At 45.2% G+C, this 72,089-nt stretch overlaps 1 protein-coding gene across 5 annotated transcripts; it reads right to left on the reverse strand.

Moving 5' to 3' along the window:
• Positions 1-17,172: 17,172 nt before the first annotated feature.
• On the reverse strand, positions 17,173-29,277 carry LOC117833524 (plant UBX domain-containing protein 11). 5 transcript variants are annotated; one of them, XM_034713060.2, is made up of 12 exons: positions 28,927-29,021; positions 28,352-28,405; positions 28,190-28,271; positions 27,718-27,817; positions 26,863-26,915; positions 26,673-26,754; positions 21,140-21,205; positions 20,982-21,049; positions 19,113-19,319; positions 18,509-19,016; positions 17,771-18,034; positions 17,173-17,636 (listed from the first exon to the last, which is right to left on the reverse strand). In XM_034713060.2, the coding sequence occupies exons 4-12, from the start codon at positions 27,815-27,817 to the stop codon at positions 17,422-17,424; spliced, it is 1,563 nt and encodes a 520-aa protein (XP_034568951.1). In that variant the 5' UTR covers positions 28,190-28,271; positions 28,352-28,405; positions 28,927-29,021; the 3' UTR covers positions 17,173-17,421. The 5 variants fall into 5 exon arrangements, with proteins under 5 accessions (XP_034568951.1, XP_034568950.1, XP_034568949.1 ...); XM_034713059.2 differs by lacking the exon at positions 28,352-28,405 and having other exon boundaries at positions 28,927-29,059; XM_034713058.2 differs by lacking the exons at positions 28,190-28,271; positions 28,352-28,405 and having other exon boundaries at positions 28,927-29,277.
• Positions 29,278-72,089: the final 42,812 nt, after the last annotated feature.

Consider the following 72,089-nt stretch of genomic DNA (forward strand, 5'->3'; position numbering starts at 1 on the left):
GAGAGGCGGGGAGGGTCGGAGAGAGGCATGGCGGGGTAGGGCGCGGCGGGGAGAGGAGTGGCGGCGCAGCTAGCAACGGCGGCGTCAGGTAAGGCTGGGTGGCGGCTAGGTGGCGGTGGTTGAAGAAAATGCGAAGGACTCGCGCTCATACGCGCCCTAAAAACACGGTTTGCCAAGTGTCAAATCACGGCACTCGGCAAACCCATCGTTGCCGAGTGCCCCAAACCCAGACACTCAGCAAATATATTAATTATTTTTCCATTTCCTTGTTTTCCATAACATGTTTTTCTTTTTTTCGATGTACTTTGAAAATACCTTGTCAAATTGACTCAACAATATATCTAATTTTTCTACAAATATGATTTATGCAGTTACAGCTCAAATTTAATATATATTAACTAAAATTCTAAAATTGCACTTAATAAATTAAAATAATCAAACGGATCCAAAACATTACCAAAATTTCATATGAAACAATCTATGTTCCCTATTGCCTGTAAAAAAGTTTTGAAGTCAAACCCAAGTTCGGCTATCACTTTGAATCCAAATATTATCGATTCCTTCTTAGCGCTACAATTCTTCTTCTGAAAGCTTCGGTTTGTAAACATTGTACATGACAAATTGTGCGAAACCTTCTCAATTTTTTACCACAGCCTCCATGTACGATATCATCACATCATGACAAATCTCATGATTTACAGACTTCGTTTGCTTTTGTTTAGAGTTTAAAAACCAACCAGCCACACGTTTGTGGTCGTGTTTTCTAAACAAGATGTCCAAAATTTCTATTAATTTCCCGAGTAAGGCCTAACACTGAACTCAATAACATGAATATCATTTTTCTACTCATTTTATTCTATTATTTCAATCACTTACAGATCAAATTTGACTTATACCAAAAAATTCCTAGAAATGCAGTAAATTAATTAAATATAGCAAACAGATCAAGAAATATACCAAATTTTAACATGGAATACCACATGTTGTATGTTGAGACTAGAAAAAGTTTCAAGGTCAAAAGAGACAAAAATAAAATTATTTGTTGAGTGCCACAGATTTACACTCGGCAAACATATTAACGGACGGATACGTGACACGTCTTTGCCGAGTGCCTCCCTTTGCCGAGTGTTTTTATTCTCTTTTGCTGAGTGCCAAAATTTGCTGAGTGTTTATGCACATTTTTTCCGAGTGTTTCTACTAATGGACACTCGTCAAACATATTAACGGATGTACACGTGGCATATTCTTTGCCGAGTGCCTCCCATTGCAGAGTGTTTTTTTTCTCTTTTGCTGAGTGCAAAAAGTTGCTGAGTGTTTATGCGTGTTTTTGCCGAGTGTTTTTTAATCTATTTACCATGTGTCATATTTTTGCCAAGTGTTTTTGTGGAATGCACCCGGCAAAGAAGGTAGCACATGGCAAAGCCACAGTTTCCGGTAGTGGATACATGCCATCTCCATCGGGTGCTAGATCCTTGGCCTTGATGAGGATTTTCCATGGACTCAGGAACGCCATCATCTTGTGTGTTACCAACATTGGCGATGAGGCAATTTTATTGTTGAACACCATATCGTTCCTTACTATGTATTCATGTAGCACTATGCGGACATGGGGTTGAAAGTGCATTTGGCCCCTATGTGGGTTTTGCTGTTGATGACATGCATAGTTAGGGGACTAATACTTTTGTTAAGTGTTTAATAGGTTCTAATTTAAACAAAAGGCAAAAGTATATGAAAAGACTCTCAAAGAGCCCCATGTGCAAAGCTAAGACGGCGATGAACTCAAAAGAAGTCTAGCATATTATTTCTAATTTTGAAATTGAGTTTAGGAACCCCGTACTATAAAGAGGGATGCGGTGCGGATGGATTGCTTGAAGGTGCAAAGGTGCTTTATTAAGATGCTAACCAAAACTTGAGAGACACAAAACATCCACGAACACAACCTTTACCTCAGTTTTCTTTATGTATGTCGGAAGTTCCGACGGTGTGTCGGAAGTTTCGACAGTCATCGGAAGTTTTCAGAAAGTCTCGACAGGGACTCTCTGTCTGCCTAGTTGATCCCTGCCGGAAGTTTTGACAATGTGTTGGAAGTTCCGATAGGGGTCAGGAGTTTCTGGAAACTCCCGACGGGAGTTCTCGGTCCAGCTGGGGTGTCCCTGTTGGAAGTTTCGACACTGTGTCGTAAGTTCCAATAGGTACATTACCAGCACAGTAACGGATAGTTTTGGGGGGCTGGGTATAAATACCCATCTACCCCCTCCTTCATTTGCTGCTGACCTAACTCGAGACAAAGACCCCCAAGCATTCATTTCTCACTTTCCTCACTCCCCTTTGAGCCAAATCCTTGAGTCCTTGAGCTAGGGTTTGAGTGAGAGTGAGATTGAGAAGGTGTGTGACTTGCGGGTTGAGTTGAAGTCTGAGAAGTTCATCTCAAGATGCATCTCAAGCATCTCCAGCTCTGATTCGTCTTCTTTACTCTTGAAGCTTGTTTCTAGATGGGTAAGCGTCGCCCGTTGAGTGTCCTCTTTGTGTGCTGCGCCCAGGAGCGTTTGTATTACCCAATCCTTTGTGGATTCAATAGTAAGTGACTCAATCTTCCTTTATGGTTGATTGAGAGAGGTAAAGGGTTAGTGAGGACCCAGCTCTTTGTGAGCTCCTCAACAGAGACGTAGCTCTCTTAGTGAGAGTGAACTCCGGTAACAAATCTTTGTCTCACTTGTTGTTCAATTCTTTACTATCTTATGCCCTAGAGCTTGTTTGTATCCAATCTCCTTATTTGTGTAGTTCCTAGCTTGCTCATCACCTGGAGTAGCCTCTACACGTTATTTACAATACTTTGATTCAAATAGAATTGGCAGAATCAGCTTTAATTTTGAATTTCGCTCTGCCCCTTCTATCCTGTCGGAAGTTCCGGCACGGTACCGGAATTTCCGACGCGTCGAAAGTTCCAGCACTACGTTGGAAGTTCTAACAGTTATAATACCACTGTGAGTTTTTCAGGAAAAATTTGAAGTGTGCCGATTCACCCCCCCCCCCCCCTCTAGGCATCACAAGACCCTTTCAATTGGTATTAAAGCCTAATCCCTTGATTAAGGCTTAACCGCTAAGGGATCAAGATGTCGCATAGTAGGATGGTGTCGGAGCTGCCGAAGAAGCTGCCGCTCGAGCCGTGGCCACCGCGGCCGTCGTTGGAGCAACGACAAGTCATGGAGGCAGCAACCTTGACCCTTTTAGCCAATTCCAAAGGAGTCGACCGCCATCCGTTCACATTGCTAGCTCAAGCGATGACTCAAGCTCGAGCGATGAGCTTGAGGGGGACTTGGAGGCCAAGAAGAAGAGAAAAGAAAGGATAAAGGCCAAGATTGAGATGAAAGCCAATAAGTTGATGAAGAAGAAGATTAAGGAAGAAAGCAAAAAGCACCCCTTCTTCGGATATAACCAAGTTCCTCCTAACTACCCTCCTCCTTCTTCTCAATATCCCTCCTCTCAATTTCAATCCATTCACTTTGGGAAACCGCCATACTTTGATGGGACGGATTATCCCAAGTGGGATTATGATATGAAAATGCACCTCTACGGGCTTCACCCTTCTATTTGGGAAGTTGTGGTTATAGGTGTGACGCCGCCAAAGAATGGCATACCAACAGCCGAACAAGCTCAAGACTACTTCCGCAATGCTCAAGCCGTACGAGTCATTACTGGCTCATTGTGTGGCAAGAATTCAACAAAGTTTGGTCTGTTGAAATTGCCAAGGTCATTTGGGACACACTCAAGGAAGCTCATGAGGGAACCGATCAAGTGAGAGAAGGAAAGATGGATTTGATTCATGGAGAGCTAGAGCACTTCATAATGCTAGAGGAAGAAACAGTCACCCAAATGTTTCGTAGGCTAATGCTCCTCGTCTTGGACATTAGAACACTTGGAAGTACAGATTGGGATGATCACAAGGTCACAAAGAAAAAATGCTCAGAGCATTGACCCCAAGGAATCCAACACTTGACACAATGATTAGAAGAGATCCAAGCTTCAAGACAAAGACTCCTAATCAACTCCTTGGTGAAATCTTGCATCAAGAGTTGGTTGAGAGATATGTGGCCAAGTCACTTAGCATGAGGATGAACAACAGCTTAGCCCTCAATGCTAGCTCTAGTCAAATGATCGAGCCAAGCCCAAGGCTCTCAAAGCTAAGAATGAAGAATCAAGTGAAGGAAGCACCGATGAAGAAATCACCTTCGCTATAAGAAACTACAAGAAATTCTTGAAAAAGAATGCATTCAAGAAGTTTGGTGAGGATAGGAAGAAGACCTCCAAAAGAAGATGCTATGAGTGCAAGGAAGTTGGTCACTTCATCGCCGATTGCCCGCACAAGAAAAAGAAGGAATTTGAAGAGAAGAGGTTCAAGGACAAGAGCAAAGACTACAAGAAGAAGTATCAAGGTCAAGCTCATGTCGGCCAAGAGTGGGACTCAAGCGATGATGAGGATAACAAAGAAGGTATGGCAACACTTGCCATACTCAACCCCACTACACCAACAAAGCTCTTCAACAACTTCTTCGACAACGAAGATGATACTCCTTTTTGCCTCATGGCAAAGGGTGCTAAGGTACCAAACATCACATCCTCCTCATCTTCATCAATCTCATCGTCTATCTTAAGTAATGCTCAAAATGAACTAGATGATGAGGAAGAAAATCTTAAGGCCAACATGATGAAAGAATTTGGTAAGAAAGGCTATAAAGAAATTAAAAAAATATTAGAGAAGTTGGAGAAAAAGAAAGAGTCTCTCAATAGGCAAGAAGACTTGCTCATCCTTGAAAAGGAGAGAAACCTTATCTTAGAGAAGTCTCTAGCCAAGGAAAAGTTTAAGGGTGAAAAATTAGCTATTGACCTCTCTCTAGCTAATGATTCACGTGAGAGGATGTCAAAGGAACTTACTTTGACAAATGAATCTCTAGCTCTTCTAAAGGCCTCTCATAGTGAACTTCAAGAAAGCCTCTCATGCTTGACGGTCAAATTCAAAGACCTTGAAGTTAACTATAGTGCTCTTTGGGAAAGCTCCAAGGCCATTATCAAGGCAAGTCTTGACTCCAAGGCCTCCAATAGTGAAGGATGCTCAAAATGGTATAAAGTTAATGTGAATGCTTTGTGTTACTAACCTTGCTAAGCTAGAGGCATCAATCAAGGCCAAAGATGCTCAAATCAAGAGGTTGAATATGTTGGTAGCTCAAGGGTATGAAGGTAATACCAAGCCCGAGCCTAAGATTAAGTACAAGGATGGAAAGCATCCTAAGCATTTGGACGGGCTTGGCTATCACAAGGGAAGCAAGGTAAGTGACTGCAAGGTGGTGAATGGTAAGGAAGTCATCAAGTTTAGCAAGGGTGCAAACCTTAGTGACTTGATGGACATGGCTCATGGCAAAGTCAAGACAAGTTCATCTCAAGACAAGCCAATGGCCAATGTAACCACTAAGGTAAGTGTTATGGAGAAATCCATAACTTGGTCAAAGAACAAGGTGGTTTCACATGAGCCATCATCCAACTACACCACCGACTACATGGTAACAGTAGACTACAATGGTAAAATAGTAGTCTAAGTATGTCAGTGCCCACACTAAGAAAGCTATCCTTAGGAGTGTGTGGGTTCCAAAATTTTACGCATCTAACCAACAAGGACCGAAATCTTTTTGGGTACCTAAATTCCAAGCTTAATTTGTCTTGTAGGCCTAGTCCTCTAGTGGTACTTCATGGTTGCTTGATAGCGGTTGCTCAAACCATATGACCGGGGAGAAGGAAATGTTTGCATCTCTAGAGCTTCATGACATACCCAAAGAAAGCATTGTCTATGGAGACAATAGCAAAGGAGATGTGATTGGAATGGGTAACATTGCTATCTCAAATGACAACTCTCTCTCTAATGTTTATTTAGTTGAATCTCTAGGATACAATTTGTTGTCGGTCTCACAACTTTGTGAGAAGGGCTACAATTGTCTCTTTACTAATAAGAGTGTGACCGCCTTTAGAAGGGATGATTCCTCTATTCAAGGGGGAGATCAAGGTTATCAACATCAAGGTGATGAGCCACAAGTTGAAGATGATGATCATGGACCTATTCAATAACAATCCCAAGTGCTCCTCCCCAACGGGATCACCCTATTGACAACATCATTGGGAGTATCCAAAGAGGGGTAACTACTTGTCCCCGTTTAGCAACCTTTTGTGAATGTTACTCATTTGTTTCCCCTATGGAACCTTTCAAGGTGGAAGAAGCACTTGAGGATCTAGATTGGGTGATGGCTATGCAAGAAGAGTTGGACAACTTCACAAGGAATGAAGTATGGGAGTTAGTGGAGAGACCAAAACAAAATGTGATTGGCACCAAGTGAGTTTTCCACAGCAAACAAGATGAACATGGTGTGGTCACAAGGAACAAGGCAGGTTAGTTGCAAAAGGTTTCACCCAAATTGAAGGTTTGGATTTCAATGAAACCTATGCACCCGTAGCTAGGCTTGAGTCAATTCGTATATTACTTGCCTATGCTACTCACTATGATTTCAAGCTATATCAAATGGATGTGAAGAGTGCATTTTTGAATGGCCCCCTATCCGAGTTGGTGTATGTTGAACAACCGCCGGGCTTTGAAGATCCAAAGTTTCCAAACCATGTGTACAAGCTCCATAAGGTGCGGCTTAAGCAAGCACCTAGAGCATGGTATGAATGTCTTGAGGATTTTCTTCTCAACAACGACTTTGTGATGGGCAAAGCCGATTCTACTCTATTTATTCATAAAGTTGGTAAAGATATATTTGTTTGCCAAATATATGTCGATGATATTATATTTGGTTCCACTACTGAAAAGTTTTGTGAAGCGTTTAGTAGGATGATGACCAAGAGGTTCGAGATGTCTATGATGGGCGAGTTGAAGTTCTTCCTCGGATTTCAAATCAAGCAAATGAAGGAAAGAACTTTCATATGTCAAACAAAGTATACAGGAGATATGCTAAAGAAGTTTGACATGGTCGACGCCAAGCCCATCAAGACACCCATGGCGATTAATGGACATCTTGATCTTAATGAAGATGGAAAGCCGGTCGATCAAAGGGTATATCACTCCATGATTGGCTCCCTTCTTTATCTTTGTGCATCTAGGCCTGATATTATGCTTAGTGTGTGCATGTGTGCAAGATTTCAAGCCAATCCTAAGGAATGCTATCTAATGGTTGTTAAGAGAATCTTTAGATATTTAGTGTATACTCTTAACCTTGGCTTGTGGTATCCCAAGGGCTCCTCTTTCGATTTGCTTGGCTACTCCGATTCAGATTATGCAATTGCAAGGTAGATCGAAAGAGTTCTATCGGGACTTGCCAATTTCTTGGTCGGTCTTTGGTGTCTTGGAGCTCCAAGAAACATAATTCGGTTGCTTTATCCACCGCCGAGGCCAAATATGTGGCCGTGGGTGCGTGTTGTGCCCAACTCTTGTGGATGAAGCAAACATTGAGTGACTTCGGGTGTGAGTTTAGTAAGATTCCACTCTTGTGTGATAACGAGAGTGCCATCAAGCTAGCTAACAATCCGGTGCAATACTCACGAACAAAGGACATAGATATTAGACATCACTTCTTGAGGGATCATGAGGCTAAGGGAGATATTGCTTTACGTCATGTAAGCACCGAGAGGCAACTTGCTGATATCTTCACTAAGCCTCTGGATGAGCAAAGGTTTTATGATTTTAGCAGTGAGCTAACCATCTTGGATTCTCATAACTTGGCTTGACCTGTTGCACATACTCTTGATTGTTGCCTAGATAAGAAAAAAAATTTCCTTGTGTTGAGTATATTTTCCAAAACTTGGATTTTTGATCCTCGGATCAAAACTTGACTCAAGTGATCATTGTTATGTATTGATGATTCTTAGCTGATCATTTTAGGGTCAAGTCGTCTTATTTGTCCATAAGCCATTCATCTAGAAAACTCAATCAAAATCCATCTCAAAATCTACATTTTTGGAACTTTCTTGCTCCTGTCGGAACTTCCGATACTATTTCGGAACTTCTGACAGATGTCGGAAGTTTCCAGGAAGTCCCGATGGGGTGTCTCTATAGAACTCTTCATCCCCTGTCAGAACTTCTGACCCTGTGTCAGAACTTTCGACAGGAGTTGTGGGTGTATAAATACCCTTGTGCCGGCCCTATCTCCAACGGCTCCCTCCCTTTCCAAACTTGCACCTCCTCCTCTCCAAACTCACCACTCATCGAGAGATCTCGATTTTGGACCAGCAAAAGCTCAAGGAATCAGCTACATTGGATTCCTTCAGTCTCGGAATTTCCGATCCACCGTTTCAATCTCCTGATCCGCGCGGGAATTCTCTAAGGTATCTCTTTTAAAAATCCCATTGGCTGATCTCTCAATGTCATAGGAATTAGAGTCTCATATCTTAGGAATCATCTCTAGGTTGATCTTAGGTCCTTTTCCCGAGATATCTCAAAGTTTGCATGGATAAATCTCAATTTCCATGGATTTAGGGTGTGTTCGGGCTCTGTTGGAACTTCCGACACTATCTCGGATGTTCCGACAAAAGTTTGTCAAGCCTTAAAACCTTATCCACTCTATCTAATCCATCAGCCCTTTCTTGTTATATCTTATCAGATGGTTCATGAAAGGAGGAGCAAGAGGCAGGAGGACAATCCTGAGATTGAGTCCGACTCCAAAACCGATTCGGATGACATGTCTATTGCACAAAGGACTAGCAAGCGCAAGGCAGTCCCTAAAATGCCCGCTTGTGCTAGAGGAAGAGGGAGACCTAGTGCCATTGCAGGAGCTAGCCAAACCGCTCGCCCTCACATGAAGCAAGCATTGGCTCCGGGCACTCACCTGGATGACAATGAAGATATCAATTTGGATGCCCTTCAGTCTGTGATCCTTAGGATTAAGAAGCCCATCCATCAAGAGGCACCCGGTTACACACCCCTTCATCCCGTAGATTATCTTAAAGGGAGGCATAATGTGCTAAAGTTAAGGTATGATGACCCCTCCAAGTACCAAAAGGAATTCTATGGGGATGTGCGCTTTTGGCTTGATTTCCATGCGGATTGGTATGAGACTGTGATCTTTACTAAGAGACATCCTACAATGGAAATGAAGTCAATGGATTGGGATTACCTCTTTGATGTGGATTTGGAAGTGGTTGGTCAAGTGAGTGATGCTTGCAACAATAAATTTCTTCGGAGGATCATGGAATTCAATCAAGATTGGAATGAAGAAGTTGTGGCTCAGTTCTATGTCACTCTCTATATTGACAGGGCAAACAAGGTGATGCATTGGACTCTCCAAGGGAAGCCTTTGTCTATCTCATATGAGCGATTTGCTCAAATTCTAGGCTATGGAGGACCTTATCTCAATGGTCCTAAGATTCATGATGAAAATATCTTAGAGGATGGAGAGATGGCGTTTATGTATGATGCTGTTTTTGGCCCCATTGAGCATGGCACTACAAAGGGGATGATACCGTATTATCGCTTGCTAAATCAGCTGTTCCGGTACAATATTACCCCCAAAATTGGAGACTTGGACAACATCTCTAACATACCGAAGAACATACTTGCATGGATGCATCCGAGTAAAGGGGAATTCAATGTGTTTGATTTTATTTGGGAAGAGATTATTATTTGCTCCTACTCACCGAGGAAGAGTTGTCACTATGCCCCTTACATATTTGCTATGATTAAAGAGGTGACACATTTGGAAATATTGACTGACAAGGCTCATCCAATCTATCGGCCAAAGAAGGGTCAACTTGTGAGACTTCTCCATATTGGTTCTCATGCAATTCATCCTTTGCCAAGCTCTTCACAAGGTCCTCCGGCATTGGAACCTACTCAAGCTCAAGGACCTTCCTCTTCTCAAGGTCCTTCCTTGGAGCCCTCATCGTCTAGGCCATCCACTTCTAGGGGTCCTTCTCGTGCCCCTAAGAAGAAAGGTATTCTAAGCTTCATCTCACAAGGCTTATTTGCATGCTTTAATGTGGCAAAGCACAATGCGGATGAAATATATGCCCATAAGAGACACATGGATGAAGAACTCTTGAAGATAGAGAAGAGGCAAAAGGAGCTTATGGCTAAAGGTGAACTTCTACATTCTCTGGTTCGTGCTCCTCTTGACTTCCCTCCACCACCGGTGTTCTATAATCCTTGGGAGGAGTTTGGGCAGCCCTCGGTCTTCTTTGGGGCCTCCCAAGGTGGTATGGAGGAAGAAAATTTTGGTGGACGGGAGGAGTCTAGTGAGGAGGAAGAGGAAGACATTCCCGAAGCCAACACTCCCGAACATGAAGGTGACACTTGTGATGATGAGGGCGACGCCGACGAGTGAAGGCCCATGGAAGGGCCTCCCCTTTTTGGCGCTTGATGCCAAAGGGGGAGTGACGCTCACCATGGATGAAATGGAGATGTGGTGGATGTATCTTAGCTTATCTTTATCCTTTATAGTGTGGCTTGTGGACTTATAAGTGTGGTGTGATGATTGGTGCGTGCCAAGTGAAAACCTTAAGTTTGTAAGACATATTTGCTATGCTAGTGTGGTTTATATCTCCTATTTGCTATGTGATGAGTAGTTTATATCTTTGGTAATGTATTGTTCCTTTTTCCTTGTTGAAGTGCCTCATATTGTCATATGCATCACGTTATTATTCTTATCACACACTTGCACCCCCATGATTGCAAGGATTTAGGGGGAAGCCTATTTAATATGTGCAATTTGGCATTTGAGGCCACAAATCTCCTCATGCACATATTAAGGAGGAGCTCACCTATATAGTTGCAATCAAAACTATTTTGTATCTCTTGTGAGCCCTAACTGTGTTGTCATCAATCACCAAAAAGGGAGAGATTGAAAGTGCATTTGGCCCCATATGTGGGTATTGGTGTTGATGACGCGCATAGTTAGGGGACTAATACTTTTGTCAAGTGTTTAATAGGTTCTAATTTCAAGAAAAGGCAAAAGTATATGAAAAGATTCTCAAAGAGCCCCATGTGCAAAGCTAAGACGGCGATGAACTCAAAAGAAGTCTAGCTTATTATTTCTAATTTTGAAATTGAGTTTAGGAACGTCGTACTATAAAGAGGGATGCGGATGGATTGCTTGAAGGTGCAAAGGTGCTTTATTGAGATGCTAACCAAAACTTGAGAGACACAAAACATCCACAAACACAACCTTTACCTCATTTTTCTTTATGTATGTCGGAAGTTCTGACGGTGTGTCGGAAGTTCTGACGGTGTGTCGGAAGTTCCGACAGTTTTCAGAAAGTCCCGACAGGGACTCTCTGTCTGCCTAGTTGATCCCTGTCGGAAGTTTCGACACTGTGTTGGAAGTACTGATAGGGTTCGGGAGTTTCTGGAAACTCCCGACGGGAGTTCTCTGTCCAGCTGGGGTGTCCCTGTCAGAAGTTCCGACACTGTGTCGGAAGTTCCGATAGGTACATTACCAGCACAATAACGGCTAGTTTTTGGGGGCTGGGTATAAATACCCATCTACTCCCTCGTTCATTTGCTGCTGACCTAACTCAAGACAAACACCCCCAAGCATTGATTTCTCACTTCCTCACTCCCCTTTGAGCCAAATCCTTGAGTCCTTGAGCTAGGGTTTGTGTGAGAGTGAGATTGAGAAGGTGTGTGACTTGAGGGTTGAGTTGAAGTCCGAGAAGTTCATCTCAAGAAGCATCTCAAGCATCTCTGGCTCCGATTCGTGTTCTTTACTCTTGGAGCTTGTTTCTAGACGGCTAGGCGTCACCCGTTGAGTGCCCTCTTTGTGTGGTGCGCCCGGAGCGTTTGTATTACCCAATCCTTTGTGGATTTAATAGTAAGTGACTCAATCTTCCTTAGTGGTTAATTGAGAGAGGTAAAGGGTTAGTGAGGACCCAGCTCTTTGTGAGCTCCTCAACAGAGACGTAGCTCTCTTAGTGAGAGTGAACTCCGATAACAAATCTTTGTCTCACTTGTTGTTCAATTCTTTACTATCTTATGCCCTAGAAGCTTGTTTGTATCCGATCTCCTTATTTGGGTAATTCCTAGCTTGCTCATCACCTGGAGTAGCCTCTACACGTTATTTACAATACTTTGATTCAAATAGAATTGGCATAATCTCCTTTAATTTTGAATTTCGCTATGCCCCTTCTATCCTATCGGAACTTTCGGCACAGTACCGGAAGTTCTGACACATCAGAAGTTCCGACAGTTCTAATACCGCTGCGAGTTTTTCAAGAAAAATTTGAAGTGTGCCTATTCACCCTCCCCCCTCTAGGTATCACAAGACCCTTTCAGGGGTGTGGCCACCATCTCCTAAGCTCCAAATTCCAACCACCTCACTTGCCTTTGCAATCTCCTCTACACATAAGCTTTTTATAAGGAGAACCAACCATAACTTGGATTGTTAGTAAATGCGGTTGTACCTACTTCCCATCGGGAATCTCCTCACAAATAAGCTTTTCATAAGGAGAACCAATCATAACTTGAATTGTTAGCGAATGTGGTTGTACCTCCTTCCAACAGAAATAAAACCCTTAGTTTGACATGATAGATGTGCCTGTAACAGTAAGGGTGTCTCTTCATCACTTCTCTTCGTCAAACTTAAATCTATTAGTTCGGTCTACCGGAGACGATCAAAGGTTGTATCAGTGTGTGCATAGTTATGGTTGTGTGCGTGAACGTCTAAACAATATTTTAAAAATATTTCCTAGAATCGCCTGTACTAGCCCAACCCTGCAAATTATTGATTCCACACTCAGACAGTAAGACCTAGACCTAGATATTTCATCCGTTTTTATTTATAAGACATGGTATGCACGGTGTTCTAAATTATAGTTTGACCATTCATTTACTCTATATTATATTATTTTATGATTATAAACTTATAATTATTATTGATTATCAAATCAATCATATAAAATTTACATTACAGAATAAAAAATTGATTGTTAAATTATTAGTTAAAGATTGTAAAGACGCGTGTGTGCGCCTGGTCCGGCAATTAGGACTAGGGGTGGGCATTTGGTTAGACCGAACCGAACTGATCCATCCCTTGGTCTTTTTGAAATTTCGGTTAGCTAAAACTAGGAACCGATCGGTTCCTGCGAATTATCAAAACCGAGCGATTCGGTTTCGATCAGTTTGGTTTGGTCTTCGGTTGTGACCGAACTGACCGAGCTGCTGGTGAACACATCAAATAAAATCACGCATCCAGTGCTAGTGAACTCAAATCAAGATGGAGTAGGCACACATCGACACAAATGGAACACAAAACAAACACCAATCGAAGTGCAAGAGCTGTAGGTGCAAATGAAATACAAATCAAACACTAATCTGTACACAGGAGCTGCACGAGATTCCTTGCAGGTGCTTGCACGTGATTCAGCTCATCCCGTGCTTGCAGGTGGAGCTCGACGACCTGGAGGCGGGGCCACGCATGCAAAGGCCGACCATCCCTGCCGCAAGCATCGCGACGAGCACTCCAACTGGCTGCAAGATTGGAAGGGAAGGGAGGCAGGGGAGAAGTGCGGCGCCGTCGGGCTGCAGGGTTTGAAGGGAGGGGAGACAGGGAAGAAGAGCGCCACCGCCGCCGGAGCGAGGAACGTGGCCAGCCGCGGATGAAGTGGATGGAGATTGGTGATGGAGAGTGTAACAACCCAAAATAGTTAATCATGTCATGGAGCATACATGAGCATCATCTCTAGCGTCATTGCATCTTTTGAGTATAATTGGTTTACCACTGGACTTGAAATTAAATTAAAAAACATGACTTTTTGCATGTACCTTGTGAAGCAACTTAGATTTTGACTATAGAACATATGCTGGAAGATGGCTTGATAAATTAGTACTTCTTCAAATATGAATTTAGGTAACTTCTTCCGGGTTTTTAGAGACCATCTTGATGCCAAACAGCTTACCTGAAAACCCCAAAATAGCATTCCGGGAAGAATTTTCATTTCAAACCTGCAATAGCTATGATACCAGTTATGAGCAAAATGGATCGCCCTTGATTTATACTATCTCCTTGATTTATTTCATAATTTTTGGAGATCTCTAGGTGGTCCAATTTGAATTGTCATGTTTAATCGGTTCTATCTGTTTCATTTCGTTTCCGTCAGCATGTTCTTCCTTTAATCTTTATAAATCCATCAAAACTCTTAGAATAGCTGTTGTTGATGTTTTGTGCGGAGTTTCTACAAAGTTTTGTGAAATTTTCATAGGTTTTTGTGGAGTGTTCGAAGATTTTTGCGGATTCTCAGTTTTCCTTTTTGGACAGTTGCGAAAACTCCATAAAATTGGTTCGGAGATCTCCGCAAGCGCCAATTCCCCTCGTTCTGTCTGCCTGACGCTGTTGTTTCCCTCACGATGCGCTGGCCATTTTCTGTGCCACGCACCTACTGCCCGTCGCCCGCATGCCGTCACGCTGTCCTCTGCCATCCGCCCCTCCCCACAAAACCCCCGAGACCCCTTCCTCCGTTTCTCTCTCTCCCTTGCTCAGTTCTTTCCTGTGCTCCTGCCGCTCGTCCTCTGCTCACCAGCGCCGTCGCCCGGAGCAGGAGCTAGCTGGCAAGGCCAGGGACAAGCTCCCCCTCCTCCACGTCGACCTCCCCCACGCAAGAATTAGGCTGGAGCAAGCTGTTCTTCAAGTTTTTCTTCCTCAACTCCGGTGAAGCAAGTCCAAGTCTGATATCCTCCATCACCGCTCTACTCCAACTTGCAGCTCTTTGAATTGTCCTTCCCCATCGTTGGTGAGGTTCCCCTATGGTTTCCCCCTCCTCTCTCCTTCATTGAAAGATCCTCCATTAACCCCATGGAAGCTTATCTCCATTGATGTTGCATGTCGTTGCTATGACCTAAAACTGAATCCCCATCACCAAAGGAAGCTCTAGGATCAAACCCCACTGCAATCGGTTGCCAGAATCACCGGTTATGCCATTTTCGGGAACTTGATGAGTTAATTACAGTTCTGCCATTGAGGGAAAACGTGAATATATTCTTGTTGTGTGTAGGATTTAAGTGTTCTATCATGTATTAGATGCTTTAAATTGATGTACTAGTATGATAAAAATAGTTTACCTTCTTTTCCATGCATCTCATACATCATTTGCACCTTTCATGCATTTAATTAATTATGCATCATTGCCTTTGTGTAGAGATCAAAAAGCCGGAGCAAGAGGTGGGTGAGCCCGAGCTGAAGCCCATTGCCGACTACGCTTCCTTTCAACACCAAGGTAGGCACCTAAGCATTCTCTAACCCTATTTTAAATCAATGAAGTATGTGTCTTGTATGTGCATGAGTTAATATTATGTATATGTTTGCTTAGCTCCTATTTGATGCATTACCATCCTTAATCTAGAATAAATCCTTTTAGGTGAGTATGCTTTTGTATAGGTGTCACAAATTTAATTGCTTATCCATGCTTAGCTTCGGTAGGAGTCGAGAGGTGGCAAGGTCACCACCACTCGCAAGTTATAGGATGCTTGCTTAATTATACTATAGTAGCCATGAATAGATAAAAATAGAGCAACTATTGATGATGAGCCAAACTTGAGAAGAATGGTAGGGTCATTTTGAGATTGGAGCTCACTTAACTTAGACTTGTTTGAGTTGGTTAAGGACCGTCTCTTTGGTCGCCAGTCTCTTAAGCACTTTTTCGTACAAACCACATGCTTACTATGGGAATTGCAAGCCAAGTAGCAAAGTCGCACCTTGCCTTGACCGGATTTGGTGCGGGATGGTATGAGGTGTGATCGGTCGTGTCCAGTGCATCTATACATTTCCCACCGTTCGTTCATAGTCAGGTGTGGGTATGTGAATGGTCGGGGGCATGAATTATCCTAGGCCAAGAGTATGGTTGTTGGTCTTGCGCCTCGTGTGGAAAAAGTTATACACCCCTGTAGGATTATAATCTATTGCAATAGCCGCACTCTCGATCATTGGGTATGCTCTATGAGGTTCGCTCCAATGCAGAGTTACCAGATGGAGTTCATGGAAGATTGAGCTCATGTTCATGATCACATTTACCTATTGCAATTACTTGGTGCTTGACTTAAAGATCATAGAATGCCATGTCTTTTGCTTATTATAACTTTATCAAAATTTAGATGCTTTTATGCAAATTAATTACCTATGCCATTCTTTGCTACTTAACCAAATGCATTCTCCTTGAGAGTCGGGCAAGTATATACTATATTTTGGATAAGAGTTGCTGAGTACCTTTTTGTACGCACGGTGTCGCTGTTAAGTTGTTGCAGGTGATCCGCAGCCGGATGCCGTCTTTGGGTACTTCTTCCCCGCGGACGGCGGTCCGAGAAAGAAGTAGATGGCCAGGGCTATGAGGAGGGCACTATCGGCATATAGTGTTAACCTTCTTATTTTGTGTTGTATCGTATAAGTGCAATGAAATAACTTCCCTGCAAAACTCTATGAACTTGTTATGTACGAGAATTTGAAACTCTTATATAATGTGATGGACTATGAATGGTGATGCTTATGTGGTGATGATGTTCAACTAGTTGTGCTTGTGAGGTGTGTTTAAATCCTGGGCATTGCTCATGACACATCGCAAGGACGACCGGAATTATTCTCCTTTGATTGAGTTGATTAATGGTGGTGACTTAATTAAATGGGTTTAATTTGGAGGTTCCACGCATAGAGGAGAGCTGCGGGGTACGGAAAGGGGAGAGCCAGAGCTGTGGCCTGGATAATATATATGTCGGGTTTTGCCTGGCCTTGTGGGCTGGGCTGCGAGGGCTGCATGTGTTACTAGGCCTCTTTCATATTCGGTTTTCTCAGTTAATTCGGTTAACCGGGACCAATAACCGAGTTAACCATAACAACTTCGGTTATTAAAAACTGGGAGTTAATTCGGTTAACCGGGACCAATAACCGAGTTAACCATAACAACTTCGGTTATTAAAAACTGGGAACCGAATTGATGGCCGAAATTCTTGGTTTTGCTCTTGTCGGTTTCAGTCCGGTTAGTTCGGTCCGGTTCTTCGGTCTCGGTTAATTATGCCCATCAACATTTCTCCCCCTCACATTACCTGCTGTCCCTTGCCTTATCTACGTCAAGTGTCACCTTTTCGGATTACGCTAATCACTCAGTTTAGAAGCTATTTTGTCATGTGTTATAATCGCTACAGATTTTGTTCGTAGCAAAGGCTAAAACAAATGCTTTTCAAACAATAGAACCAAGCAGTTCAGGATTAATCTCTGGATATCTATACAATGAAGTACACTGATCTACCGACCGTAAACCATATATTTATGAAGGTTCCACAGAAGTAAGCTTTACAACTAGAGGTTAATTTTGCCACCATATTCAACACCTCAGGTTCTCAGTGACCCTATCGTGGCATTTGTTTCAGGTATCCCCACCAACTTCGATTCTGATACCTTGTATCACACTTTATTTCCGGTCATCACCTCCAAACTCTGTGGAGTTCCCGTTCCAAAAAACATTTCGATCATCAGATGGACCCTGCTCGCTCCCAAGAGTGTGGACATTGGCACCAAATGGTCTGGCCCGCCTTCGCAGCATGTTTGCAGAGCTCTCATCAGTCGTTTCTTGGCCTCTGTTACCAGGAAGAGGATGGCGCTCACTCCATGGACCAGATCGGTGGCCTGTTTCACAGAGATATAAAGATAATTGCCTAGATCAGAAATGACAGAACTGCAAAGGCTTAAATGAAAATGCCTATGCAATCATTCTCAATCCAAATCTTGACTGGACATAGGGTGGAATAAGAAAAACATACCAAGCTGCTGTGGGCCTTCATTTGGCTCTTGCTCTTGCCTTGAAGTAGTGGTGTTTCCCCCCAAATAGGAGAGGGGATTCACGTAAGACATGATGGTTCTCAAGTAACCGAAATATCCTCCACCACCTGAACTGTCACCAGCATGATAAGGTGATGACGATGATGATGATTGAAGCCTTGATACCTGAACAGGCCGCCGATGTGGAACAACAATCATAGCGTGACGGTTTTGAATACCCAGCTCACATAGCGTGGTTTCCATATCTGAACAAGATTTTTGTTGTCAATTTAACTAGACATCAAAAACTTCTGCAGTGATAAAAAAATAACAATATAACAATAAAAGAGAGAATTATAAATGCAGGAAACATTCTGGGGAATGATTGTCATGTAAAACAAAAATATATAAATGAAAAAAAACAGGAGGCACCCTTGAAATGCAACTTCACCATGCACTCAGTATTATTTTTAAACAATTGGTTCATGGGTTAAATGACAGGTTGAATGGACTGTCTTTCAAGGAAACCAAGTTAGAGAAGAGGTTCTGGTTTTCTGTTTCTTTCTTTCTAGGTTCAACTGTGTCCAGTCCAGTTTTGAAAACAATGCTAAAGAACAAGAAAAAAAATTGTTTGCTGCTCGTCTTGACAAATATGCCTACCAGGTCAAAATCCGAGAATGCAAAATACTACAAGCTGATGTAAAAACGAATAATGACTACCAGAAATGAAGAATCGGTACCTTGTTCAGAGAAAATTCTTTTTGGGTAAACCAGAGAGAGATCATATGAGCCAAGCCCACTGCCTTTGTTTTCATCCACAAAATTCTTCACTTTCCTTAAAACATCTTGTTTTGTCAATTCGATTTCCAGTCTATTTCCACTGGGCATACGAATGCTAAGCTGAATATCATCTGATTTCGCAGAATTAAAAACAGGTTCAACAGGGGCACTAGAAGTTGTGATATCTTGTTCCACAAGCACCTGGGAAGAAACTCCTCTACTAATGATTGTACTAGGAGCTGCCACCATAGGAACGGCAGCGAGACTTCCATCATCTTTGTTCTTTCTTTTTAGTGATGGTGTAGTGTCTTCTTTTGGATCTATAGAACTACCCGTGTTTGACCCCATTGAACTAACAGGCAAATCACATTCAATTTCAGTAGATGCTGACTCTAGCTTCTCAAAACTTCTATCACCTGAATCTGATTTTGAGCCCTTGCCTTTCTTTTCTTTTATCTCAATCAGTTCCTGAATAAGCCATGTTTTATCAGATTAGCTAATGTACCATTTGGGACAAAATCTCCATTACATGTAAAGGTCATACAGACTGAAAAAATAACTTACATCATGGTTGGTGCTACTAGGTAGTTGTGACACCAATTCAGCTGAATCAGCAACTCCACTGGCTCCAGAAATGTCTGGTGCACTGGATGAAACAGAAGGATTTTCTGAAGTAGAAGAGCCTCCTTGTTGAGGCAAAGCAGTAGTAGTATTCACAGATTCAGCATTTCTTGAAGCAAGTGATGCTGTCAACAAGGTTGCTGCTGTCTCCTAAAACAATTCAGAAGTATACATCTTTAGAAGAGCACAGTAGTGGTAGTCGAAAAAGCTGGTAAACAGACTAACACAAATCATATGATATGATATCATTATTTTTATCTCAAATATATGATCTTACTAAGAGAAAGTTCTGCGCGTCGTAACATGATTGCACACATGATGATGAGTAACTGGTTACAGTTGAACAAGATACCGAAACTCTTTAATAGTGGTCATTTGGGGGTCAATCCCTCTGACAGCTGGGAAAATGTACTAATTTCCTGACTAATTGAGGGGATTTGGCCAAATACTCTAAATTCAAATTATCCTGACAAACCCTAAATGAGTTGCCTGATTTTTATTCATTATACAGCAAAATGATGTTACAACCTCTGATCAAAAATAGATAGCATAAATGCAACCAAACTTTTAATGCTTTGGCAGCTATTATACCTTACAGTAATTCTATTTATCATATGAAACAGTGTTAGATTTAGTCCTCAAAAGTTCTTCTATTTCTATTTATCACTATTATAGTATGTCTGCTTAGCAAATTATGACTGTATCCATGTCTTGAACAACTGAACCAGATGTAATAACAAATTAGTAGAAAATAGATAATGAATGAACATTCTGGCCCATGCACATGAAAAATGATCCACCTCTAAATGCACACCTACAGTTTCAAGGCAAAATGGAAAGATTTTTCAGGGGCGTTTTGAAAATTGTGCCATCCGTATCATATGAGTGGCACACAATTTGCCATTCTGGCCCACCTTCAGTGATATCAGATGATCACACGTGTCGGTGACACTGGTAGAAAATACCTTGGGTTTCTCAAACCCCTATTCTTCTTATATATTGATACGCAGCTCTCCTGCGTGTTCGAGAAAAAAAAAAGACACTGGTAGAAAATCAAATGCCCCTTTTTCGGGACATGGACAAAGGTTTGAATCATCAGCTAGTTTGTGAAATAGACAAAGGAACCAAGGTATTTCAGGGGCTGTGGCGTCCAGTGGTATTTCAGAGGCCTGGACGCCTTGTATGCGATGCCTAGGCGTTGTGGCGTAACTAAACCCTTGTGGCATTCTATGGCACTGGGGATATGCCTGGACACCTAGGCGACACTTCATAAACCATGAAAGGACCCAAAAAGACAGATACAAAGAGGTATCAAACAACACCTCACTAGAGGAAGGTATTAGCGTGTTTATAGATCTAACTCAAGTTAGTTCTCAAGGCCTGTTAGTGTTCATGATGTTATTGAGACATATTATCTGCTATTTTATCGATGAAATTGAGTTAAAATGTATAAATTTGCAACTAATCCTCAACTATCAGAAATGACTAATTAAGTGATGTGCAGGATTTTAAGTAGAAACAGATTCAAAAGGACAAATTCCCAAGATTCAGTGCAAAGGGAGGAAAATAGAAAAACCTGGTTCTGTCAAGGAAATTCACAGGATTTATCTGTAAACTCACAAGGAAAGAGTTGAGTTTGAAAATAAGGAAGCCAGGAGTTATTTTCAAGAAGGCTTTAAGGTGCCCCATTTGTCAAGGACAGACAGAACTTATACATGAGTCAACTATCAGGCAATGCCTAGAGATACATGATCAGTATCATGAAACAATTTCTGCAACAGACTAGATGTAAAATATAATGGGTTTGAATACCTGAAGATGAAGGGCGCCCCAAGCTTTCTCGATGCTTTCTTTCAGATTTTCAGAGCTGATATGTCCCTCTAAGAAAAGGCTCATATTAGCAGTCATCTAAAAACCGTTACATAGGAAAGATGATCTTTTCTGTTTTAAGTTATGTTATAGTCACATACCATGATTCCATAGCATAACTCCATTCAGTCCAATCACAGATATACTTGGCACAGACTTCTGGGGATCTGATTGAGATATTTAAGGATGATTTTGAAAAGATTAATTAGAACACACAAGATCTTAGGCGGTCCTAAGTGTCCCAAGAGATCGTCATTAGTTTAGCTGTAGCTCCTATTAACTAATGTGTCATTTAAAGTGTCGTTTTACCCAAAAAAAGCTGCATTATAAGATACTGTTTAGCATGCTAAACATTTCTCTAAGACGAAGCAGTAAATCATATTAGAATTTGAACAGTTCAAATGTTAACTTTCTGGAATGCAGGATACCGTGCTGACAAATGACAATAAATGAAAACATTTGCTGGACATAAATAGCTGAATTTGTTGTCAATAAAGATAGGGCACTAGTTAACCAAGAAAATCATAAACAAAAAAAAGGAGAAATACAAGGAAATTAAATTCCTGCAATCAACTCTGAAAGAAATTATACCTATCTCTCCCTCCGTTGCCTTCCTTCTAGGCAACAAGCCCCCTCTCCTTCCAACACCTACCCGAAAGCTTTCTTCTAAATAAGAAATTAACCTCCAAAAAACTTGCTTGTATTCTCTTCCAACAAATCCCAGAAAAACCCACATGCCATATTTTTAAACTTCAATAATAGTGTCTTCAAATCCCATGTCTTCAAATGACTGGGGAATGCAAATTCCATAATCATTCAAATACCGACACCTGCATGCTGTGTCATTGGCACATTTGGCATGGATGCACACTCTAGACACATCACACTCTGTGAATCCAGAATCGAATGGCAGCTAACCTGATTTAGCTGTGTGCATGGTATAGTGTGGTTTGCACCTGAGATGGGGCCATGGCATAGGCCAGTGGTAGATCCCCACCTTAGAAATGCAGGATGGACTGGAGCTCCAGAGAGCGTGCTTAGAAAAAACATGAACATAGGTCCAACACAAGCTGATACAGTAGTGTAGGCTTAGATGCTGGTCGAGCTGTTTCGGTATGTTTTGTCCTCACTGCCATCCCCATATACTTACTAGTCGCCATCAAGGTCCCAAAATGGTTTGTTAAAGCAATCGACAAAATCAGGAAAGGGTTTCTGTGGAAAGGAAGGAGGTGAATGGTGGCTGTTGCCTGGTGGCTTGGGAGAAGGTTAACAGACCTATTGATCTGGGGGGCTTGGGAATCCATAACCTGGAAGTCATGGGTTGGGCTTTACAAATGCGGTGGTTATGGTTTAAGAAGACTCGACCTGCTCGTCCATGGGCTGTTCTAGAAATTCCAGTCCACACCAATAGCCTGGCTATGTTTGCCATCTCGGTCGTAACATCTATTGGTGAAGGGCTGGGCAAACACCTTATTTTGGTCCGATCGGTGGCTACATGGCTGTTCTCTGGAAGAGCTAGCACCTGAAATTCACAAGTGTGTCCCTTCGAGGATAAGGAAGACAAGGACAGTGGCCCAAGCCCTTCTGGATGACACTTGGGTAGCTGATATTAGAGGAGCACTCAGTTTGGTTGGCCTGACAGAGTACCTGCAACTTTTGGATGCTTTAACAGATATTGTGTTGAATCACTCTGTTGATCGGCACCTTTGGAAGTTTGAAGCTGCTGGCCAATTCTCTACCAGTCGGCTTATAGGGCCTTCTTGGTTGGCTCCATCCCCTTTGAACCTTGGAAGCGGATATGGAAATCTTGGGCTCCGGGTAAATGCAAAATATTTATTTGGTTGGCCATCCGCAATCGTTGCTGGACTGCTGATCGCTTGGCGAAAAGAGGGCTTCCTCATCCCGAGCAGTGCAGCCTCTGTGACCAGGAGGATGAGACGGTTCAGCACATGCTTACATTATGTGTGTTTGCGTGCCAATTCTGGTTTAGCATTCTTGAACCTCTAAACTTGCCCAACCTGGTGCCAACCCGCAGGGACAGCTCCTTTGAAGTTTGGTGGAGAAAAGCCTTGAGGAAAATTCAGAAACAGCACTGTTGTGGACACCTTCTTCAGGAAGAAGTTCCAGTGCAGGCATAAGTCCAGGAAGTCAGGGAGTTCTTAGATAAGTTTGTTAGTTTGTTAGCTGCTGGATTAGATTAGCCGGCTAGATATTTGGAAGTTAGTTAGGCAAAGTCCTATATGTTCAGGATCTCTCAGTTAGTTCAGATTAGGCAGTAGTTTATCTCTAATCTCAGAGCCTCTCAAGGAGAGGGCGAGTTAGCTGTAACCTACTCTGCCATTGCTTTGTAGATTCAATAAACAGGCCTTATCATCTCTCTGGTATCAGCTTGTTCCTTCCTGCGACCTAGCTTTCCTGCGCCACCCCCATCCTCACCCTTCCGCCGCCACCGCCACCGCCACCGCCAACCAATTGCTCCACAGCACCAATGGGAGATGAGTTCGTCAGCCAGGCGGTCTTCGATGAAGCTATCGAGCGGATGATTTCCAAGATGAACAACATCAGCAAGAAGTTGGACATGGAGCTGGGCAGCGTCCGCCAGGAACAGGGCCGCCTCCCCACGTCCATCAGCAACGTCCAGACGCAGGTCCTGGAGAAGCAAGGCTGGTTTGATTCGTCGTCCTCCTCGTCTGGCGCCGACGGCAAGCAGCCCCACCGACCACAGCCGGTCCACAAGCTCCGCTTCTCACAATATGATGGCACCGAATATCCCTTGGGCTGGCTGCACAAGTGTGAGCAATTCTTCCGCTCACAAGGCACGCTGGAGGACCAGAAGGTCTGGACGGTGTCGTTTTACCTGGAGGGCGCAGCGGGCCAATGATACTATCGCCATGAAAAGAACCACAGCGTCCCAGAGTGGCCGGCATTCGTGGACGGCGTCAACAAGCGCTTTGGGCCCCCGGTGCGCAGCAACCCCCTCAACGAGCTCACCCATCTGCTCCTAGCGCGCTGCGAGAATGTCACTGAACGCCAACAGATTGACATCTTCACCGCCGGTCTATCACCGCCCATGAGCATCGACGTGGAGATGCACAAGCCGAACTCCTTGGAAGACGCCATGGCACTCGCCCGAGCGTACGAGCGCCGCATCCAGGTGGCCGACAACACATCATGGGCACCGGTGCGCGCCGCCCGCTCGCTGGCTTGAGGCACCATGCCACATCCACTAGCGTTCAAGTCCCCGATCCCCACTGCTGCAACCGGCTCTACACTGCCAACGCCAGGCGCGCCAATCAAGCCGACCCCTCCTGCCGGCGCGCGCTTCACACGCCTCTCGCCGGAGGAGATGGCACAGTGCCGCATTGACGGCCTGTGTTTCAACTACCCGAAAAAGTTCTCCCGTGAGCACGCCAAGCAATGTTCCATGAAAGGCATCTATTTCATGGACCTGGAGAGCGTGGACGACACCTCTGATGGCGCGTCCGAAGATGAGCCATCGATCTCCATCAACACAATCACCGGCATCCAGTCAAGCTCCACCCTGCAACTTGCTACCGTCGTCCACGCCATTGGCCTCATTGCCTTGGTGCATTCAGGGTCCTCCCATTCGTTCATCGCCGAGAACACCGCCGCTAGGACCGGCCTCACCTCGGAGCCGTGCCCGGGTCTCACCGTCAACGTCGCCAACGGCGACCATGCGCCATCCTCAAGCATCTGCAAGGACGTCGTGGTCTACATCGGCCAGGAGGAATTCTGCATCAACCTGTTCGTCATCCCGCTCGACGACTACGAGCTGGTCCTTGGGTGCGAGTGGCTGTGCACCCTCAGGCGAATTCTGTGGGATTTCAACAGGCTATCCATGGCGTTCTGGCACCAGGACCATCGTGTCAAGTGGGTTGGTGTCAACGCATGGCCGTCACCCCACCTGGCGCTCACCAACGCCACCGATCTACTAGCCCTCCTGCTTCAAGAGTTCGCGAACCTGTTCGCCACTCCATCGGGCCTCCCTCCCCCACGGGTGTTCGACCACCGCATTCATCTCCTGCCGGCAACACCTCCCGTGGCAGTCCGGCCATAGCGGTACACGTAGCTGCTAAAGGACGAAATCGAAGCCCAATGCCAAGCGATGTTGGAGCAAGGGATCATCAGGGCAAGCACGTCGGCCTTCTCATCGCCAGTACTGCTGGTGTGCAAGCGCGACGGGACCTGGCACTTCTGTGTTGACTACCGCGCCCTCAACCTGAAGACCATTCGTGACAAGTTCCCAATCCCAGTGGTGGAGGAGCTCCTGGACGAGCTCAAGGGCGCAATTTTCTTCTCCAAGCTGGATCTCCGTAGCGGCTATTCAAGCTCGAGGATGAGCTTTTCTGCTAGGGGGGCGGAAGTGTTGTGGACACCTTCTTCGGGAAGAAGTTCCAGCGTAGGCATAAGTCCAGGAAGTCAGGGAGTTCTTAGATAAGTTTGCTAGTTTGTTAGCTGCCGGATTAGAGTAGCCGGCTAGATATTTGGAAGTTAGTTAGGCAAAGTCATATATGTTCAGGATCTCTCGGTTAGTTCAGATTAGGCAGTAGTTTATCTCTAATGTCAAAGCCTCTCAAGGAGAGGGCGAGTTAGCTGTAACCTACTCTGCCATTGCTTTGTAGATTCAATAAACAGGCCTTATCAAGCACAGAAAGGGATTTAATTCCCTTGTTATTCTTGAAGCATGGAGCATTTGGAAACACCGAAATGCCTGTGTGTTTGATGGATCTGCCCTAGCGTTCAGGTTGCTCTTCAGGCCTTCAAGGATGAATCTCATCTTTGGCTACTGGCTGGAGCCAAGGGGCAGGCAGCCCTGGACCTTGGTAGGATTGTGGTCTAGAGGTTTGGTTAGTTTGCTCGGTCAGGTCCTTTGAGTTTTTTTTGTTTCTGTAAGGTCTCCTTTTTTGATTTCTTCAGTCACACATCTCACTCTAGTCCAAGGTGGGATGATGTTATTGTAATTGGACTTTTCTCTCCTTCTTAATACAAAGATATGCAGCTCTCTTGCGTCTTTGAGAGAAAAAAAATAGTGCAAATGAACCAGGAAGCAGTGTGAAGCTGTGCCGACTGCCAACTGGAGCATGTTAATTATTTTTTCATTTCTACTCTCCAGTCCCGGGTATCAAAGAAAGGTTTGCAATAAAGCTTAATTTATAGGAATGTAGGCTGAAAAAAGATTCAAGAAAACCAAACTATATGTTGGTTTAGTGATATACTGTGATCCTTTTTAATCTCAAGCAACATACAGGTATTCCATGATTACAAATAAAAAGATCACACTCTAACAGGTCAATCTAACGCAAAGAGACAAATTTATGACAGATCACTTTGCTAGACTTCTGCACCTATTGCCAGGAAATTTTGAAAATTATGCATGCAAGAATAAGTTGGTCACAATAGTTAAACATCTATTGCAATTTTAATAATAAGTTCTTCCAAAATAAACATACTAAAAAATATGTAAGCACATTTCATTTTGGGGGGAAGGCCTCAACAAAATTTATAGGTAAATATTATCATAAAATTGGTAGAGTATCAAACCAAGAGGGCATCATCTCTAACACAGTAAATCTGGAGCATAAATTAATGTGTCAGAAGAAACATAAAGGATACAGATAGCTGAAAACTGTGATGCATCAACATTGCCTTGTTCGAGATGCAAGAAGATGCAACATCTTCCTATCATTTCTACCACCTGACAGTATAAATAAAAGACAAATACATGAGCAAAGTTATAACATTCATATGTAACACCACAATAGAAATGTTGCTGAAACTTCTAAGAACAGTTAAAAAAACCTACATTTTCATCAACCAGCGTTGACTGTTCCAAACTACTCGAAGCCTCATCTTCTCCTGAAATTGAGCAAAGATATGGTGTTCAATCAATAGGCTGGACTGTCACAAACCAGTATGTGAATTAGAGCATTATACACGATAGCGTTGTATATTGCCTATAAGGGAACTTTTGTTAAAGCAAAAACTGCAAAGGAAGCAGAAGGAAACTACAGCAACATGATAACTTGAGCCAGGCACAGACAATAAAAAGGCCATGACAACACAATCTAGCCTCAGAACTACATCAACTTCAAGTCCAGTCAACTTTCCACTGCGCATGAAAAAAATTGTACCATGAAACCTGAACCATAATAGTATATCTTATTATCTGACATCCTAGAGCCTAACAATTGCAAGAGGAAAAATGTCTTGTCAAGGTCATACATGGCAGTTTTTCTGTTGATTACAAGTTGTCAAAAATTAAAAAATACAATGGGAAATTGCTTCAGCTGGCTGAAAAGAAAGCGTAACTTTACCTCAGTTTCAATAAAAGAAATAAACTAGGTTAATGGTCCACCAGACATGGGTAAACTCACATAGCTTAGGAAAACAATTATAGAGAGGTATCTCAGGAACATGGCTGATTTAGTAATATGTATACAAGAAGGAAACAAGATCAGAGTTTGGCAAAAGAACTAACAAAGCATTTTAATTAATTTGGCCAAACTAAAAAGAATGGAAAAGGTGTTAACTACCAATCCTCCTATTCGCGCAGGATTGACATGGATATTGCCTTTCATCATTAGGCTTTCAATAAGAGAGTGGCACAAATATTCTTAAAAGGTTATAAACCAGCTAGAAGGAGTGGAGGAAAAATCACCTGATATGTACACTACAAAGAGCTTTTTCTCTCTTCTTGATTCATTAATTGCATCGGGAATTGATCCTTTGTATGTCAGGGAATTAATTGTTCTCTCCATCTGAAGTTAGAAAGAGAAAGTGCATCAATACATCTGAAGTCATTGGCTTTTCTTCTTATCAAAGGCATGTTAATTGAATAGTTTGACGAGTGACATGCTTTCATACTTTCTATGTACCATCACCATTCTATGTTACATATCCCATCCAATATTTTATCATGGATAGGGCTGAGCATATCCAATAATTCAACAGCGAGAATGTTCACAACAAACTAAAAGCATATCTTCTGAAAACTAAAGCCCCCACACAATGGTGAATGCAAGCTAAAGTATGGCGGAAGCATATTTTTGACATCAGAAACATATCCATGAAACAAAGAACCACGTTGCTGAAAAGCCACACCAGTCATCATCATAACATCATGACAATACCTGACACCGTTTTTTCGTGAACTTAAATTTCAGGTTTTCCAACACCTTTGTTGGCACGATAAAGTAACAAAACAAGGGGTACCTAGAGAAGAAAACAGCATAATCGTCAGGGATTTCTAATTAACAATCAAGATCTACAACGCAAAAAGGACAAGATCCAACCCCGCAAACTCTGCCACCAGGTTATTGCAAGATCATATACTGAAACGCCAGCACCTTGAAAAAGAAGATCAAATAGAACATCATTTCAACCACGAGTAGGGCCAAAGAGATGGAGCTCGCAGGAAACGCTGCAACAAAACCTAACAACCCACGCAGAGGCAGACTGCAAAATAGCAAATATAATATCCGTATCACGCGCAGACATGACTCCCCCTCCCCCGCCCAATCAACCCCAAAGATCTATCAGCTTCCGAGAATTCGAATCAATCAGCCAGATGTCTCATACTAAGAAACAACCGGACGGGACTAGCCAGACTCCTCAGCAGCAGCTGCTGGATGCAGTTCCAATAATTGGCTCAAGCACGCGGCGCGCACCGCACGAAGCACAGTACAAAATCCCTAGATCACCAAAGCCGCGCAGCTAATCACCTCAAGTAACCAGCACCGTAGGTGAGTAGCGGAACCCCGCCTCGGGGGAGTCTATCTAATCGAGGAGCAAAGGGTAGGCACCCATGCCTCAGGCTGCTCGAGGATTGAGAAGAGGAGTGGAACTGAACCAGTGAGGGCGGGCTCACCGCGAGAGGCCGATCCGGATCCCCAGTAGCTGCGGAGGAGAATGACGGCGACGACGAGGGAGGGGGCAGCGGGGAGCAGCGGTCGGCGGAGTAGACGAGGTCCACCGACGAGGAGGATGGGGAGGGGAATCGTTTGGATCGACCGGTCGACGACTGTTGGAGGAAGCCCCTCTGCGCCCGACGGCCCGAGAATTCGAGACCGAGATGCTGCGGGGGGTTGGGATTAGATGGGTCAAGCAGGGCTGGGCCGGCCTTTGGGTTTTGGGCTTTTTGGCGCCCAACAAACGCTAGGGGCCCCGCACAGCCAGGCTCAGGACACGGTGATTTTAGGCACATTTGGAACCTTTGCTACCTACTGTGTTACCTACCTAGGCAAGAAATTGATGTGAGCCCTCGTTTGGAAGTGCAGCAAGCTGACCTCGGAGCTTGTGTTTTCCAGTTTTTCCTTGCCACCTCAAGCGAGCTAATTTGGCTAGCCGACGCTGGCAAGGCGCGCCTGGCCCAACCAGACGAGGCTAAAGCCAGCCAGCATACCAAGGGCCTGTTTTCTTCCACTTGCTAAACTTTAGCACCCGTCACATCGAATGTTTAGATACTAATTAGGAGTATTAAACGTAGACTATTTACAAAACCCATTACATAAGACGAATCTAAACGGCGAGACGAATCTATTAAGCCTAATTAGTCCATGATTTGACAATGTGTTGCTACAGTAAATATTTGCTAATGATGGATTAATTAGGCTTAATTAGGCTTAATAGATTCGTCTCGCCGTTTAGATTCCACTTATGTAATTGGTTTTGTAAATAGTCTACGTTTACTACTCCTAATTAGTATCTAAACATTCGATGTGACACGTGCTAAAAATAAGACACGGGAAGAAAACGCCCCCCAAATGTGCCTTTGGTTTCCTTGCCTCACTCACTAACTGGCTCCCGAGATACGCACTAAAGGCTCGGTTCCTCAAAGCTAACCTCTAACTAACTAAGCTCTGACTACACAGCGATGAGTTCTTGGAAAGCGTGTGTAGATTGTGAAAACATAGCTGAGCAGGCAACCAATCATATTCTCAAGTTAGCCAGCTCCGTACAAACACCAACCAATTAAACATATGTTGCATATAAGGAGCCTGGCCAGCTGGAGCCAGTATCTATAGAACGATGCAGGCTCGACCGATCCTCAAACTAATCACACCTTAGCAGGCCAACCAATTTCTCGAGCTTTATAGTGATCGGCCACTTGGTCTTCCAAGCTCAATAAATTTTTCACTCTCCAATCTCCCTCCCCATTCCTCCTACATACAACATACTTCGTGTCTCCATCTTTGTTGTTTCCATCACCTTCTCCGTGTTCATGTTTGAGTCCTAGGATCCGATGGCGGACTTTAAAAGTCATAATTAAGCTCGTGAACGCCAATTGGGGGAAAGAGGTGCAAAACTATGATAATAATTGGAATATATGCTTAACTAGTTGCACTCTGACCATGAAACCAAATAAATTGTTAATTTTGGTTGGAGCAAGCCTAATCACATCACCACAAGATATGGAAATTATAGAAAGTGGCTAAGACACTACAACATATAGGGTCATCTCAGAAAGTTTTCGAGCCATAAAAAATGTGGCCTCAGTGATGTCGGCTAAAAACCTACCAGATAAAATGTTGTCGCATAGAACTCAATAGGTTGGAAATAATGCATTAAACCATCTATGACACTTCATTCCAGTGTGGAAAAGATACGAAAAATAGTAAAATGCACGTCAAGCTACCCACCGATCGTCCACTACATGTCCACATGGAGTTGAACTCAAGATCCTAGTATCCTACCATCTTAGCACAATAGCACATGTTTTGTATGCGGTGTTGGCTTAATAATTTAACTAATATTTTTCTTATTGATATACACAAAATAAAAAAGAAGACTTACTATAATATGTTCTATTAGACTAAAAGCAGCTATTAAAAAATATCGAATAAACAAAAAAACAAAATGAAGTAGTAGAAGATATGAATGTACACAAAACCCAACCGTACATATGAAAATAATGCTAAACCCGAAGGAGAGTTCAAGACCATGGCACTCGCCAGGGAAGTGGGAGGTCAACGAGCTAGCATCAGCACCCCCTGAGGAAAGCGAGGGACCGTCATCCACACAGTTCCTCCTAAAGGCCTGCCCCAAAGGAGAGTTCAAGACCATGGCACTCTGGCCGGATCAGCCCGAGAAGATGGTGCAGCTTGCAACTGACCTCCCAGAATCAATGGAGGCAGCACTCTTTGATTTCCTCCGAGAAAATGAGGATGTTTTCACGTGGACCCCCTCAGATCTATAGGGAATTGACTGGGACCTTATCCAGCACCACCTCAATGTCGATCCCAAGAAAATGCCCCGCAAGCAAAAAGTTCGGAAGATGTCGATGGAGCGGAAGGAGGTGGCTCGTGTTGAAGTGCGCAAGTTGCTAGATGCTAACATAATCCGAGAGGTCATCCACATGGAGTGGCTTGCCAACCTAGTCCTGGTGAAGAAGAACAATGGCAAGGGGCGCATGTGCGTCGACTTCACTGATCTCAACAAGGTGTGCCCGAAGGATGACTTCCCCCTCTCCTGCATTGATCAGATTGTGGACTCTACTACTGGAAGCAAGTGGCTCAACTTCCTCAATGCATACTCCAATTACCACCAGCTGTGGATGGCGGAAGACGACGAGCCTTGGACTAGCTTCATTACTTCGTTCGAAACATACTATTTTGTGCGGATGCCCTTTGGTCTCCACAACGCGGGAGCCACCTTCGCACAACTGGTACAGCTAGTGTTCGACGCCCAGGTGGGATGGAACCTGGAGGCCTGCGTTGATGACATCGTTGTCAAAAGCAAAGATGAGCAAAACGACCTCTCTGATCTGCGGGAGACCTTCGAAAACCTCCGGCGGACAGGGCTCCACCTGAACCCCGAGAAATACACTTTCGTAGTGCGCTCCGGCAAGCTTCTGGGCTACCTTGTCTCCCAGAGAGGGATTGAGACCAACCCCAAAAAGGTCCACACCATCTGAGAGATGGAGCCCCCGAGCAATGTACGAGAGGCGCAACATCTTACCGGGAGGTTAGCGGCTCTAAGCCGTTTCATCGCCAGGTCTGCGCATAGAAGCCTGCCCTTCTTCAAGGTGCTCAGAGGCTCCGACCCGTTCCGATGGACGGAGGAACAACAGTGGGCTTTCCAAGATCTCAAGAGGTACTTGGAGCACTCGGAGGTGCTAACCAGCCCCACCCCGAGCGCTCCGCTCTTGCTCTCCATAGAAGCAGCGAAAGGGACGGTAAGCACGATCCTGGTAGAGGAACGCTCCCGGGATGGCAAGGAAGAGTAGGCCTCGGTCTACTACGTGTCCGAGGCCCTAGAAGGGGCAAAGCTACGCTACTCCGAGCTAGATAAAATGGCATATGCCGTGGTCATGGCTTCCCAAAAGCTCAAACACTACTTCACCATCCATCCGATAACCATCCCAACATCGTACCCGCTACGAGACGTCTTCGAGAATCGAGAGGCTATCGAACGCATCAGCAATTGGGTAGCAGAGCTGGTGCCCTTTACACTCTCCTTCATCACCCGGAGCACCATCAAATCGCAAGCGCTGGCAGAGTTCATCGTCAATTGGACACCGACCACGCCAGTCGCCAGTCCCCCGGTGCTCGAGCCCGTCTCGACAACTTTCGTCAACGGGGCCTACGGTGCTTCCGGAGCCTCGATTACCTCTGCACCAACAATACCATAGAATACGAGGCACTCGTTCTTGCTCTGCAGAAGAGTGATTCCCAAGTTGTAACACTCTAGGTGGAAAAGGAGTATCAGGCTAGAGAGCCGGAGTTGGCGGAGTACCTTTGGGTGGTCTGGAACCTGGAGAGCAAATTCCAAGGCTTCACCATCATGCACATTCCCAGGGAGGAAAATGAACCCGCTGATGCATTGGCCAAGGTAGCCGCCAGGGGACCCTACTCCCACCAGAAGTCTTCTTCCATGTTGCCACCATCTGCGCCACCACCCCTGACATTGCCATGACATCACACAAAGTGCCTTCCATATTCAGCAAAGACTAGCGCTCCCCCATCATCGCTTTCCTCGAGGAGCGGTACACCCCCCATGACCACACGAAGACTCGCCGACTGCAACAATGGTGCTGCAACTACCAGCTCATGGACGGAACCCTCTACAAGGCTGGTGTGTGCGCCCCATTTCTGCGGTGCATACCTAGGAAGGAAGGGTGACATATGCTAGAAGAAATGCACCCTGGCCCTTTTCGGGGCACACTCGGCGTCCAGGGCCCTCGTCGGGAAGGTTTTCCAGTAGGGCTTCTACTGGCCGACCGCACTCCGAGATGCCCAAGAAATCATTAGGCATTGCGACGCCTACCAAAGGATGAGCAAAATGAGCCGCCTCCCTCAACACTACTCCAACCATTAGCTCGCATGATGAGGAACACTCGGGTTTTGTTTTGTTGAAAGTTTAGCCATTGCTACTTCCTTGTAGACGTGTGTGTCGACTAGACTATCCATTCTACTCGATTCAAAACCCCAACTTTGTGATTTTGGATTGGTTTTTATCTTCATATTTGCAATTGAGTTGCTTGTTCTACTTGTTCTTGCTTGTTCCTCGATTGCTTGCAGGAATTACCCTAGTGGTTTGATTGATCGTGCTCCACAAGATCGCAATGACCTTGGAGGTGGTGTATTGGTTGCTAAAGCTCAGCGTCCTTGAAAGGCTGTAGTCGGGCCATGAACGTCATCTCCATCCACCAATCGAGTTATCCCACGCCCTCTCATCGAAAGATCGGGAATCAACCCTATCGCGTCCTGGCAATAGGATCGACTTGTCTCAAGTTAAACAATAAGAAAGCAAGACCCTACGGAGTTACTTACTGTTGGAGGTATGCCCTAGAGGCAATCATAGAGATGATGATATTCCATTTGTATCCATGATTTGTATGTTGTGTTCATTGAATATCCATTAAAACCTACTTGAATTGATTTGCAATTATGTGAATTGTATGTGAAACTCTTTACTTGTATGGTTATTCTAAAGTTGTCCCTAGTCGGAGTTCATGTGAGGACACACATGAATATTAGACTAGCACATGTATTAGTTGATGACTATGTTTCACAAGTCATGAACATGGAGATGTTGAACTAATAATGTGGACACATGTGGAGACATGTGCTAGGACTGACCCAACACGAGAAGTAGTTCTCTCTTTAAACAATATATACGCTTTGTCCTTAGACCTGAGATTGTCGCATGTATTCTAGATGTGGATCGACCTACTTAGGGGCTATCAAACGCTACGCTGTAACATGGTAGTTATAAAGGTAGCTTTCGGGTTTGTCAAGAAGCATGCTATGAGACATGGTCAATCAAGATGGGATTTGCCCCTCTCTGATTGAGAGTGATATCTCTGGGCCCCTCGAGTGATCGGATCCGAAAATGCATGGCCATGCTACGTACGGTTAAGAGTTAACCCACAAAGGGATTCCGAATCACAGGATCGAGAAAGAGCGGTCGGCTTGAAGCTAGACCAAATATCATGAGGCAAAGGGAATAGCATGTATATTATGTTGTGATAGTTCGTCTGATATGATCTTCGTGTGCGTATAGGAGTTGGCACGTCTTGCTAGAGGCCGCTACCGACTATTGGGCCGAGTAGGAGTACTCGGGCCATGTCTATACGTATCCGAACCCATAGGGTCACACACTTAAGGGGCTGGAAGCCCAATTCGGATCTGATCCGAGTTGGATTAGGTTTAGAAGTACTAATGGGCCTCGGACCCAGAGGCCCGTCAGGAACCTCTATAAATAGAGGGGTGGGGGCGCCCTAGGGTTTACACCTTTTGGCGAAACACACTTGCCGCGCCTCCCACGCCCTCGCCTGTTGCGACTCGCGGATCTAGCAATCCGGCTTGCGACGCTTCCTCCCTGCACGTGTGGATACCTTGGAGGTGTTGCGCCTTAAACACTTGGACGAGCCGCCGACGAGCCACGACGAGCCGACGACGAGCCGCGGCACCGGGGGCGATCTTGCTGCACGTGGACGAGCTGCTGAGGAGCTGCTGGACGTTGACGTGATCGACTACGTACGACTACGTTGATCGACTACGTACGACTACGTGATCGTCTTCACTGCATCGACGCATATCTACATCTTCCGCACCAGTAGTGCGTCGAGTGGTAATATCGTGATCCTTATACGGCAGTTCTTCCTGGTTTTACGCGGTAGAAATTTTGATTTGCGCTAGTGTAGCCTACCTCGTATCCCAACACTTACGTCCCTTCTTCAACAAGAAGGCCACAATCATGAATATCATAGAGCGCGGTGTTATAGATTGCTTCCAGAATGGCCTCCACGACCACTAGCTATTCCAAAACTTCGGTAGAAAATGCCCCACTGATGTCAAATCTCTCAAGATCATGGTAGAGGCGTGGGCAGATGAAGAACACAGGGAGATCGAAAGGTTCGAGTCCAATCGCAATAAGGGTAGAACAACAATAATCAAAACAATGGCCAACCTAGTGACAAGAACTGCAACGATCGCCCTAACAATGACAACCGAAATAACTACTCGAGAGGTCACAACCGCAAATGGAAGCTAGACAATACTATCACGGCAATTTTGTAGTCGTCCAAGAAAGGTGGCGGCAAGAATCAAGATAGGCCCTCGTTCAATGAGCTCCTGAAGAAACAGTGCCCATGGCATCCATACCACAAGCACTCTGCTATAGATTGTTTCAGTCTACACAGAGTCATGAAGGACCTGCCAGAAACATCTAGCACTAAAGACAAGGGCAAGGCCAAGGAAGATGAAGACAAGGGTGACAATGGCAAGTTCCAGAACCCATCCAATACCATCAACGTTATCGTCGGTGGACCACCAGGTACTGCTACTAAGCGGTCTCTGAAGCTTGCTCTTCGAGAGATAATGTCCACTGAACCTGCAATGCCTACGTTCCTCAAAAGGTCCGAGCTGCCGATTACTTTCTCCAAGAAGGACCAATGGACTAGTTTTCAGACCCAGGATGGTATCCCCTCGTCCTGGACCCATTTGTCCACTACTAGATTTTTGGCCTATAGCAGCGGAGGAAAAACATGTCAATATGGCCAAAATAGTTGCAATAGGTAGCATTTGCAACCAAGTCAGGTTGGTTGGCAGCCGTGGCAAGTACCTGCATTGCAATAGCACATTGCAACGTTTTTTTTTGTCTGTTGCAATATTATGCTAATTGCCACACTCATTGCATTATAAAGTATGCAACGTTTGATGCCATGGCATTAGTATGTATTGCCACGCAAGTAGGCATTGCTATAGTACGTAGTTGCAACGGACAGACACTGTGGCAATATGATATTTGGCCACAACAAACATGGTGGCAATAGAATATATTGCCATGCATATTTTACGTTGTGACATATCCTATGGCAACACAATTTCTTTCGTGGAAATAAACTATATTGCCATGGAAATATGTTTGGTGGCAATAATTCGTTTTGCAGCGGAAACTATTGCGTTGTGACAGATCCTATGGCAACACAATTGCTTTCATGGAAATAACTTATATTGCCATGGAAACATGTATGGTGGTAATAATTCATTTTGCAACAAAAAATATTACGTTGTGACAAATCCTACGACAACACAATTTATTTTGTGGAAATAAACTATATTGCATGGAAACATATTTGGTGGCAATAATTCTTTTTGCAACAGAAAATATTTAGAAGCAAGAAAATATGTTGCAACAAATTATCGGTGAAGGTTATTATGTATTATTGCAACTTTTTTCTTTTGTGGCAATAAGTGGTTGTGCAATTGAAAATATATAGAGGCAATAAAAGATGTTGCAACAAAATATAGGTTGTGGCACATTATTTGTTTTGCAATGATACACAATTGTTGCAATAACGTACTTATAGCAACGAACTAGAGTTGTTGCATTTATTTGTTTTTGCAACAGGTGGATGTATTTCTTTTCGCAACAAAAAGATGTTTTCGTAACGCATTGCATTTTATATATTTGGATATTGAATCGTTTGTGCAACAAATGATTTCACCGAAATATGAATTGTATCATCATGAATATTAAGCGAAGACATCTCTACAATCATAAAGTTAAAGTGCCAAATACATATTCCAAATTGAAAATAGTTCATAACTAGTGTTGGGTGATCAACAGTACTAAATCTATCTAATGTAGGCTACAGGAATCATGCACTACATTGATTTTCCTTGTATCAACCATGGCATGACTCCGAGCCCGTGCGATCCATTGAAGAAGAATGTTCCTGTTCAAAAAAAGAATGTAGTGCATCAGCAAAAGGGTTTCATAGTGTTGTAGTATGTACTAAACAAACTTGATCATGATAATTTGTCTTGTGCTTGTGGGCACCTGGTCTGGTACTGAGCATATTATTTGCACACAGGAGACTGCTCTAAGTTTACTGAAGCACTTAAACATAGATTATAAATCAGGTTTGCTTTTGCATACCTGTTAGCTTCTTGTGCGCACACATTTTGTAGCACCATTCAGTAATTGTTGTGTACTAATATATCCTCCTACCACATTGCTTTTGCTGTTTTGAAAAACACCTCGAGACACTGTACTAGTTCTATGTTTGCTAGCATTTTTCTCAACTGTTGGTGTAGCATCACTTGGGATGATGCTCCGTGGGTCAGTCTGCATAGGAAAAATAGGTGGAACTAATTTAGGTACAAAACACATTCCAATATGCTCATGTGTGTAACAAATATCCAAATTGCTTTTACCTGAAGTAATGGGGTTTCTCTCTGTTCAGCAAACTTTGATAGCATCTCTGACATGATTTCTTCCCTAAGTGCTTGCCTTTTCTTATTCTCCTCTTCTTGAATCTATACCAATTTTTCTTCCAATATCGTTTCCCTTTCAGCCTTTTCATTTGCAAGTTGTTCTTCTAACTTGTCAACCTTTTGTTGGAGCACATTATTTTTCTGGTTGGCCGCTTCTGTAGCATGGGCTTGCTCTTGGATCTGAGCTTTCAGCAATTCACTGCGTGATGGATTTTTAGACAAGTAACCATGACCATGGTTTCTGTAGGTTTTGCATCCTGTACTTTGCTTGTAGGATATTTGGAAAACATTGTTTTCCTCTGCAGTCGAGATGGCATTTGTATCATCATTGCGTTCTCTCTCGAAAAGCATTAGGCATGCATTGTCCTAATTTAAACAGCAGCATTGGTGTTAGTATTGGACATTAAAATTATTATGAATCATGTTGTTACCAGTGAACTATGTAAATTACTTACATAGACAGCCTTAGATGCTTCATCTGACCATTGCCCATTCTTCATATGAGTACTCAACCAAAGATTTAAATCACTTGGTTCTTCTCCTGTATCCGGGTCTCTCTAAGATGGCATGAATGAAGCACGTTAGCTTGACATGTATGCAAAAAGACCATACAACATGTCCAAGCATTACCTGCTCATGACTCATTTTGGAAAATGATCTGGACACCATGACATGGTTCGTCTTTGCTTCCTTACGGTTATTGGAGTTCTGGTTGCTAGATTTCTGTATATGGTGTAAGTAAAAAAAATGCATTAGTAGTGCACTAATCAAACTCATAATTAATACATGTGATTTATGGAAGGATGAAAAGAAAATTCTATCGGACCTTGAAATCAGGAGATCCAAAATACATGATCAGGTAGTGCCATTCTGCAATGTCAATGTCTTCTGGCTTGTGTTTCATTCTTGTAGCGTAACCGTCGTACTCCTTGTACGTGGCACTGAATGCTGATCTCCATCTTTTGTATCGCTCCATCGCGATGGCCCAAATCTTTTCCTTTTCATCATCAACGTTTACAAGCTCCCACCTATTCTGTTTATGTGATAACACATTCAAAAGGAGAAGTATTTGGCTATTTGAGATTTCTTATAGCAATCAGGCAATAGAATTAAACATCATACGTACCAGTATGTCAGATGCTATAGAATTTTTCACATTTTCCTGGATGTCTTTCCATTTTTTCACTCCAATAAGTGGAGCCCTTTTCCTTGTAAACATTACAACTTCATCCACAAATGACCGGCCGTTAGGTCCTATGGGACCTCCCAGCTTTGTGGAAATTCAACTTTAAGTTTCTGTGAGCCGCTTCTTATCCTCTTTATGGTTGCTGATAAACCCTTGAGGGCACCACGTCCTCCTTGCTTGCACCCTTCACTGGAATCTCCTATGAATCCATTAATTAAAAAATGGTCAGATTATTGCAGCAATGAAGATTACATTAAAAAATTTTACAATGCATAACACACCTTTTCTCACTTTTTTGTCACGCCGAGCATGAGATGGCCTATGTGTTGGTGTTGATTGCATGCTAGCAAGACCTTCATTATCAGGAAGGTTTTCAACATCATTGTCATCCTGATCTAAATAAGATACTGCATATCATACAATGGATCCATCGGTCTAAACATTTTTTGTTCACACAAGTAATATTATATTTGAGTGCTGAGTGAATGAATAGAAATTACTAATGTCTTGAAGATACTCTTTACGCCTTAACGATTCTTTATATGTCTTGATGGTTTCATCCCTGTAATCATCTTTAAATTCTACACGTAACGAATATGTAAGTGCAATGGATAATCCGACACATAGCTTATATAAATTGTGACTGGAGGAATTGTACCTACCTGTGTCTGGTTGATCCTGCTATAGGTTTTGAAGCCATATCTTGTAAGCATCAACTTGTTCTTCTGTCCTTGGTCCATGTGTAGTTGTTTCCCTTCATCGCTTCAAGGGAGTTATGGTTACCTGCAAGTTAGTCTCTTCATCCCTTGTTAGCAGGATCATGATTTTCCTTTCTTTTGAATTGCTTTGTAACATGGCTAGGATTTGGTGGTCATAATCAAGTGGGACAAGGCTTGTTGTGTTCCTGCCACATCGCTCCTTATAGTACAAGGAAGCACGTCCATAGTAGCCGAGCTTTGACTTTATACAAACCAAGTTTAAAAATGTGATATTAGCCCTATCACAAGTGAACTGGGCAATTTCATGACCCAAAGGTGCCCCGGCGCAAGTGATAATTACACGCCACCTCTCACTAGTGAGTCTGCAACCACAATTCGGACATAGTTATGTAATTACATACAGAGGTATACAAAAACATACATGCATTCAACAAAAGCATCAGATAGTGATAAGCATACAAATTGACAATCAAACATATATGCAAGCATTCACTGACCAAGGTAATGTCCATACTATTACGCATGAATATTAATCTATCTATCTATCTATATATATATATATATATATTCATGAGAGGACTATATATAACCCTAGGACTATATCCTAGGCATGTATCCAGATCTTCCAATTTCGGATAGGAATATAAACCTAAGCATGTATCGAGATCATCCAATATCAGATAGGACTATAACCCTAGTCATGTATCCATATCATCTAATATCAGATAGGACTATATATAACCCTATGCAAATTTTGATTGGATTTGCAATAGCCTCAAAAAACATACCTGGTTCGGGGAGGTTCAAACAAAAACTCATCCTGCTCAAAAGACCATGCGGTATTCGTCTCTTGGTTGCCGGCGGTGTGGGGAGGACTTGGCCTCCTGTCTTCATCATCAGTCGCCATCTCGACAAGGAACCGAGATTCGGTGCCCCCTCCTCCCCCACGTACGTCAAGGAAACATGATTAATGGCACCAGACTTTTAGTAGATGCGGTTTGGTAAATATGGAAGGGTTATTTGGGCGGGGCTAGGGGAAAAATTGGGCAGGGCAAGCGGGAAAAATTTGTTGGGGAGAAGAAGGAGGCGGTGTTTCTTTTTTCTTAAAAGCATAATAACGAAAACAAATGATTACCGTGCCTTTTTTAGTTCCTTCCGAACCACATTGTGACTAGTTTTGGTATATCCAATACGTTATGTGATCAACTATTAACAAAACTAGTCCATCAACATATACTTCCATATGGACTAATTATTAATTTCTAGAGGTATATTATAAGTATTCAAAGTTTATATAAAAAATAGGAGCCATATCTAACAATTAAAAATTTGTAACACAATACTTATCTGTAAACATGTGCTAATCTTTGGTCGGTTGTAATAGATGTAGTTAGTAACCACATAGCTTTCCACTTTGCATTGCACCTCCGCATATGTTTCATGCATGTTTAATTGGAACATTTGAGCTATGTGTTCAATATAGTAATCACTATTCTCATTGCTTCATCCCTACACACACGCACACACACACACACATATATATATACATGGTCTACTTGTTGATAGTGTGGCACACAATAAGCATATATAACTTAAGATAGTACTCCCTCCATTCCAAATTATAAGTCATTCCAAGAATCTTGGAGAGTCAAAGCATCTCAAGTAATTTGGGATACTTTGACTCTCCAATAAACTTGAGATACTTTGTTGACTCTCCACATATACGTGCAATGCTGCCGGCCTCCGATATTTATGACCACATGCGCGCGTGTGCATGTGGCCGCCACGGCTCCACCATGACCATATGTACATACAGCAGCAGGCTAGCAAGTCAAAGGCAAGGAACTTATTTTGAAGGGGGAAAAGGCAAGGTACTAGAGAGGAGAGCAAGGGCACTTTGCAACCGTTGCCCAACCTTGCCTAGGTTTACTGAGCAAGGATATGTGTGTTTGGTAGTGCATCTAAAACCTTACTCCTACTATACGTTGCTAGGCAAGCTAGCCTGCTAGAGCAAGAAAATCCTTGCTAGGCTCAGCGAGCCAATTTGCCTCTCCCGGCTGAGCATTGCAAACGTGCACAAGCTTGCGATAGATGCAACTGCGGCCAAATGGGCAGAAAGGCAGCTGTGAACATGCATCCTACGCGCGTACTGCTGCTATTTGTGGCAGTCGTGTTCGGCACGCTGGCTGCAGCAGCTGAAGCTGTGCTGCTCGCCCACAGCTAGTGTACGAATCAGCAGGTACTACAGTGCTGGGCTGCTGTGCCGCTGCAGCCGCAGCCAGTAGCGCGAGTTTCAAGGGGCCCGGTTTATGTGCAACACTATCATGTTAGCAGGTTATCCTTCCAACGTGGCCTAGAGTATGGTGCATCTCATGGTGGCTTCCAGATTGACTTATACCAATGTAATGATTAGATGCAACATAATTTGATTTCGTTGTAGAAATTTCTACTAAGTGCTAAGAATAGTTTCATGTTAGCAAACTAGAGGTATCTGATTGTTTAACGTCATATGCTGTATTTTTATTGTTCATGTTAGCAATTATAAGCACTTGAACGTGATATCACTACGGGAAACCTTAAATTTGCCGAGTGTTTTTTTTTGCCGAGTGTTTTTTCTCGGACACTCGGCAAACAAGCTCTTTGCCGAGTGCCAAGCCAAAAACACTCGGCAAAAAAAAAACACTCGGCAAATCGGGACTTTGCCGAGTGTCAAATAAAAAACACTCGGCAAAGCCCCCTCTTTGCCGAGTGTCAAAAAAAACACTCGGCAAAGAGGGGGGTTTGCCTAGTGTTTTTTTTACACTCGGCAAAAAAATAATTTTTTTTTCTCTTTTCACCATGAAATTTTTTCTACTCCCCACATACAACATGTGGTACTCCATGTTAAAATTTGGTATATTTTTGAATTTATTTGCTATATTTATTTAATTAATTGCATTTCAAGGGAATTTTTAGTATAAGTCAAATTTGAACTGCAAGTGATTCAAATTATGGAATAAAATGAGTAGAAAAATGATATTCATGTTATTTGGACCAATTTGAGACCTGACCCATGAAATGAAAAGAAATTTCGAACATCTTGTTCAGGAAACACGACCATGAACGTGTGGCAGTAGTATTTTTAAATTGTAAAAAAAATAATCAAAGTCTGAAAATTATGAGATTTGCCATGATGTGATGATATAATACGTGGAGGCTGTGGAAAAAAATTGAGAAGGTTTTGCACATTTCATCATGTACAATGATTACAAACCGAAGCATCTCAGAAGAAGAATAGTAACTTTGAGAAGGATTCGATAAAATTTAGAGTCGAAGTGACGGTCGAGTTCGGTTTGACTACAAAACTTTTTGTATAGTAAGTAGAGAACCTATATTGGTTTGTGTGAAAATTTGGTATTTTTTTGAAACTGTTAGATATTTTTTAAATTTTTTTCAAAAAACATTTGCCGAGTGTCCTATGGTGGACACTCGGCAAATCAACCGTTTACCGAGTGTCCACGTAGGACACTCGGCAAAACAGACGGCCACAACCAAATAAAACACCCCTCCGGCCCGGCCCCCTCCCCCCACTCTCCTCTCTGGCCTGCCTCTTCCCCTTCCTGCCTCCTGCCTCATGCCTCCTGCCGCCGCCGCCGCCGCACGCCTCCGGCCGCCGCCGCCGCCGCCCGGCGCCCCCGGCCCCGGATCCGCTGCCACCCGCTGCCGGGCCGACGCCACCGGCCCCGGATCCGCCGCCGCCCGCCGCCGCCCCCGGATCCGCCGCCGCCCGCCCCGGCCCCGCCGCCCCCGGATCCGCCGCCCCTGGCCCCGCCACCCCCGGATCCGCCGCCCCCGGATCCGCCGCCGCCCGCCGCCCCCGGCCCCGCCGCCCCCGGATCCGCCGCCCCCGGCCCTGCCGCCGCCCGCCGCCCCCGGCCCCGGATCCGCCACCGCCCGACGCCCCTCCACCGGATCTGCTTCATGGCATGGCGGCGGGAAGCAGTGGCGGTGGCTGGCGGCGGTGTGGATGGTGGTGGCGGCGGCGGCGGCGGAGCAGGAGCAGGTGGAACATGATTTTTTTTATTATTTTCAATAATTGTTCGCCGAGTGTTTTTTGGGCACTCGGCAAAGTCTTTGCCGAGTGCCCGACACAAAACACTCGGCGAACTAGTGTTTGCCGACTAAACATTTGCCGTGTGCCATTTGCCGAGTGTTACACTCGGCAAACGGTTCGCCGAGGGTATTCTACCCTTCGCCGAGTGCCCCTGGCACTCGGCAATTTGCCTGTGTCCCGTAGTGTATGTAAATTAAACTAGCATGCATGACTTCCCCAGCATGCGCGACGCGAGGCAGTTATTGCCACAAAGAACATTTGCTCAAAGACTGTTCAGTAGCGCCGCTTCCCCACGCACATCCGCCGTTACTACCTCAAAGAACCCCTTATTTACTTCACCCCCAACTCCCAACTTTGACACTATGCAAAAAGAAGATTCCCCATCACATCAAACTTGCGGTACATGCATGGAGTACTAAATGTAGACGAAATTAAAAACTAATTGCACAGTTTTGTTGTACTTTGCGAGATGAATCTTTTAAGCCTAATTAGTCAATATTTGGATAATAATTCACAAATACAAACGAAACGCTACAGTGTGCTACAGTGCTGCAACAGTAATTTGGCACCTTCCAAATTTGCCAAGTAAACAAGGCCGAAGATGCAATGCCAAGCGTGTTGGCCGCCCGTGTCAGCGGCTCAGCGGTACGTTCAAAGTAGTAGGTCAGCATTCGCACGGCCGTGCAGCTTCCCCATGCAGAGATCATTTATTACCCAACAGTCCATTCTCTGCTCGCACCGATTCCCCATGCAAAGCCGTCCTTTAACTGGTCCTTCGGTTGCTCCCGCCGTTTCCCCACGCAAGATACGGAGCGCGGCCGCCAGGTGGAGCACGCAGCCCGTAGGGACGATCAACTGATGGCGATGGAGATGGAACGCCGTTGGCGCATGGCTGCAAGGAAGAAATGCTACAAGGAAGAAGCTTTATGTGTCAGGTACAGTGCTGGGCTGCTCGTAGCGAGTTTCGAGGGGGCCCGGGACATTTCAGCTTGTTAGGCAAGCTGTGCTGAAGCTGCTTAGCCTAGCAAGCGCAGGTGCAACAGCCGAACAAGCCATCATGCAACTACCAGGCTAGTCCTGAGTTTCGAGGGGCTCGAGCCGGGACAAAACTGAAATCGAAGGCCCCTCCGAACACTATCAACAATATAGTGCCTCATGAAATTAAAGATCCGCGATTTTTAGTGCCCGGTTAAAGATCCAAATCACAGGTGGGACCCGCATGTCAACCGTACGGGTGAAAGAAGAAACCGAAAATCCTGTTCCCGCTCAGACGGTCGCCTGCCATACATATCTGAGAAACAGCGGCACCTCCTTATCTCCCCATCTCCTCGTCTCCTCCGCGTGCTCTTCGGCAGTTCCCAATAACTCCTCCTGTACCCTCCGCCTCTACAATGTTCCCCCTTCGATTTCCTTACCCTCCGCCTCTCCAACATTCATGGCATCGAGGCAATGCCGATCGCTGGCAGATCTCCCTATGGAGGTGGTCACTGAGATCGCCGGGCACATTGCTGCAACCTCCTTCCAGCCCATGGACAACCTCAGCAGGCTACGGGCGACCTGCAGTGTCATGCGCCGTGCGTGCGGCGACCATCCGTTGGACGGCGCATGGCATTGCTCAGAATGTTCTGGGAGGATATGGAGTGGAACGAGCCAGATAGGTACTACGCCCTCCTCCCTCTGTTGGTTGGTGTGGGGAACTCAGAGGCCTGCACCCTCACCGGGATAGTAGATTTCTTCGCCGTCCCCCAGCCATCCCTCCACGAGCTCTCCCACGCCGCCGCGGGTGGGCACAATGTGGGGGCCTATCTGTATGCCCTGATGATGTACAGGAACAACGGTGGCTCCGCGAATGACGACATCGCGAAGATGTACATCCGTCGCGTCGAATGCGAGGATGGTTCGGCGGTGAGCGGGAGCGTCGGCCCAAAGAAGTTGTGCAACGATGGCTGCCAGGTGTGCCACGAGGAGGCCGCCTACCTCGTCACCAGAGTTATGTGGCACAGGCATGGTGATCCGCTTCTGCCAACACCAGTTCACGGCAACTTCCCATGTGCTGGAGGCGTTTGCGGCAAGGTTAAGGGCTGGGCACAAGCTACGCTGTTTTGCAGTGAGGACTGCAGGATACACCACGAAATTGTGGCGTTCGAAAGTAGAATGGGGATAGATAACTAGTTCTCTCTTTGTATGCAGCTGTGAATTAGCGTAGCTTTTGCATTTCTTTTGCGTTTGCCTGATATTGTCCATGACTGGTTGGCTCAACTTGTAGTATTGGAACTATGTTTTTGGTTAATGAAGATTGATCTCCTATTCAACGTGTTACTAGCATGTGCATTCCACTTGTTCATGGTGATCTTTTTTAACACCTATTGCCAACTACAGTGGCGCTCAACAAATATTAATGTTCTAAGGAAGGAAATATGTGGTTCAAATGTAGCATTAAAAAAGGCCTAACAATATATGTAGTTCCAAACTTAGATGAAAATAAAAAATGAAGTAAAAAATGGACTACTGCTAAAGGGGCCCGATAAGGCTCAACCTTAGAGGGAGCCCAACTGAAGGCTCAACCTCAGAGGGAGTCCAACCCAATCCAACAAGAGCAAGCAGTCAGGTAGCGAATGAGATGGCGAAACAATGATAAGTTAGAGGATTTTGATGCTGCTTGTGCGCCTCCGCTTTTAAGTAAGGCAAGGAGCTTCTTCGTGAGCGAGGTGGTACTAAAAATTGTGGCCATGAACACTGGCACACCAGATTTTGTAAGTGGGCCGGCCCATTACGAAATCAGCTCCGTTTCGCTCGCTTCGTCCCAAATCAATTGCCCTGCCACCAACCCCCTCTTCCATTCCTCACCCCTACAGACCCCAAATCGCGCCGCCCCAAGATCCTGCACCGCCCCGGCTAGTTCCACAACCTAGGGGCGTGCCAGGTCGCCGGCCCTCGGGGAATGAGTAGGTCACCGGCCGCCGCTGGGGCTGAGGACTCGCGCACGTGACCTTCGCTAAGCCTTTGTGGGTTGTGGTGACCTCCACGGACTTCTTCAACTCCAAGTCACTAACGACGATAGCATCGAGGTGGTACCGCCAAATCCCCAATTATCAGTTTATTCTCTTGTCATATTCACCGTTAATTGCAAACTTATGTGCTACAAATGATGACACTTAAACAAAAAAACACATCCTCCACTGCTTCCATAGTAGAATTCACAGGTGCAACATATCCATCATCGATGTAGTTGTTCGTGTCATCTTCTTCTTCTTCATCTGCTAAGCCAATAGTTCTTGGTTCAGGTACGAACTGAACAAGTGCCTTTTGGATAACAAAAGCGTCACCAGTGACACCTTCAATGCCTGACCTAGTCTAATTTGTCAACTCTTCATGTCTGCCCAAATCGATCATATCTCCCACTCCGACATCAAGTGAATCAACATCAATTTCTTCCTGGTTATCTGATTCGGGCATGGTGAACACATTTCTGGGTTTCATTCTAATTACAGTGCACCAATCTGGTTTCTTTGAACCTTTCACATAAAACACTTGCTGAGCTTGTGTCCCAAAATGTAAGGTTCATTTAATACCATATTGATCTTTGTTGAATCCTCTACCTTTGTTCCTACTAGCAGCAGGCACATCGTACCAGTCACATTGAAATAGGATGACTTCCTTTTGTGTAGGGAAATCTAGTGCGTAAATTTTTTTGACCACACCATACCAGTCGATGTTGCCAGTATTAGGATCTCCATTCACAACAACACCACTATTTTGTGTAATCAGATTCTTCTCTATATGAGCAGTTCTGAACAGAAATACATTGATGAAGCACCTATTGAAAACACGTGCCCGATGGCTTGGTCCCTGAGAAAGTGCATGCATGGCATCACATGTTTTTCCTTCTGCATAAAGTTTGTTGATCTGCAAGATGTATAAAAAAATTCCTAATGTTATTTAGCCTATTTGTAACAATGCATAAGTACATGTGCACTAAAAGCAATAAAAGCTAAATGAAATTGTAGCCCACCTTACGCTCGAACAGCTTACAAATTGATCTCTATGACATTGTTCAACATTCCTGACACACTGTTTTTTGAGTAAATCCATATGCTCACTACAATAAAGGGCAAAAGGGGGCAATACAAAGTCAACAAAAAAAACATGTATGTGCATACTTCAAAGTAAGTAAATTAAAATTACTACTTACTTGGCCCATGGAATAGTCTCATCACAATTTGTTAATATCCAGTGCCTCATCCCCTGCATATCTAGCCTAGCAATTTGCTCAATTGCAAATCCTTTCTTAGTATAATCAATGTTGCTGAATATGGTTAAATCAGCTGGTGGTTCATTCATTGCCGCCCTTTCATGATGCTCTGGATGATTAATCTTGGTGTCCACGTCATCCAAAAAGCGAGAGCAAAAACTTATGCACTCCTCTAGTATATATCCCTCTGCTATTGAACCTTGAGGATAGGCTTTGTTCCACACATAGCCTTTCAGCATACATAGATACCTCTCTATTGAATACATCCATCTATAGCATATAGGTCCTCCTAGTTTAGCCTCTTCAGCAAGATGAATTGGCAAATGCATCATGATATCAAAAAAAAGCCGGTGGCAAGATCATCTCTAGACGACAAAGAGTCTTTCTAATCGAAATGTTCAATTTTTCTAACTCTTCGGTGCACAATTCCTTTGAACATATTGCATTGAAGAACCTACTAAGCTCAATCAGTGGTTTAACAACCTCTTGTGGTGGTATGTTACGAACCACAATGGGTAATAGTTTCTGAAATATAACATGGCAGTCATGAGTTTTGAGTCCACCTCGGTACATCCACACATCTCTTGATATTAGACGTGTAACCATCAGGCATCTTGACACCTTGCAGAAATTTGCATAAATATACCTTGCCATCTTGACCCAAACTGTACAATAGTGGAGGCAAAGTGTATTTGTCATTCATCACCAAAGGATGTTGATCGTTCCTCATGCCCAAATGTTGCATGTCAAGATGAGCCTTCTCGCTATCCTTGGATTTACCTGCCATGTCAAGCAAAGTTCCCAGTATGCTCTCATAGATATTTTTTTCAATGTGCATCACATCCAAATTATGCCTTACAAGAAACATTTCCTAGTAAGGCAGTTCAAAAAAAAATACTCTTCTTCCTCCAATTGTGCCATCAAGTATCCTCTTCACATTGCTTCCTCTTTCTTGTCGTGTTCCCAAAGGTCACTTGCTCAAAGCTTTCATATTGTTGCAGCACACCTTCCCCATCCAGTGGCACTGGAGGCTCCCTGGTTTCCACCTAGTTGTTAAAGCTAATTTTGTTGCGGTGCTGTTGGCGCTAGAAATCGGTCAACCGAATCCCAGCGTCCGACACACGACCCGGGAGAATCTGCTTAACTCCTGTTCGGGTGATTGCCCTGGTGCGGTTCGCGCGGCGTGCCAGCCAATCTGACCTGTTGATTGGCAAGGAATAATATGTGTCAGGTCCAGAAATCACGATCGGCTAAATTTCCGATCTCGAGAGAGCTTATCAGCGAATCGGCCGATTTGCCGTAATAAGGAAGTCGGCTATGAGATAGCCGAACACTGTAGCCTTGTAGACAGAAAACTACTGGAGTAATCGACACAAAGCTATGATAACAACACTAGGAATATATCTAATCGGCAATATAAAAGTAGATGGATTTAATAGCAGAACGTGAAGAAAGCCGAAACTACCGATTCCTAGCTGGATAACTGGTGATAAAACTAGAAAGACAAGTAAAACCTATGATTCTAGCAAATATCGATAACTAGTGAATAAATCTAAACGAAACAACAGCGATACGCCCGAAGTTAAAGCTTAGATATTACTCGATAAGCGGAACTTACAGAATCGGCCGGAGATCAAGCTGATGCAGCCCTGCCAACCCGCACGAACTCGTGAAAAAGAGAAAAGTACTGACGAAGTCGTCTGCTTGAAAGTAAGTACGAGGAAAAAGTAGTATGTTGTATTGATTTGTTGATGATTACAGATTTACAAAGGTAGCTATTTATAGCCCCGTACAGGTGACTTCTTAACCGACTAGAATTCTATCCCTAATTCAAACAGAAAACGAATATTTACAAGCACGATTCGTGCTAGGTTGGTTACTCTACGCTTCATGGGCTGATCTCCCCCTCATCCTTTTATTCCTTTCCAAGCCCATACAGGCCCAATTAACCCATCCTCCTAATCGGCCGATTCCTTATCGGCAAAAGGCAACCGATTGGGACCCGGCACGTTCGACCCGAAGCGAGACAGAAGTCATCGGCCGATCTCACACTGTAGCACCATTCGACCGATTCCCAACTGTGCTTCTCCGATTCCCTCTCTTCTTGGCGCCGATTTTACTAGTGACGAAATCTGGCGTCAACACATGCCCCCCAGTTTCGGAGTAAAACATAGTCTTTTACTTCGAAATTCTTTATAACCTCCCCTCCGAAACGGGCGTAATGAAAATATCCTTCCGTTTCGCGGTCTTCCAGCTGATGATTGCAATCTTTTCGAAACGGGCGCCCACGACAGCCACTACTCCCGAAAAACTCGAAACGCCGGTGCGGTGAAAATTCCGTTTTTACCCTCCTTCAGGCATCCTTTAAATAGCGCTTCACCCCGCACTTCATCTTCAAGCTCACGTCTCTCTTTCCCAGCGCGCGCGCCCTCTTCTTTCTTCAGCATCCTTCCCTTGCCGCCGAAGCCTTCTAGCGCCATCCTCCTGTTACTTTTCCCCTTCTCCTCCAATGGCGGCTCCTTTCGGCAGCTCTCCAGCGCGCGATGTTCCGGAAGTAGCACCTCCGGCGGTAGTAGCGACGGTCGTTGCTCCATCCACAGAAGAAGGAGCTTCATCGGAGATTCCAATGGCGATCCCCATCACGGCCTCATCGTCCGCATCTGCACCGGCGACCACGCCGACCACACAGAACTTCATCCCAGAGGTTAATACTGAATCCTTCTTCTATCGGCGATGCATTTACTTTAGATCTGTTTCTTACTTTTTTACACCCCCCTTTCCTTTTTTAGGCAGTTAGGCATCGCATTACTATTCATCTTACAGGAAATCCCGGCCTTGTTTGTCTCGGACCTATGGGGAACCCAGATCCAATAGAGCTTATCAATTTGGAAACCCACAGGATACCCTTCAAACTGTCCGATATGGACTTAGATCAATGGTTGGGTACTTTTAGGTCCTGGCCGAATGAAACCCCAGGTTGGAGGGAGTGGTACCAATGGGTAGCCGCGTCGAAGAGCGTCTCATGGGAGGAGCTCAAAATCGGCCAGTGCATCAACCTATCCTTGTCCCAGATGGAGAAAAATGAGCTGTTGGTAATAGCGGCTTCTTACTTTTGGTCTGATGCACTTAATGCCTTCTTATTTGGGCACGGACCTATGACCCCAACACTGGCCGATGTGGTTCTGCTGACCGGCCTTGACATTTCTTCCCCGGTCACACCCTTCCACCTTCTAGCCGCAACGTCACATCGGCTGGACACAAGGGGAATCGGCGGGTGGAAGGGATTTATCAGAAGTAATAAGAGAACCGGGTCTGTTGAGAATAGGGAGCATACGGCCTTCTTGATGATGTGGTTAGAAAAACATTTCTTTTGCGGAAGAGCCGCCGGCCCGTCAACCAATACCCAGGCCTTAGCTGAAGCACTGTCCAGAGGAAACCATGTCCCTCTTGGGAAACATCTGCTAGGGGCGGCGTACCACATGCTCCATCAAATCGGCATCAGACTATCCAAGGGGGAGCTGATCGGAAATCCAGGCGGACCCTGGTGGTTCATCAACTTGTGGCTGAACCTTTACATGAGCGAGATCACTCAGCAGAGGGTGGACCGTATGATGTTCCCCAACATCGAATCGGCAGAAGACCCTACCGAACGTCGCCGATGCATGTCCTTTGGTGAAGCGGCATCAGCCTTCCCAGGTTGCACGTATTCTGCTACAAAGGTAGCCGAGTACTTTCGATGCTTCTATAACGGCTTTAATGAAGATGCAACCATTTGGTTTCCTTATCGGCGGGATGACCCGGTCTTTGAACTCCCAACCTGCTTTGATTCGACCACTGGCCGTTTTGACGAAGAGCTCAACGAAGAGTTAATCAAGCCAGGAATCTTGCCAGCCAACTTCTTTTCGGGGAAAGATGCCCCCACGTACGAGTTCTACAACCCTTCTGTTGCAGCACGTCAATTCGGCATGGGTCAGCTGCCGATTCAAGTGTATTTTGCTGGCCGAATCAAGTTCAGAGATGAGCTCACATCCGGTCTGGATTACAGTCGGGTACGAGACCGGATTCCGGATTCAAGCACCATTGACCTGAACAACTGGATAGTAGCTCCCTTTGCTGTCCAGCCGTTCAAACTCTGGTGGGCCGATTGGAAGCAATTTCTCTTCTGCAATTCAGCATCGGCATACTGCAACCCTCCTGGATCCAGCCAACATCAACCCGAACGCCGAGGTATTTTCCTTAGCCGATTTTTACTCCTCTTAACGTGATTGAATACTAATGGTTTTATTATTTCTTCAGGCTGAGAATCGTACTCCTCTTAACGTGATTGAATACTAATGGTTTTATCATCCATACACCTCTTATCCTCTCATCGGCTATGATGCTCCGTCCGTGGACGTGATTGCTGGCCGATCAAAACAAGTTCAAAAGAGGATTGCCAAGAAGACCAGTCGCCGAGTCCGAGCCCGTATAGAATCGGTGGATCCTCCTGTGCTCGTATCGGCAGAGACTCCAGCTGCACCACCCTCTCAGGCCATTAAAGATGCCGATACCCAAGTCGTCGCACAAGCTGGGGCAGCCGCCGCGTCATTGTTGTTAGAGGCCATTCAGGTAAAACTAAGTTTCATTCCTCCCGATTGTTGTTCAGATATTGACCCTTCTTATCTTAGACTGTACAGAGCACTCCCATGGATACCCAACAATCGGCAGCAGCCCAATCGGCCATCGACGCGCCCCCGCTTCCATCCGTTGAGGTATAGCACTATTTCATCGATTTTCCTTGGTATTTGCATAATGTACTTATTCAATTCTCTGACATAGGCCATCGGCACACCAAGCGCTCCTCAACCACCGGTCTTTTCTCAGGGAGCTGGTCCAAGCACCGCGCCGATCGTTGTGGAGTCTTCTTCTTCTGACGAACCCATGGCACAAGCCCTTGAGCAAGGCATGACGGCTTCCCAAATACAGCATGAAGAAATTTGCTTCAAAGTGGTAAGTTATATTCTGGCTTTATTTAGCCGATTTACTTTTACTTTCAGCCGATTTATTTCTTCCTCTATTATTTCCAGGAACAAGACACCCTCGACAACAGCCTCTTCTCTTTTGCGGTTGCTCTCTCCGACGATGAAGAAGTCGCTTCCCACCAAGTTGCCTTGAGTTCCCTCCCTGACGACGTCCGAGCCAAACTTGCCAGTATCCGATCCCTCCTTCAAGGGGACATCAGCCGATTAGTAGAAGATGCTTCACCGATTCAGCAGCTCTTCGGTGACGTCAGCGGACGAGTACCAGAAGAGGCGGAGGAAGCCTTGGTGCCGGCGGCATTCATCGAGTCTATGAGGATCCCGGTCTTCAGAGCCCTTCGTCACATGGCTGATCGCGCCAAGCTGGCCAAGACTCGTGAAGAGGAGGACGCGTTCAAGCGTCAAGCTCAAGAGGCGCATCGGCGTATCCATTTTCTGGAGGACTCCCGTCCGGGGATCATCGGTGAGATAGACCGCCTCAAACGTCGGAGGGCAGAGCTCGCCAAGGAGATGGAGCAAGTAACCAAGGCAATCAGTGCCGAAGAGAAGAGGCTTCAAGACCTCCCTTCTGTTATTGCCGATCTGAAACGGGAGAGGCAGCACTTGGCCCACGAGGCCCTAAAACTTCACCGCAGCGCATCAGAAGTCCCCGGATCGGCGGATGAAGACCAACGGGTCCTGGACTCTGCCGATCAGATTCGGCGTCGGGCAATCGCGGCTATCGATACCCTTCTGGGTAATCTGTAAAACACTGACTGTTTTGTACGAACATTTATTATCTGCTTTGACCGTCCTTCGCGACGCCCTTTCTATTTATTACCTTTCTTATTTCCGATGGGACGTATCCTTACCAAATTTCCACGCCCTTTCTTCTTATAAGTACCGGCCTAGGCACTTCCTTCCGAGAGTACCAGTTTGGCTTTCGGTTTTATCCCCTTGCTCCTCTCGTCGGAGCATCTTTCTGTCATGTCTTCATCAGCTTCTTCCTCCTCTGTCAACCAGGTGAAACCTTGGCTTTGACTCCCCTTTCCCTTTTTTAGATTTCAGGAAGAAGATGCCTCTTCTTATTCCTTCTTTGTTTCAGCCTCAGCATCTTAGCCTTGAGCTCATACGCGCGATCGAGCTCATACACTCTGAGGACCCATTGTCGTCAGAGGATAAGGAGCTGATCAGGGCTCATCGTGACGAACTCCGAGACCATGTCACCGCGGAGGCTCGTGTGGTCTTGGAGTTTGTGGAGAGTAATGGTAGCTGGCAATCTTCAACCGACAGGAGCCATCTGCTTCCTCCGTGAGTCGTTCTTGAGGACGCGGCGGCAGGAACTTCACGCCCGGCCATGGATCGGAGCCATCCTCTCCCTCGTCAAGTTGAAGCGGAGGCTTCAATGAAAGAAATAGAAGAAGAATACCTCTGACTCATGAACGAGTTGGATCGGACTGGGAGGGGGCGCAAGAAGAAGAATAATTAGTTATTTGTATTTTTTGTTCTAAGGGCGACTAATGTTTTGTCGGCCGTGTAACCCATCGCCCGTACCGAATGAATACATCGACCGATTTGGATGACTATGTGTTTGAACCGTTTTGTATCGGCTGTGTGTGATCGTGTTACGGTTAATCCCTTATGCTCCGACCCATATACTGGGGTAGTATCTTTTTAAGTACCTTCCGTTCAGAGCTCTAGTAAATTCTTCTCCCTCTACTGTTTCCAAAATGTAAGCATTCCCTGGAGCACATCTGCCGATTTTATACGGCCCTTCCCATGTAGGGGACCATTTTCCGAATTTAGGATCTTTCGACCCAATCGGCAATACTAACTTCCATACTAAGTCCCCAGGGGAGAATTGTTTGACTTTGACCTTCTTATCGTACCACTTGGCTACTTTCTTTTTGTTTTCTTCAATGCTTATCAGAGCTCTCAATCGTTGGCCAGCCAAATCATCAAGTTCCCTTTTCATAAGTGACGAGTAGTCATCGGCCGTTAACTGGTCCTGGAGCGAAATACGCCTCGATCCCGCCCTTGATTCCCATGGTAGTACTGCATCGTGACCGTACACCAACTGATAGGGAGATAACTTGGTAGCCCCATGACAAGCCATCCTGTACGCCCATAGGGCCTCCATCAAACATAGATGCCACTTCTTCGGCTGTTCCTCGATTTTCCTTTTGATCAACTTGATTATCCCTTTGTTGGAGGATTCTGCCTGACCATTGGCTTGGGCGTAATACGGAGAAGAATTCAACAATTTGATTCCCATATTGGTTGTAAATTCCTCAAACTCCCCCGATGTGAACATTGTTCCCTGATCGGTTGTTATAGTCTGAGGGATGCCGAATCGGTAGACGATATGATCCCTTACGAAGTCGGCCATGATAGCCGATGTCACGGCTCTTAACGGAATTGCCTCTACCCATTTGGTAAAGTAATCAGTAGCCACCAGAATAAATTTGTGCCCTTTGCTTGATGGTGGGTAAATTTGGCCGATAAGGTCTATTCCCCATCACCTGAACAGCCATGGCTTGATAATGGGATTCATAGCCGATGCGGGCGCACGCTGGATATTCCCGAACTTCTGACAATCCTGGCACCCCTTATAATATTTGAAACAGTCTTCGAGGATAGTTGGCCAGTAGTACCCATTATTCCTGATCATCCACTTCATCTTATGGGCCGATTGGTGTGCTCCACATACCCCTTCATGGATTTCTCCCATTAGAGTCTTGGCCTCCTCTGTTCCAAGGCATTTGAGTAGAACACCGTCGATCGTTCGGTAGAACAGGTCATCTTCGAGCAGTACGTATTTAGTAGCATGAAAACGTACTCGTCGTTCCACCTTTTTAGACGGATCTTTCAGGTAATCGGCAATTTCTTTTCGCCAGTCATCGGCCGCAAGTTCTGAAGCCATAGCACCTAGAATTGGCCGATATCCAGATGCGTGCTGGGCGAGCTTGTTGGCACCCTCGTTGTGATCCCTTGGGATATGCTCGATTACTGCCGATCTAAATTCTTTTAAGAGCTGTAAGCAATCTTCGTAATAAACTCTTAATACGTCGTCCTTGCATTCGGATCTTCCGGTCAGTTGATCCACGATAAGCATGGAATCCCCGTAGACTTCAACAGACTCGGCCTTGACCTCTCTTAATAGTTGTAGGCCCTTCAATATAGCTCGGTATTCTGCTTGATTGTTAGTAGCGGTAGCTTCTATCGGCAGAGAAAAATCATAGCTTGCCCCCCGAGGCGATATGAGAACGATGCCGATTCCTGATCTGACCCCACATGACGACCCATCAAAATACAAAGTCCAAGGTGCCGGCTCTACGAGGGCAATCTCTGGTCCGCAGTGTTGGGCGACGAAATCGGCCATGACCTGACCCTTGACGGCTTTTGCCGATTCATACCGTAGGTCAAACTCTGACAATGCTAAGATCCATTTGCCGATTCGTCCTTTCAAGATTGGCAGTGATAGCATGTATTTCACTACATCCTCTTTGCATACGACCACGCATTCTGCCGATAGTAAATAGTGCCTGAGTTTAGTGCATGAGAAGTAAAGACATAGGCACAATCGCTCCACTGGAGGATATCTTGTTTCAGCGTCCAGAAGTCTTCTACTGACATAATAAATTACCCGTTCCTTGCCTTCGAACTCCTGGACTAGAGCCGACCCAATAGCTTTTTCATCGGCTGATAAGTATAGCTTGAACGGCCTTGTTTTCTGACCGGTCATGCCGATCAGTCCTGCCCCCTGCCTATCATGGCGCCTATCTTCCGACCGATCATATCGGTCACTTCTGCCCCCCAGCCGATCACGCACGGGAGGGCGCGGGTCATCTTGGTTGCGCCAATTCCTGCTGATCGGTTCTGGCCTTCCGTCTCTGAAGCGAGACCTGTTGAATGGCCGATTGCCACGATATGGACCGTTGCATTGTGGGCAATTATCGGCCGAGGGTAGCCTGAGGTTGTTTTCCTAACAGTGGACGAAGAAAGGGCACCTCCAGTGATCTTCGTGCCGTCGCATGGCTTCTTCCCGGGACCTTGAGCGTTCATGCTGATGTTGGTACTTCTGGAGCAGGAACTGGGAAGTAATGCGTGGCTCTTCCGATTCGCCATCGTCATCCTCCATCCGCCGCTTCCCCTTGACATCTTCAGGCGTAGCTTGATTTCTGGGGTCGACGACGCCACTCTTTTTAGCCGATTCGGATGTCAGCACTTTTGTTTGGAGTGAATTCTTTCCTGTATCAACCATGTTGGTGGGGAAGGGTTGCTGGTCGATCTTCACTGGCTTGGCCGATTTTGCCGGCACTTCAAATTTAAGTCTGCCCTGTTCGATGGCCGACTGTATCTGCTGCCTAAAGATTTTGCACTCATTAGTATCATGGGATGTGGCATTGTGCCACTTGCAGTATTTCATCTTTTTTAGTTGTTCGGCAGAAGGTATTGTATGGTACGGCGAGAGTTTAATCTGTCCTTGCTGGAGGAGAAGGTCGAATATTTTATCGGCCTTTGTCGTGTCAAAACCGAACACCTCCGGCTCCTTCTTGCCGAATGGGCATGATATCGGCTTTTTTCCCTTGATCCACTCCGCAAGTCCGACTTCAACGTCTTCCTCGTCCTCTAACTCTTCCAGGAACGCCACTTTTTTCTGGAAATTCCTCCGTGGATCGAAGGAACGTACCTCCTGTCCAGACAATCGGTGGACAATCTGGCTCAAACTCTCGAACTCCTGTGAGGCGTATTTTTCTTTGATGTAGGGCAGAAGGCCTTGAAAAGCTATATCGGCCAACTGCGCGTCGTTTAGAGCCAGGGAATAGCAATTGTTCCTGATTTCCCGAAACCTCTGTACATATGAGGATATCGGCTCATCACTTCTTTGCCTGAGGCTGGTCAAATCGGACAGTTTCATCTCATGCACCCCGGCGTAGAAGTATTTGTGGAACTGTCTTTCTAAATCGGCCCATGTGATAATCGAGTTTGGCGGCAATGTTGTGAACCATTGAAAGGCCGAACCAGACAATGATGATGAGAACAACCGTACCCGTAGGGCATCCTGCGTAGCTGCCTCCCCGCATTGGATGATGAATCTGTTCACGTGCTCCACGGTCGAGGTGTCATCCATCCCCGAAAACTTAGTGAAGTCAGGAACTTTATACCGATGGGGGAACGGCAATAGGTCATATGTAGACGGGTATGGTGTTCTGTAGGTGTAAGTTTGTACTTTCGGCTTTAAGCCGAATTGTTCTTGCATCACTTCTGCAATACGTGCAGACCAGTCTGGCTGTTGCTGGTGAACCGTTGGCTGAGGTATTGGCACGTGTTGGTAAACCGGAGGCGGAATAATCTGAGACTGAGTGAAAGCAGGTGGCATCTGATTGAAAGCCGGTTGCGTATTGAACATCGGCTGTTTGAATGAGCCACTTGTTTCATCATATAGCATGAGCTCTGCTGTCTTGTTGACCTCCGGAGCGACAGGCTGGTATGGCGGTACGGTCGGCCGAGTGGCTGCCTGGAAAGATGCCTGGAATGGAGGGTTTCCTTGACTGGCCGATTGATTCTGACCGACCGTGGCTGAAGGTGCCCCCAGGGTGATGGGCTAACTGGAGGGAACGGTGCAGAAGACAGTTGGATGGAGTTATACCCCATAGGAGCTGATGACGAGGAAGCACCTGAACCCCCGACAGAAAATTGGATCGGCTGTGAAACCGAATTCGAATAATTATGATTTGGTGGAATCGGCTGAAAATATGCCGGTCCCCTGTATCCTTGAGGTATCCCACCAGCGAAGGAGTTGACAACGGCGTTGTGCACCATGTTTGAAAGTACCGGGGACTGATCAACGAAGGCATGATAAATGGACTGTTGAATCATATCGGCCATTTTGTCCGAGTCCTCAGAAATCGTGATCTGGCGGGGAGCAAGGAACGGAGTGTTCTTGATGGTCTCCCCGCTTCTAGAGCGACTGAAAGACTGTAGGCAAGCTTTCCGGAACTGTGCCGTATACTTATCCAGTTCTTCCTTCTGGTCGTCCTTTAGATCTGCTTCCGTCACTTCGATGACGTTATCTTCGGAGACTTCAGCAGCTTTTGACATGATGGCGGTCTTACTGGTCCCACCGGGCGTGCCAAAAGTGTGTTGGTGCTAGAAATCGGTCAACCGAATCCCAGCGTCCGACACACGACCCGGGAGAATCTGCTTAACTCCTGTTCGGGTGATTGCCCTGGTGCGGTTCGCGCGGCGTGCCAGCCAATCTGACCTGTTGATTGGCAAGGAGTAATACGTGTCAGGTCCAGAAATCACGATCGGCTAAATTTTCGATCTCGAGAGAGCTTATCAGCGAATCGGCCGATTTGCCGTAATAAGGAAGTCGGCTATGAGATAGCCGAACACTGTAGCCTTGTAGACAGAAAACTACTGGAGTAATCGACACAAAGCTATGATAACAACACTAGGAATATATCTAATCGGCAATATAAAAGTAGATGGATTTAATAGCAGAACGTGAAGAAAGCCGAAACTACTGATTCCTAGCTGGATAACTGGTGATAAAACTAGAAAGACAAGTAAAACCTATGATTCTAGCAAATATCGATAACTAGTGAATAAATCTAAACGAAACAACAGCGATACGCCCGAAGTTAAAGCTTAGATATTACTCGATAAGTGGAACTTACAGAATCGGCCGGAGATCAAGCTGATGCAGCCCTGCCAACCCGCACGAACTCGTGAAAAAGAGAAAAGTACTGACGAAGTCGTCTGCTTGAAAGTAAGTACGAGGAAAAAGTAGTATGTTGTATTGATTTGTTGATGATTACAGATTTACAAAGGTAGCTATTTATAGTCCCGTACAGGTGACTTCTTAACCGACTAGAATTCTATCCCTAATTCAAACAGAAAACGAATATTTACAAGCACGATTCGTGCTAGGTTGGTTACTCTACGCTTCATGGGCTGATCTCCCCCTCATCCTTTTATTCCTTTCCAAGCCCATACAGGCCCAATTAACCCATCCTCCTAATCGGCCGATTCCTTATCGGCAAAAGGCAACCGATTGGGACCTGGCACGTTCAACCCGAAGCGAGACAGAAGTCATCGGCCGATCTCACACTGTAGCACCATTCGACCGATTCCCAACTGTGCTTCTCCGATTCCCTCTCTTCTTGGCGCCGATTTTACTAGTGACGAAATCTGGCGTCAACAGGTGCCACCTATGATCCATTTGTAAAAAGCGATGATGACCCATGTAGCAATGCTTTGAATCAAATTTCAACCATAAACAGTCAGTATAATTGTGGCAGTATGGACATGCAAACTTGCCTTTTGTGCTCCAACCAGGTAGCATGCCGTATGCTGGGAAGTAATTAATTGTCCAAAGTAGAACAACACGCCAGTGAAATTTTTCTTTACCTTTGCATCCCATGTCTGAACACCATTGAGCCAAAGATCTTTGAGCTCATCAATTAGGGGCTGCAAATACACATCAATGTTATTTCCTAGAGATTTTGGCCCCGGTACCAACATTGACATCATCCACAATGGTTGTTTCAAACACAACCGAGGAGGCAAATTGTAAGGGATTAGGATCACAGGCCATGTAGTGTATGTCACGTTCAACATCCCAAATGGATTGAAACCATCAGATGCAAGACCCATCCTTACATTACGTGGATCCAAAGCAAATTCCTTATAATTTTCATCCACGTGCTTCCATGCCATGGAGTTAGCAGGGTGCCGCATTTTTCCATCTTGGACAAGTCCCTCTTTATGCCAACGCATATATTCAGATGTGGTCGCTCTCATGTATAACCTCTGCAGACGAGGGGTCACTGGAAAATACCTTAGGATTTTCTATGGAAAATGCTTCTGTGGTCCCTCCTTCTCACTTGAACCAGCAGCTTTCCATCTTGACTCTCCACATGTTGGACATTTATCCAAGTCAGCATATTGCTTTCTAAATAAAACACAATCATTGATACATGCATGTATCTTTTCATAGTCTAGGCCAAGATCACAAACTACCCTTTGCACTTTATCCAAAGTATCTGGAACACAATGACCTTCAGGAAGCACAAGAGAGAATAGCTGAAGCACAGCCTCCAATGCACTGTTACTAAGACCAAACATGCACTTAATCTGAAATAGCTTGACAATGAATGAGACCTTAGTAGCCTCCTTGCAACCTGGATATAGTTCCTTCTGCGCCTCTGTTAATAACTTAGATAATTTATTAGCGCGTTCATTTGGCTCTTCAGTTCCACTACATGTGATGTCTCCATGTATTGCACCACTGATTAGTGAGGAAACTAATTCATTCATAGACGGACCATCTCCTGATTCACCATCATTGCCAACTCCTTTAGTGATGCTGCCATATGAATCCTTTTCTTCTCCTTCCCCTTGGATGAAACTTTCAGAAAATCCTCTAACAACCAAATGACTTCTAACTTCGCCAACTATTCTGTATGACATGGAACGGCATCTTGAACATGTACATGGTGCCGTATCTCCGTTAGAAGTGCCTGCAAATCTAGTCTCTATAAATTTCTTGAATCCTTTTTGCCACTCATCTGATACATGTGGCAGCTACATCCAACTCCTATCATCATTATGCGACATCCTTCCAACTCTTCACAAATCAAAGTCACACACACTGATTAATCTCGTGCATATACACAACAAAATGAAGCACTCTAATTAATCTCTTGCAACTTATAAAATTACTACAGTTAGTTGCTCATATCACTACAGTAAATTGCAATCATTATCTGTTGCATGTTCTTGACCTACCGTATCCAACATCTTGCAATTGTCTTTACTCTGCTCAAACTTGCTAGATTAGGATGCCTGAATGTACACATTATGTATCATATTGCATATTGAAAGGTAAATGTAGAAATTATGGGTATTTTTTTGGCTTGGCAAATTAGAGGACACCCAAAAGTCACTGCTATCTCCATATTGTTGCAGGAAAATGAAGGAGATGAAAGTAGTGATGATGATGGGATGCTCTTGTGAATGAAGCATATATTGTTCTTTCAGAGGTTAAACTTTGATGTATGAAAATTGGATCCTAATTGTATGCTGATGATCTTTCAGAGGTTAAACTTTGATGTATGGAAATTGGATCCTAATTGTATGCTGATGTGGTTCCAGAATGTTTTTTTGGCTTATATATGGTCAACACAAGGAAATTCTACAGTGTTTCATATTGATTTCATCATTGCTACCCCTTTGAAAATGATTTTATAAATACCTACTTTAGAAATATTGATGGCTGATAAGAAATCAGAAAAAAATCCGTGCGGGAGTAAATTTGCACCATAATCTAAAATTACCTGCACATCGACTGGCCGTCCTGATGCTGCCACCACACATGTGACCTGTTGCCGCCGCAAATACCAATGAGTAAATCAGAGGCCTCCTGTAAACCAGGCACAGCTCAGACCCTAGGGCGATGGCAACCAATAGGCCGTTTTTCTTGCTCCGTTTTTTTCCTAAGGCAAAGCCCAGACCACGAGAAAAGCCCAACCCAACCATTTTTTTCCTCCGATGCCTCCCCTCCCGTCCTTGTCCATTCCGCCTCCACTCTCCCACATCACCTCCTCTCATCAAGTCTAGTCCTCCTTCCCCTCCGCTTCCTGTCATCCTCTGCCAAGATCCGCACCCCTCCCACTAGAACCACTCCCTTCCCCAGTCTCGGCCGCTCCCCATCCACAAATGCCTTCCCCAAGATCCGCACTGCCGGTGTCAATTAAGGAGTACCATCATGATGCTAGAAGTCGTTTTGCCCGGGGCAAGAAGGTCATCAAGGTGGGGACGCCGTCGAAGGCCCTCACTGCGGGAGGTGGGGGCCGGCATGGCGAGGGTTCTTCCTCACATCGTCCACATTTGGACAGCGGCGTGAAGAGGTGGCCGACCATGCGATCAAGTTCGAGGGGGTTTTCCCAGGTGAAATCTAAACAGGTCAAGATCAGCGGTGACTCTGACTCCGATTCTGATGTAGTTATCATTGAGCCCATGACAGCAGCAAACATCATCGGCCTCAACTCTGAAACTGAGTCATTATCTGTTTGCCATGGCTTGCATGTTAGGTTTGCCAAGGCATGAGAAGAAGATTTGGGTGCTTATCCTCTACCTAGCTTTTGTAATGGCTATAGTGCAACAAAAGCTATTGTAATGCAAGAAGTGCTACATCAACTATTGCTCATGATGTACTGTTCTTGTAATATATTATGAGACTTGCATGACAGAAGTTACTAATGTGCACATGATCTATTGGTCTAGCTGACTAAAACATTAAGAATGTTAAATTACTGATTGAATGCGCTTGCTAGCAACACTGTTTATGACTTGCAACCATTTTGAATTTAGTGGCAATAAGCCTTGCTATTGCAACAAAAAATAGTTTTATAACAACACTAATCAACTGTGGCAAAATTTTCAGCAACCTGCAACTATTTTTCAACTCGTGGTGACAACACCTATCTATTGCAACATATTTTCTATTGTTGCCATGGGCTATGTGGCAACGTGACAAATTAGTTGCAATATTGCTTACTACTTGCAACATTGCGTATTTCGTGGCAATAACCCTTACATATTGCAACGAAAAAAATAATTATAGCAACACAAAGCAAATGTGGCAATAGAATTACCTAATTGCAACCAATTTTCAAATGGTTGCGACAAAATCAATCTTTTGCAACGGAATTGCATAATGGTGGCAATAACACCTACATATTCCAATGGATTTTGTGTTGATGCAATGATTGCCGTGGCAATAGCCCAAAAATCTAGTAGTGGTTGCTGGCTCCAGACTTACTAAAGTACTCATCGATGGTGGTAGCGGTCTCAACGTACTGTTCGCCAAGACACTGAAGAAGATGGGCCTCAATATCACTGATATGCTCACCCCAACAAACTCTCCGTTCTATGGGATCGTCCCGGGCAACACGGCTGTACCCATTGGACAGATGGTCTTGCCAGTTCTTTGAAGCTCGCTCTTCGAGAGATAATGTCCACTGAACCTGCAAATGCCTACGTTCCTCAAAAGGTCCGAGGTGCCGATTACCTTCTCCAAGAAGGACCAATGGACTAGTTTCTCAGACCCAGGACGGTATCCCCTCATCCTGGACCAATGGACAGTCTATACGTACTATTCGCCAAGACACTGAAGAAGATGGGCCTCGACATCACTGATATGGTCACCCTAACGAACTCTCCATTCTATGGGATCGTCCCAGGAAACGCGACTGTACCCCTCAGACAGGTGGTCTTGCCAGTTACCTTTGAGACTAAAGAACACTATTGGACAAAATACAACCAATTTGAGGTAGCGGACTTTGAAACATCGTAACACGCCATCCTCGAAAGACCTGCATTGGCCAAATTCATGGCCATCCCACATTACGTGTACTTAGGACCCAAGATGCCAGGACCCAAGGGAGTACTCTCCCTGCACAGAGATTTGAAGAGGTCGTATGACTACGACACAGAAGCCGTGGAGCTAGCAGCAACTACCCAAGTACCAAACTCGATGATGCAAGTCTTCGTTGCATCCAAGACGCTGTCCCCGTCAGAATTCGAGATCCTAGAAAAGAAGTCAGAGGCAACCAAGGTCAAGCCGGCAAGTGAAGTAGACATCAAAGCCATTGACCTTAAGACTACTGATAGCTCCAAGATGGCCCTGATTGGCATAGGGCTGGATCCTAAATAGGAAAACATGCTCGTCAGCTTCCTCCGGGCCAACCGCGACATCTTCGCATGGAAACCAGTGGACATGCTGGGGGTGCCTGTCAGTGTTTTAGACCGGCAACCCACCTAGGGGGTACCCTAGGTGGTCTTTTGTGCGATAAGGGCCGTTGAGAATCAACGAGTCAATGGTGACACAAGGAACACAATTTAGATAGGTTCGGGCTGCTAGATCGTATAATACCCTACGTCCTGTGAGTTGGTTGTATTGAACTTGGATGAGTTGAAGGAGTTGTCTTTGAGGGGGTCCCTGCCCGCCCTTATATACTCGGGAGGGCAGGGTTACAAGTTTGAATCCTAGTCGGGTACGATTATAGAGTTCTACTCGGTGTAGACAGAGTAGTTTCTATATGCACACTTAACTAGTCCGAGTGGGATAAAGCTTCTTGCCGCGTAGCCCCCTAGTCTTGATTATGTTAGAGTACACCCCTTAGTGGGCCGCACAGGGCCTACTCGTGGGCCTGATATGTATGCCCGACAAGCCCCCGAGGACTTTGTAGTCGAGCGTCACAATTCCGAGTACTTTGAGACCACAACCCGAGTAGTTCTCAGCAGTGGTTGTAGTGTCTTTAAGTACTTGAGTACTGTCGCGTGGCTGGAAGGTACTCTTCTTTTCCTTCGAGTTGGTTATGTCTCGAGAAATTATATGGTAGTGTGATGACAATGGCACTCCATATGGAGTAGCCCCCGATCCTTAGTTTGAGTCGAAGAGTTAGGCTTAGGGTCAATCCTGCGTTCTGGCTGTTTCTCTTTTAGTAGTCTGAAAAAGAAAACTTTGTCCGGCGGGTACGATATCCGCAGCCCCCGAGCACTTCGGCGATTTCTTCGTTGTTGATGAAGTGGTCAAACCCTTTAATTTGAGTAGCTGTTGGATATTATGGCAATAAATATGGTTTATATCTGACCGTTGCATAACTGACGCTTGGAATCCGAAGGTGATGGATATATAACGGGAGAGCCCCCTTATTGTTGGGGTTACATTTCTTTTTTAGCAAATCTGTTTTGTCCCTTCCCCCTTTTTCCTAGTCCTCGTTGCGTCGTCACAATTTCCAGTGCCGCCAACGTCATTGCTGCTTTGCTTTTTGAAAGAGATCAGAGGTTGACTCCTCTCTTCTTTGCTGTCTCCAAGATCGTCTGATGCGCACCAAGAAGATGGGGAAGAAACCCGAGAAGACTCAAGGCCAGGCTATGGCGGCGGGTAAGTTGAGATCTAAATCCAAGAAGGGAAAGGAGCTAGTGCTGCCGGCGCCGAAATGCGGTCCGACGAACCAGAATGCACTGCCGTCGCCCGGGGTCACCTGACAAAACTCTATGATGAGGGAAGCGGCTTTTCAGGCTTTGGTTGATGCGAAGCTTTTGCAGCCGAAACTTCAACTTGAATGGAGGCCTTGCCTTTGGTAATGCGTGGCAGTTCGAGGAGCATCCGAACGAGATTGTCATGCTTGCGCACTTTGTCAAGAGGGGATTGGCGGTACCTGCTTCCGACTTCTTCAGAGGTATCCTCAAGTACTACAAGCTTCAGTTGGTTCACCTGAACCCCAATGGTGGGCTTCATATGTATTTTTTTGTACACCTGTGTGAAGTATACCTGGGTGTTCCGCCTATTCTTGAACTCTTTAGGAAGCTGTTTTGCTGTAAGCCGCAGCCTAGTGCAATTAGGACAGAGGTTTTCGGAGGAGTCGGGTTCCAACTTAGAAACTCGGGCGCTTATGTTGACTATAACTTGACTGACTCGCATGGTGATTGGAAGAGGAGGTGGTTTTATATTGGGAATCATGACCCTCTTTGTCCTGTGGTCACTGGTCATGCCCCGAAGCATGCGGAGAATTGGGTGAGCGAGCCTCAAGATATTCCTAAGATTGCCAACTTGTTGAGTCATGCCGAGTTGAAGTCGTTAGGCTTGACTGGTATTAATGTAGCTGCTAGTTTTCTTAAGAGGAGAGGTCAGCCTTTGTAGCAGCGGGCTCACTCGGGTTCAGAGTACTCAGGATTTGATGATCTATCGCGTATGTCTCCTGACGATATATCTGATGATGACGTGGAGGCGCTGCTAGCAAAGTTCTTCAGGAATTATCAGGGAGTACCGGTTATTCCTAGAGCCCTTCGCCAATTTAATAGTTGGTATGGGTCACAAGAGGTATGTTCTTTGGTTTTGACTTTGTATTTTTTGAGACGTTGGGATATCTTTGAGTAACAACTTGTTTGCAGTCCTGGGTTCTCTCCGGCTATCTAGTGCATTCTGAGGAGGAGTTAGTCGTTGATGAATCAGAAGATGAGCCTTCTTCTCCTGTGAAAAAATGTCGAGTAGTTTGGAAGAAGCCTGCTGTGAAGTCTGTTTCAACCTCGAGTTTCACCCCTGAGAGGTCGCAGAGTACCAAGGTACGTAGTCGTGCATTCATTGGTAACTTTTGGTAGAGTTGTCCTATAATCCTTTGATGATTTTAGTTGACTGAGAAGGTTGTTTACGCGACCCTTGGTTGTGATGAGGCTACTTCTGATGAGGTAGTCGCTATCGCGAAGGATGATGTTAGTGTTGCGTTTGTTGAAGAATTGCCAGTGGGGGTGCCGCTTGCGGACTCTGGAGCAGCCCCCAAGCCAGCAGTCCCGACCCCGTCGGCTACCGAGTTGCCAGTTCCTAAGCAGGTAGTTTTAGGTTTGCCTGCTGAGGTGGCGGATGTTGCGAAGGCAGAATCGCTGGTGATCGCCGCTGGCTCCTTATTGTCCAATGTTATCGCTAGTGGTGAGTTTTAATCTGACTATTTTTGTTAGTCCGAAATTATTGTAGTCTTATCTCTGATTTTTCCAGGACTTGGCAAAAATGTTGTGCCTACCTTGGGGTGCTGAGTACTCGACCGCCCGTTGCTGAGAAAAAGCGCGTGCGATTACCGCCACGGTCATCTCGGTAAGTTTTTGAATCTTTCTTTGTAACGTATCTTCGAATTTTCTGAAGGGCGTGTGATCATTCTTTTATTTTGATGCAGGGATGCGGAGGACACTATCCCTGTGGACGCAGGAGTGGAGTCTTGTCCTTCGACTACTCTTTCTGCTCCATTAGTTGATTTGTCCATTGATGATGTATCCGAGGTTGACACTAGTCGTCTTGGTGCCACCATGTCCATGCTTCAAGAAGTACTCCGCTCGGTGGAGAACCCTGTGGTTCCTTTGGGTTCTGGTGGTGTACCCTCCTCGACATCTACTGGTGGTATTCTGGCTTTAGTTGATGTGGCTAAGGCCAATGAGGCAGGTGCACCAGGTATGTAGTCGAGATACAGGTGTTGTAGTCGTTGTATTGTGTCCTGAAATGACTAATGTGTGTCATTTCAGGTACAACTTTGGGTGCAACTCCAGAGCCTCATGTTGTAAAGAATAATGAAGGTCCAGTACTCGAGCTTCCATTGGAGTCGGAGTTTCAGAGAGCTATCCAGAGCTTTCAGTTGTGTTGTCTCTTTTGTCTGACTATTTTTTGCTGAAGACTTGATAATTTGCTTTTATTTGCAGGATCTATATGACAGAGCTCAAAGGAATGCCTGGGCCCTCCAGGAGCGAAATGATCCTGTGCAGCGGCTAGCGCAATTGGAGCAAGAGTGCAGCCGTCTCACTGAGTCCTTGAAGGTTCATGAGGAGGCTGCGAAGTCTTTTGCCGTTGAGCGGGGGGATCACAAGGTATTAGAAGAGAAGTTGGAGAATCGCTACAAGTAATTGAACAAGAAGTATCAAGGTGAGTACTTGCGATTCTTTGTGTATTTCCGACTGTACTCGGGGTTTTTGAATTTGTTGGTTTTTGCAGAGCTCAAGAGAAAAGAAGTTGTTGCGAGTAACCAGCTTCTTGATTGGAGGAACACGCATGACCGAGTAACTGACGAGGCTAATCATCTTCGGGCATCACTAGCTGAAGCTCAGGCTGCATGCGAGCATCAGAGGGATAGGAAGAACCAGAACGAAGTTATGCTTGCTATGGCCATGGTAGCCTGTAGGGATCATGGACGGACCATAGGAAGGTTTCAAGGCGAGCTCCAAGAGTTGACTGATGCTGCTCAAGATGTTGTTAATACCATTGCTCCTCTTGAGGACGACGCAGAGCCCCGTTCACTAGTCGAGCGGTTGAAGACTGCTCCGGGCAAGGTTGCTAGCCTCTGCAAGGCTGTTTGTAAACAAGTCCTTGCGTTGGTCAAGTCTTATTACCCGTGAGCAGATTTAACAGCGACTGGTGACGGTGTTGCTTGGAACTGCACGAAGGATGCTTCTGCGCAATACCTCAAGGAGGCTGAGCCAATTGCTTCGAAGATGTCTGAGTTTGTATCTTTGAAGGAGCCTTAGTCTTGTGTAGCCTTGTAATCTGCTGAGTACTCGAGACAATGTTTTGAATTTTGTTTGAAATGAATGATTGTCAATCCTTGTCATTGGGAGCAATTCCGAGTACTTTGTCGAGTAGTTGCATGGTTGTCAAGTACTCTATCCCTTTATTCTCGAAGGGGGGGTGCACGGGTGTATTGTACTCTTTTGTCTTTTGTGGCGTGAATGCTTTCATGTGAATGGAGTCAGAGAGCATCTTGATTCATCAGTACTTTTGTTGGCACGAGCGAATAGTAACTCCCGAGTGGTTGGTAGTTGTGGCGTTCGGCTATAAATAGACTTCCATGGAGGTCGATCGGGATCAGGCTTGAGTAGTGATGGATTGCTTTCGGTTGCTATTATTTGATTGTAGAGAGCCTTCAAAGAGTACTCCGGTGCTAGAAGATAACTCGTAGATTAGAGCCACCTTCCCTCCACAGACTCTAGTGCTCGTAGGGATAGCTGCGATGCTAGAAGAATCCGCGTAGGAGGGTTCATCGCGTGCCTCATCTTGCAGCTCGTGATCTAGCTAAGTCCGTGCTGGAACTCGCGAGTGATGGGTGATGACTGCCGTGGTCTTTATCTGGCTCTCTTAGAGGTGGAGGTGTGGCATGCAGTGTGGGACGGCTTGCCAAGGCTAGCAAGAGAGCAGCCTTGTTTTTTCTCCCTCATGCAGCACTCGGGATTCATCGTTGCCACTGTCGAGGTAGCAGCAGTGCAGGAGTTCCTGGTGTTGTTTGGGAGGCGGACCTGGATATGGCTGCATTTTGCGCAGCTTCCTTGCGTGTGGGCCCTTCCCTTTGTAGTAGTCGGTAGGCCTATGTGGCCTTGTAATATTTGTAAAAGCTTGAGGCTTAAATGCAGACCGCCAGTAGGCAATTGCTTGTAGTCTTTACTGTGCTGTTATGTTGTATTTTGAATACCCTTACTCTATTGTGAGTAATCACATGTAACTTCAAAATTTTTTGCTTGAATCAGTCTCGAGTAAAAAATTGCTTGGAACTCGTACTGAGGCTAAGGTGCCTGCTGACCTTTGATAAAGTCTTGTGTCAAGAGTAGAGCATCTGTAGTCGGTAGTCGGGCTGTCGGCTCCCAGTAGCTGGAATGAGTTTGTTTCGAGATGCTTGGGGTGAAGGCTCGAGTACGTTTGTCTGCTATGGGTAGTACCGACAGAGATGTTCTATATTCCAAGAATTTGGTACTTGTTCTCCTGAAAGTTCTTGTAGTCTGTAAGATCCCGTTCCTGTGACCTTGGATACAATGTAGGGACCTTCCCATGGTGAATTGAGTTTATGTAGCCCTGACGTGTCCTGGATTCTTTTGAGGACCATGTCACCTAGGTTGAAGGATCGCTCCTTAACATTGCAGTCGTGATATCGTTTAAGCCCGTCGAGGTATCTGGCTGATTGGACTAGGGCTGCGCATCTCATGTCTTCCAGGCTATCCAGATCCATGCGTCTTGTTTCTTCTGCCATTCCTTCGTCGTATTGTTCGACTGGAGGAGACTGCCACATGACGTTCGCGGGTAAGATAGCTTCTGAGCCATATACCAAAAAATAGGGGGAGAACCAGGTAGTCTTGCATGGTTGGGTTCGTAGTCCCCACAGAGCATTAGGTAGCTCTGTGAGCCATTTGCCTCCTTTTGTATTGCCGATATTGTGTAGCCTTTATTTGAGAGCTTCGAGTATCATGCCGTTGGCACGCCCGACTTGTCCGTTTGCTCGTGGGTGAGCAACTGAGACATAGCGGACATCAATTCCACTATTCTCGCAGTACTCCCAAAAGACATGGTTTTTGAAGTTGGATCCCAGGTCTGTGATGATTCTGTTTGGAAAACCGTAACGGTGTACGATTTCGTCCAAGAAGTCGAGGACTCGATCTGCCTTGGGGCAAGTGACTGGTTTGACCTCGATCCATTTGGTGAATTTGTCGATGGCCATGAGTACTCGGTTGAAACCTCCTGGTGCAGTTGGCAGTGGTCCTATCATGTCTAGCCCCCAGCAAGCGAAAGGCCATGTTGGAGAGATTGTGACTAGTTTGTAGGCAGGGACGTGTTGTTGTTTAGTAAGGAATTGACAGCCTTGACATTTTCGGACTAATTGTTTTGCATCTGCCAACGCCATGGGCTAGTAGAAGCTGTTGGGATACGAGGTAGGCTACGCTAGCGCAAATCAAAATTTCTACCGCGTATAACCAGGAAGAACTGCCGTATAAGGATCACGGGATTACCACTCGACGCACTACTGGTGCGGAAGATGTAGATATGCGTCGATGCAGTGAAGACGATCACGTAGTCGTACGTAGTCGATCAACGTAGTCGTTCACGTCCAGCAGCTCCTCAGCAGCTCGTCCACGTGCACAGCAAGATCGCCTCCGGTACCGCGGCTCGTCGTCGGCTCGTCGTGGCTCGTCGGCGGCTCGTCCAAGTGCTGCAGGCGCAACACCTCCAAGGTATCCACACGTGCAGGGAGGAAGCGTCGCAAGCCGGACTGCTAGATCCGCGAGTTGCAACAGGCGAGGGCGTGGGAGGCGCGGCAGGTGTGTTTCGCCAAAAAGGTGTCAACCCTAGGGCGCCCCCACCCCTCTATTTATAGAGGTTCCTGATGGGCCTCTGGATCCGAGGCCCATTAGTACTCCTAAACCTAATCCAACTCGGATCAGATCCGAATTGGGCTTCCAGCCCCTTAAGTGTGTGACCCTATGGGTTCGGTTACGTATAGACATGGCCCGAGTACTCCTACTCGGCCCAATAGTCGGTAGCAGCCTCTAGCAAGACGTGCCAACTCCTATACGCACACGAAGATCATATCAGACGAACCATCACAACATAATATACATGCTATTCCCTTTGCCTCACGATATTTGGTCTAGCTTCAAGCCGACCGCTCTTTCTCGATCCTGTGATTCGGAATCCCTTTGTAGGTTAACTCTTAACCGTACGTAGCATGGCCATGCATTTTCGGA

Source organism: Setaria viridis, chromosome 8, assembly GCF_005286985.2.
Source record: "Setaria viridis chromosome 8, Setaria_viridis_v4.0, whole genome shotgun sequence".
NCBI lineage: Eukaryota > Viridiplantae > Streptophyta > Magnoliopsida > Poales > Poaceae > Setaria > Setaria viridis.

Coding starts and splice junctions, on each gene's coding strand:
- LOC117833524 (XM_034713058.2), bottom strand. CDS start 29,262: ATGTGCCTAAAATCACCGTGTCCTGAGCCTGGCTGTGCGGGGCCCCTA. Junction 26,755..26,862: donor CAACGCTGGTTGATGAAAAT/GTAGGTTTTTTT, acceptor TTATACTGTCAG/GTGGTAGAAATGATAGGAAG. Junction 19,320..20,981: donor GGGGCGCCCTTCATCTTCAG/GTATTCAAACCC, acceptor GAATTGTTTTAG/GAGACAGCAGCAACCTTGTT.